We start from the raw sequence: 72,089 nt of genomic DNA on the forward strand, positions 1-72,089 counted from the left end.
AGGACCCTCCAGCATTCCGGGTTCAGTGAAGTGGATAAGTGGGTTCGAGGCATCTACATCCGCCTCCCCATTCCAGCTGCACTTGGAGAACTGTGGAGTTTCCAGCAAGAAGGCGGGCGCACACTATCCCCGGAGCCCAGCCTCTTTGGGACTCCTGCACCTCACCATCTGCGTGCAGAGGAAGGGCTGGGTGGATATGGGGTGCCTGCATCCGCCTCCCCATGTGTCTGGAGGACTGTGGATATCTCAGCAAGCAGGTGAGCATCGCAGGTTCCAGAGCCCCCTCAGCCTGCTGTAAGTGCTCAGTGCACTCTGCCCAAAGCTCAGACTGTTTGGGACCCTCCAGGCTTCTGCATGCAGGGAAGTGCATAAGTGGGTTTGAGGCATCTACATCATCCTCCCCATTATGGCTGCACTTGGAGAACTGTGGAGCTTCCAACAAGCAGGTGGGTGCACAGTGTCCCTGAAGCCCAGCTTATCTGGAACTACAAAGTTCTAAACAGGCAGAAGAGGGCCATTGGTTCTACAGGCCCAGTGGCTTGGGGTAACGGGGTGCCAGAGTCTCAGGACCTGGGAACATAGAAGGGGATTTCCAACAGACCCTGAGGAAGCTTTCAAATAACACTTGAAACACAGAAATATAGGAAAATGACAAAACAAAAGACCAAATTACAACCTCAAACCTCCAGCCCATCTCAAGAAAACCTAGGAGCAATGTATATAGAAGAAAATATATGCCATTCACCTCAGATATTGGACATAATAGCTACTGAAATTAACAAGCAATTCCAGGAAGCTTTAAAGGACTTCAAACTCGAAATAATCTCCCAGGTAAAAGAAGAAATGATAAAAGAAACGAAAGAGATTCTGAATATATCTAAAGAAAACACAGTTAAAAATTGGAGGAACTAAACAAAAAGATAGAATCCCTAGATGAGCAATATAAGAAACAAACAGAATACATAATGTAGATGCACAGAGATATACAAGAAATAAAAAACTCCACTGAAAGTTGTAAAAACCGCCTCAATGAAAGTGAAGATAGAATTTCAGACCTTGAAGACAGGATTGCAGCTAGTGAACAGGATAGGAAAGATCTTTTAAAAATAACAAGGAATCAGGAAACAACAATTCAACAACTGCAAGACGATGCAAAGAAAAATAACATAAGATTGATAGGGATTAATGAAAAAGAAAGAGACAACATAAAGGATGTCAAGAGGATATTTAGAGAAGTAATAGCTGAAAATTTCCCAAGCATGAGATCAGACACTGATATCAGGATCAGTGAAGCATATAGAACTCCAAATAGTCATAACCAAAGTAAAACTACACCCAGACATATAATAATCACCATCCCAGAAATCCAAACAAGAATAGATTATTAAAAGTTGTCAGAGAGAAAAAGACAGATCACTTATAAAGGAAAACCTATCAGAATCACAGCAGACTTGTCATCACAAACAATAAAGTCAAGAAGAGCATGGAGTGAAGTATTTCAGATCCTAAAGCAAAATGGTTTCCAACCTAGAATGATGTATCCTGCAAAACTATCATTCAAAATTGATGGTGAAATACTATACTTCCATGACAAAGAACAGCTGAAGAACTTCATGAACACCAAACCAACCCTGCAAAAAATATTGAAAGACAGTTTAGACACACAAAGGAAAAAACCACTAAACAAAGCAGATAATTAAACAGAACAGAAAGATAAAGATGCAACAGCAGAGAGATAACATGTCAACAATAAACCAGCATTTAACAGTAATAACCATTAATGTAAATGGTCTCAATGCACCAATCAAAAGAAACAGACTAGCAGAATGGATCAAGAAACAAAATCCAACCATATGCTGTTTACAGGAAACTCATCTAGCCCAGAAGGATACTCACAGACTGAAAGTCAAAGGATGGAAAACAATACTTCATGCACTGGGAATCCAAAAAAAGGCAGGAGTAGCCATTCTGTTTGCAGACAACGTGAACTTTAAACCAACAATGACCATAAAGGACAAAGAAGGTCTCTACATATTCGGTAGGGGAAAACTCCATGAGTAAGAGATAACTATCTTAAATATATATGCACCAATCTCCAGAGCACCCAGTTATATAAAACAACTATTAACAGAAATGAAAACTCAAATTATCAGTAACACAATCATAACAGGGGACCTTAATACTCCATTGACACCAAAGGACAGATTAACCAGAGAGAAAATGAGCAAAGAAATAACAGAACTGAATCACACCTGCAAACAAATGGATTTGATAGACATATACAGAATGTTCCATCCAACAACATCAGAATACACATTCTTCTCAGCAGTACATGGATCATTCTCTAAAATAGACCATATATTAGCTCACAGAACATATTTAAATAAATGCAAAAGAGTTGAAATCATCCCTTGCATGTTATTGGATCATAACGCTCTGAAATTAGAAATTAATGATAAAAGATACTGCAAAAATCCCACAAGCACATGGAAACTGAATAACACACTCTTGAGTAATCAGTGGGTCACAGATGAAATCAAAGAAGAAATTAAAAAATACCTACAAGAAAATGAAAATGCAGATACAACTTACTGGAATCTGTGGGATGCAATGAAAGCCATCCTCAGAGGAAAATTTATAGCACTGAGTTCCCACATCAGGAAAACAGAACGAATACAAATATATAACTTGATGCTACACCTCCAACTGCTAGAAAAAGAAGAGCAAGTCAAGCCCAAAGCCAAAAGAAGAGGGGAAATTATAAAAATCCCAGCAGAAATCAATGCAATAGAGACTAAGAAAACAATCCAAAGAATCAATGAATCAAAGAGTTGGTTCTTTGAAAGAATAAATAAAATCGATAAGCCCTAGCCAACCTTATTTAAAAAAGGGAAGAAAAAGCTCAAATTCATGCAATAAGAAATGAAAAAGGTGAAATCACTACAGACTCTACAGAAATACAGAAGATCATCAACACCTATTTCGAAAATCTCTACTCTCAAAGGTTTGAAAACACAGAAGAAATAGACAGATTCTTAGAAACATATGAAGTACCAAAGCTAGATCAAGAGGATGTAAAACTGTTGAATAACCCAATCTCTGTTAATGAAATTGAAAATGTAATTAAGTCCTTACCTACAAAGAAGAGCCCAGGCCCAGATGGATTCACTGCAGAATTCTACAAGAAATACAAAGAAGAGCTAATGCCAACACTCCTCAAACTATTCAATGAAATTGAAAGGGACACAATCCTTCCTAAGTCATTCCTGGAAGCAAATATTACTCTAGTACCAAAACCTGAGAAAGACCCAACTAAGAAAGAGAACTATAGTCCGATCTCCCTAATGCACACAGATGCAAAAATCCTCAATAAAATATTGGCAAATAGGATGCAGCAAATCATCAAGAAGATTATACACCATGACCAAGTGGGATTCATCCCAGGCATGCAAGCGTGGTTCAACATACGTAAATCAATAAATGTAATCTACCATATCAATAAAGTCAAAAGTAAGAATCACATTATCATTTCTATAGATGCAGAAAAAGCCTTTGTTATGGTCCAACATTCATTCATGATAAGAACTTTACAGAAAATTGGAATTGGTGGTCTTTACCTCAATATAATAAAGGCCATTTATGACAAACCAACAGCCAGCATCATACTAAATGGCCAAAAATTGAAAGCCTTTACATTAAAATCAGGCACAAGACAAGGATGTCCTTTATCACCTCTCCTATTTAATACAGTGCTCGCCAGAGCAATTAGGCAAGAGAGAGAAATAAAAGGTGTAAAGATAGGAAAAGAAGAATTTAAATTGTCATTGTTTGCAGATGACATGATACTCTACAAAGAAGATCCCCTAAACTCCATTGAAAGACTCTTAGATACAATAAATGAATTCAGTAATGTGGCTGGATACAAAATCAATACTCAGAAATCAATAGCATTCCTATACACGAACAACAAAATCACAGAGAGGGAAATAAGAGAAACCACACTCTTCACATTAGCAAGCAAAAAATGCAATATTTAGGAATTACTCTTATGAAAGAAGTGAAAGACCTATACAGGGAAAATTATAATACACTGAAAGAAGAAATTGAAGATGATCTCAGAAAATGGAAAGACATCCCTTGCTCATGGATAGGAAGAACAAACATTGTGAAAATGACCGTTCTCCTAAAACTGTTATACAGATTTAATTCAATCCGAATAAAATTACCATCAAAATACCTTATAGATCTAGAGAAATCACTCCTAAAATTCATCTGGAACCAGAGGAGACCTAGAATAGCAAAGGCAATTCTAAGCAGCAAAGGCAAGGCAGGAGGCATCACAATCCCTGACTTGAAGTTATACTACAAAGCAACAGTAGTAAAATCAACATGGTATTGGAATCAAAACAGAGCCGAAGATCAATGGAATAAATTAGAAGATACAACCACAACTACAAACACACTCAACTACCTTATCTTTGACAAAGGAGCCAAGTAGGTTCACTGGAAGAACGACAGTCTCTTTAATAAATGGTGCTGGAAAAACCGGCTCTCCATTTGCTGAAAACTAAAGCTAGACCTATGCCTATCACCATGTACTAAATTAAAATCTAAATGAGTCAAAGATCTGAATATTAAATCAGAAACACTAAATCTATTGGAAGACAAATTGGGTAGAAACCTTGAAGACATAGGAGTAGGTAGAGAATTCATGAACAGGACTCAAACCGCACAGGAAGTACTTCCCAGAATCAATAACTGGACCACTTCTTATTAAAAAGTTTCTGCATGTCAAAAGAAACCTCCAATTTTTTATCTGTGTTTTCTTTAGATATATTCAGAATCTCTTTAATTTCTTTTATCATTTCTTCTTTTATCTGGGAGATTATTTCGAGTTTGAATTTCTTTAAAGCTTCCTGGAGTTGCTTGCCAATTTCAGTAGCTATTGTGTCCGATATTTGAGGCGGGTGGCATATATTTTCTTCTATATACATTGCTCCTAGGGTTTCTTGAGATGGGCTGGAGGTGGTTTGACTATTGTCTCCTTTGGAAGTCCTGTAATGTTTACAATGCCTAAGTTTTATTGGTTTTGTTCTCTACTGTTTTGTCCAACTTTATAATATCTAATGAGATAGACAATTCTTTTTAAGGAAACAAGAGACATCATTGATAACCATTGTTGATAACCTTGTACTCTTTTTTACATCATGAGCAATGTCTATCCTTGGTTTTGACTGACAGCTTTGTTTTGCCATATTTGACTTTATTCTCTCCCCCACCAAAAAGTAATAAGAACTAAGGAGTAATAAAACCCAAAATGTGTAAATGTTGTTGTAAAAAAGAGAGGGGAAAAAAAAGAGCGCTAACGGATATAACAGCAAGTATGTTTAGGGGTGTTAAATAGATGACTATATTAATGTTTTTGGATCATTGAACACAGCTGTTTGCAGTCTCTCTGTTTGAATGTCCACTTCGTAATCTTTGATACTGTGATTTGAGAAACTATTTCTAAGATGATAATATGTGATCTATTAACAGGTGATTTCTTACTGTTTTTTTTTTGTAATTCTGTATTATGTGTACCCTTACACCACTTTGTTTTGCTTTGTGTTTTTCTCTTTTTCCTTTTAAATAAAATTAAAAAAAAAGAAATCTCCAGCATAGTGAAAAGAAAACCCACAAATTGGGAAAAGATCTTAGTGAACTCTCTCTCAGACAAGGGAATCTTGTCTAAAACATATAAAGAATTAAAAAAACTCAGGCCCCCAAAATTCAAAGATCCAATCCAAAAATGGGCATCTGAGATGAATACGCACTTCTCAAGTGAAGAAATCCAAATGGCAAATAAATACATGAAAAAATGTTCATCATCATTGGTCATTAAAGAAATGCAAATTAAAACCACACTGAGATACCATCTCATTCCTGAAAGAATGGCCAGGATCAAGAAAACCAACAACAACAAATGCTGGAGAGGCCATGGGGAAAAAGGAACTCTCCTACACTGTTGGTGGGAGTGTAGACTGGTAAACCCTTTGTGGAGCTCAGTCTGGAGATTTCTCAAAAAGCTGGGATTGGAAGTCCCATTTATTCCAGCTATTCCACTTTTAGGCATATTCCCAGAAGAACTGAAAGCATCATACCACAGTGATATATGTGCACCTATGTTTATAGCAGCACAATTTGTAATCGCCAGATCTTGGAAAGAACCCAAGTGTCCATCAACTGAGGAATGGATAAAAAAGTTGTGGTATTTCTATACAATGGAGTATTACTCAGCTATAAAGAAGGATCACATCGAGATATTTATCAATAAATGGGTACAGCTTGAGACCATACTCATAAGTGAAATAAATCAATCTTGCATTTGTGAATACCGAATAGTTCCCCTAATGTAAGCAATGATTCACATATATAAAAGTATGTGGTAATCATGATTCCCCATTATGAGGCCTTGAAGCCTTATAAAGTTTTCAGTTATTAGTTGGAAAGTATTTATTCTGGGCTTCTTGATATGGCAATATTTGAAGCTATTGTATATGAAATTATATTCAAAAGTTTCAAGGAAAAAGATAGACATCATGGTAACTACTATTAAGTTGGGTTATTTGCTGGTGAAGCACTGGGTTGCTGATACCAGTCATGCTTTAACCTGTACTGTTATGTTGTTATGTCCTCTTTTATCTCAATGTCTGCCTTATTCATTAAAAAATATTTAGTTATTTTTTATGGTTTTTTTTAATTAAGGGGAAAAATTAAAAAAATAGCAGGATATATTATAGTAACTTTTTTTGATTTCCTATTAATTTGTTTTGAAGTCCTCTAATACTGCCGCTATCTTATTTTGACTGATTAGACTCTGTTCCATTCTGTATGATAGTATCAAATTTGGGGGTATAGGCAACTACTTTGAAGGCAATAAGATTCTCTAAGATGCCCATTCTGGTTTGACTATTGTCTCCTTTGGAAGTCCTATAATGTTTACAATGCCTAACTTTTATTGGTCTTGTTCTCTACTGTTTTGTTCAACTTTATAATACCTAATGAGATAGACAATTCTTTTTAAGGAAACAAGAGACATTATGGTAACCATTGTTGATAACCTTGTACTCTGTTTTACATCATGTGCTATGTCTATCCTTGGTTTTGACTGACAGCTTTGTTTTGCCATATTTGACTTTATTCTCTTCCAAAAAAAGGTAATAAGAACTAAGGAGTAATAAAACCCCAAATGTGTAAATTTTGTTGTAAAAAAGAGAGGGAAAATGAGTGCTCTAAAGAATATAACTGCAAGTGTTTTTAGGGGTTTAAATAGCTGACCATATTAATGTTTTTGGCTGGATCATTGAACACAACTGTTGACAGTCTCTCTGTTTGAATGTTCACTTTGTATGCTTTGATACTGTGACTTGAGCAACTATCTCTAAGACGATAATATGTAGTGTATTAACTGGTGATTTCTTACTTTTTTTTTGTAGTTCTGTATTACCTGTACCCATACACCGTTTTGTTTTTTCTCTTTTTCCTTTTTAAAAAAAATTTTAAAAAACCAATTTTCTACATAGTTGACACTCCCTGTATCAAATCTGTTATGGAATTATTTTTTAGTTTATTTATTTTTATTTTTTTAGTACCAGGGATCAAATTCATGACCTTGTGCTTGCCAGGAAGTCACTTAAGCCACTGAGCTAAATCCCCAGCCCCAGAATTATTTTTTTAAAGAAATGAAAGACTTGAGAAGAATGAACATTCTTTATAGCCTAGAGATCTATTGGTGTTATGACTTATTTCACACCCAGAGGACCAAGTTGGAATAGGGAAGTTGTGTAAGGAGTGAAAATCTAGATTACCAAGCATTTGCTATGTGTGAGATGAACTGAGAAGCACTTCATCTCTCAAGGTGGACAGCCTTACCATTTTACTCAGGTTTCAGTCATTGCTCCTAGCAACAAAGTATGTGGATGGCTGATCCAGAAGTTAGGGCTATCATAAGTTGAAATATGAATGGAGGAAAAGAGAAGCCCAGGAAATTAAGATGGAGAGGGCTGGGTTGTGCTGGTGAAAATATGGCAGCCAGGGGCATGAGGAGTGGGGCTGGACTGGTGGTGAGTAGGGGCCAGCCCAAACTGATTTTCTGGGTAACATTCTTCTGGCATGTCAGGGAGGTTGCTTCATGTGACTGACACAGAAAAGAAAATTTCTCAAAAGAAGGATTTCTCTCTCTCCATTTTCTTAGGCAGAAAAGGCATTCATTAAAGCTCAAATAGCACTTAATGGATATGCAGTAGCACTTGTGCTGTACATAGTGCTTGTTACTAATTTGTGTTATCTTTGTTTCCCTTATTTCTCAACAGAACATAATTTTTCTGATTTCAAAACAGAAGCAATAATCATTCAAATGAAAATGTGACACTTTAACAATGTATATATGTGTACTGAACCATATTATCAGTTTTATGAGATTTTTTTCTTGAAATATCTTATCACAGTCTCTCCTTCCTGATCCACTCTGGCAGGATCGTATTCTATTGGGTCCTCTGATGTTCAGAATTTTTTTATGCTTCTTTCTCCAGTCTGAGACCAACAATGAGGTTCCTTTGGTTTTAGCTCTTTGTTAAATTCTTTGGTCATTCTGTCTCCTTTCTTCTCTATCCTTTCTCCACACATTGACACAAGCAATTTCTCTAACTTCTTTACTTTTTCAGACATTTGAAATTTATTGACACATATTGGGCATAAGATCAAAGTGAGAAAGATATGATCTTTGGCTTCAAGGAATTAAAAATAACACAATCATCTTATAACCTAGCTTTCCTACCCCTACTAGTTCCAATTTGAATTTTCCCTAGAAGAATTGACACGAGGTCAAATTAATTTCTTAGGCAATACAAATGACCAATAACTGTTTTTAGAACTCAAGAATTTATATTGAAACTCACACACAGTACACATTAGTTTAAATAGTGGATACCCATAAAAAGAGCTCAGTAACCTTGCTGACATCCTCATCATCATAAGCGAAGACCTAAATTTGTCTACCAAAATGGCATCATTTGAAGGTAGATATTTTGATTACAGATTCCTGGGCACTAGATTTGGGGTATTAAAGTGCCGGTACCATAGCTAGGAGAATCTGCTTAAGACAAAGATAAGAAGTATCCCGAATCAACGCCCACTTTTAACACTTCTAGCTGGTTTGGAACTTATTTTCTGATTTTCAAGGAGAGACGCACAACTAAAGTGTTGTAAGATTCATTTTGATCCACTGGATTGTGTGTCATGGTTCTCATATTCTCCAAAGGTGTAGCTGACCCTTTCTGTGATGAAGGAGAGAGATTCATGGACAATGATAAAGCATTTATCTCAGCAAAGAAGAAAGCATTTTCAGGCCAGTTTGTGTATACAGAGAAGCTACACTGCTATCATCTTTATGAAAAACTTCCATGGGAAAGGCTGGGAGAAAAAAATAACTCGTGGCGTAAGACATGTTTCAAAACAGATCATGTCTTTTGCCTTTGGAGTGAGAATGATTGAGAAAAAGACCAATCCTAAGACAAAAATGAGCACCTTAGAACTAGTAAATAAGTTTTTTCTTTGTTTTGTAAAGAGAGAAGACAGTTTTGGAGCAACATGTTCTTTAGAGAAGAGCATAGACACTATTGAGTGGACAAAGGAAAGAATGGGGAAGGAGATGGACAGGAGAAGAGAGAAGAACAGATTTTCAGGTGGGAGGTGTCTGGCTAGGACAAAATAGGATTTAAATATAGCAAGAAGGACAAGATTGAGTGGCAGAGAGTCTTGATAACTGTGTTTTAAAGTATGATGTAAAGACTATGTCACATAAGTAATAGAAATTCCCTTGAAAACTGTGAGAAAATCAAGAGAAAGCAAAATCAAGTTTCAAGGGTTCCAAGATAATGTAATTTATGTCCGCATGAATCAGTACCATGCCTCAAAACAAGCACATTAGATGCCTCTCCAGCTGTGTGCTCTTATATTGGCTTGTGTCAAAGGGAATCATTTGTGCTAAAGGATGCATGCGGTGTACCATCAGAGAAATACCATGTCCACTTGCTCACACATGGAACCTAAAAGCATTGATGTCACAGAAAGAGACAGCAGGAAGGAGTTTTCAGGTGCCAGGGACAGAGAGAAATGTAGATGAAAAAATTATTTTCAGTCAGACGGATGAATGCATTTAAATAATGTTGGGTGCGCTGATCACATTTAATAAAAATACATTTCATATATCAAAATAGATAAAGGAACCATTTTAACTTCTTTACAAAAAATTGCTAAATTGGTGAGGTAACAGAAAATGAGTTTTACTGACTCATTTCACAATGTATGCATAAATTAGAACAGCAATTTTCTCCCATAAATATACACAGTTATTACATATAAAGTTAAAAAGAAGGAAGAAGAGAGGGAATGGAATCATTTGACAGGAGATAAGCCTTCAAGACACTGGGTTTGGACCATGATCAAGGAGAATGTCATCAGTGACTCAGTGATACTGGACATATTTCATCTTACTCCATGAAAATGGAACCTCACCCCCACCATCTGTACCAGTAGGAAAAGAACATCTGCAGGCCCTCATGCCATCTAGAGCATGGATGATGTGAGAGGTCTTTCCCACATCTCCACCACTCCAGTGGACAGCACAGCTCTGGAGCTCCAGGTTCGCTTCCATGCAATTTTCCTGAGGATCCTGAAGTCTGGTATCATGAGGCAAAGTAGAACTTTACCCTGAGAATCGCACAGCTCTATTAACATTCCTCAAGAACTTTCTAAACTTTGTGTGCATTCCATGAGCCCTGGTAGGGATGGTAGTTCCAACAAGATTTGAAATCTGATCTCAGGGACCATATCAACGTAGGTCACATGAGAGCAGAGATAGCACTGAAAACAGTAATAATAAGTGAAGCAAATATACGTAATAGATATTTAGCATATACCATAATGTACCTTGATATATACTATACTTGTTATAAATTTGGTTAGTACCTGCCATGTAGAAGAAAACACAGAGAAATATGAAACAGGAAAGTTGAATCTGATGCATATGTACTTAATATTCTGCACATATGTGGACTGGCTATGTTATTCTGTAGTACTTTACATGGAATAAGGAAAGAATGAGAAATAAAAGGTGGAGAATACATGTCTCTCAGCTTCTTGAAGGAAAATGAAGTTGTTTCATTAAACATATATTTTAAAAAGTCATGCAAAAGAGAAGAATATTGTACTAAACAATTAGAAATATGTAGCCTACATTAAGGGCTCTTCTTATACATTTCAGTAATATCTTTTTGTCTATTGCTGTCAAAGCCAATTTAATGCCCTTATATGAAAAGCTGAAGATGAAGGAGAAATAGGCAAGCGCAACTATTATATAAATGATATATTTCTTCAGCTTTAAAAATTAATTTTATTTAAAGAGAAAAAAAAACCAAAACAGAAAAAGCGTATAAGTAATACAGAATTTCAAAAAAATAAACAGAAAGAAATCACTAGTTAATAGATTACGTATTGTCATCTTAGAAAGAGTTGTTCAAGTTACACAATTAAAGCATAGAAAGTGGGCATTCAAACAGTGAGACTGCAAACAGTTCTGTTCAATGATCCAAAAAAAATTAGTAATATGGTTATCTATCTTATACACTTAAAGATACATGCAGTTATATCTTTTAGAGCACTTTCTTTTCATCTCTTTTTTACAATACAATTACACATTTTGGGTTTTATTACTCTCATAGTTCTTATTACTTTTTTTTGAAGAGAATATTGACAAAGAACCAGTACAATGAGTTGGTGAGTTTCTGCAGAAAATAGAACATCATTCTGAGCTTTTATACTCATACAAGAACACAAAATCTGGAGTTCATATATTAAGTTTTGTATGGGTTTCCTAGAGTTCTATCTCTTCATATGGTTGCGTCTCCAAACATTCTTTAATTGGTTCAGGAGAAGTTTCCTCCATGGAAATATTTGTTGATAGAAGTAACAAAGCCTGTAATATAAATCACAGCACTATAAGTGGCTTGCTCAAATAATTTTGAGGTTCCCTTTCCTGCCAAAGAAATATTGTTAACGCTAGAATTTACTCTGTCATCTTTCAGTTCAGTCTCAATTGTTGGACCACGTAGACATTCTTCATATCATGCCAGATCAAGTACATGCAGTCAGTGTCAGATGCTGATGGCTGTGCTGAGTCCTAGCATAGACTGATGTCACATGCAGATGACAGCGTCTGATGAGGTAGGTTACCACAGTGTCATGGAAAGCACAGAACTCCTCTTCATAACTAATTCCTAATGCTGATGACAACAGCATCTCCGAGTCACAGTCTATTGTAATAATGAATATCACACTGCAAGAGCCATGGTGGCCCATAATGGGAGGAATTTTCATGAACGTAAGGAAAGCTCTGGTCCTTCTTCCACAACTCAGTGTGATGTTGAGTTGACTAGGACAGGGGGCTAACCAGAACAACATAGAAGCTTGGACATCATATACCCAAGGCCACTGCTCTTCTCAAATCACACAGGAGATAGGGAGAAACAATTTGCAGCCCTGTACTACACTGGAGCAGACAGGATAAGAGACTCAAACATTAAAGTTTGAAGTTTATGAAGGAATTTGCTTTGTTCTCCAAAGTTTCACCAAAAGTAAATAGAATACTTCATTCATCAAAATTACACACGCATAGATAACATCTGGGAAACTTGCACTTGTAGGGCATTCATAATGCAAAAATCTATATTGAAACAATATGATTTAGTTCACCAGTGGTGACAGCATTTGGACTAATGCAATGTGATGTTCCCAGAAAACCATATAGAAGGCAAACAGACACAGAAAGATGCAAACAAGCCCCAGTAGTCTCCCTGTACTATTACTATCTCACTATTTGGCTGTGAACTTTGTCTGTCTCTGGAACTCTAGGTAGTGAACAGAATAAGCATTGTCAGAGTTTTTTAAACTCCTTTTTTTTGTTCTGGAATCTGTTATTGTTGGGTTCCCAAGGTCTCCTGCATTTAGAAGTGGAGTCTTGGTGGTGGTTGGATTATGGATGTGCTATATTCATCCTGGGTGAGTTCATAGTCGCATGTACTGCTAATTGACTGGCCAGATCAGAGGAGCTGGTTCCACGGCAGTGTACCTCTGGATGCTGTATCTATTGCTCTGGCTATTCTTTGCCTCTCTACCTCCTGGCTGGCTGGTTGGAGCAGCTTTCCTCTGCCAGGCTCTTGTACCATGCTATTTCTATCTTGCAGCCAGCTATCCAGGGACTGAACCATCCAAAATTATGATTCTAATAAACTGCTCCTCCTTTATGTTGCAAGAGTCAGGTATATTATCCTAGAAATAGAATAGCTGACCAACATAAACCCTTTATACTTGAGGATACCCTTGTCCAATTGTTCCCAAATTTCTTTTTTGATCTCTTTACTCATTCAATTTCCTACTTTCCTCTCTGTGCAAACTTCTTTCTGTGAAAAACAAACAAAAACAAAAACAGGAAAATCTACTGTAGGGCTCAGGGTGAGACCCGGGCAGGTTTGTACAACTAACAGAGAAGTTTCATCCATGGTCTTTATCCAGGAGCTGAGGGAAGGTTTCAATAACATGTTAATCAAGTAAAATCTGGCATCACTAGGTTTCTCTCCCTTGTGAAGTGTCCTGTTACCTAGACTCAGAGAGGATGTTCTGTGAGAGTGTAAGGAGAGATATCGAACCCAGTTCTTCAGCCATTGTTATAGGCAGAATTCTAAGATATGCATGACCCACACCCAGATCTAAAGGTATGATAGGTAAGAATCTGAGCAGTTAAATTTGAATATATCAAAAAAGACATATTCCGTCTCAATTATATTTAATCTTGTGAATCCATTATGATTACTGTTGTTATTATTTTTAATTTTAATATAGGTTTAGAGTAGATAATGTTTAAATTCTTTAGTGCATGTACAAAACACAAATGAATTCCTTTTTTCATCCCTTTGCATTCTCCTGTGTCTCTTAATTCCATTCCTATTTGAGAAATAATTCCCTACTTCCTAATACCTATCTTTTAGTTTTCTTGTTATACCAGGAAATATTAAAGTGTGTGTTTAATTTATTTCATTTACATTATGGTCCTAAAGTTTATCTATTTTGCTACAAATAAGTTAAGTTTATTGCTGTGATAGACAGTAATTATATATAAATATCTCACTTTCTTTATTATTTGTTGCTGATTGACATATAATCTGCTTTCAAGATTTAGCTCTTATGAGTTATGCTGTTATAAATCTGGGCATGCATGTAATTTAATATTTTTAACTCTTGCAGGAAGATGCCTGGAAAGGGAATTTATGGGTCAAATGGAATTTCTAATTTTAATTTTTGAGGAATCTCCATTCTGATTTCCATAGTGGTTGTCATAGACTTCCAAAAACAATGCAGAAGGGAGAGATCCTTTTACCCCACAGCTTCATCAGCAATTGTTATTATTTGATTTCTGCATGGTAGGCATTCTTTTAAGGGTAAGATGAAATCACAGTGTTGTTTTAAGTTTCATTTCTCTAATGGCAAATGATATTGCATATTTTTTCATATATTTATTGGCCACCTTTACTACTTCTGTGATATGTCTATTCATTTGACATGTTCAGTTTTTGATTTGGTCTTTTATTTTGATGGCCTAATTTTTTAAGTTCTTTATATATTTTAGGTATTAGTCTCTGTCTATGGAATAGATGGCAAATCTTTTACCCCATCCTGTTGGCTTTTCTACTCTGTTGGTTTTTTTCTTTTGCTTTTTGGAAGCTTTATGATATGTTGATTCCCCATACTGTTACCTGTTTCCTGTGCAACTAGAGTTCTGTTCAGAAAGTCCTTGCCTCCACCTATGACTACAAGAATTTTACCTATTTTGTTTTTTATTTTAAAGAGGATAAAACAGAATAAAACCAATCATAACAAACCAGTGTAGGAGATACAGGCCTAAAAACATTACAAAGTCAACAATAGTTACTATAATGCCTTTTGATGTCTTCAAAATAGCTGCAGATAACTTCAGACATAGTAAAAATCAAACAGAACAGAATAGAAACAATAAAAACAAGACAATGAATGCAATACAGGACTTCAAAATAAACCACTAGCAAATCCAAAATGGCTACCATAATATATCTTGCTATCTTTGAAACAGCTGCTATTTCCATCAGATTTGACATAATCAAACAAAACAAAAGAGAATAAAACCCACCCCAACAAAACAATGAAAGCAATATAGGACCTCAAAACAAGACCGGAGAGAATCAATAATGGCTGTAACACTCAGGAGGAGACCCCTAGATGCAACTCTGTGTACTATCCTCTGAGCCTATGATTTGACCACCGGCCCTAGACCTGCAATATTAGTGAAACACCAAAGCACCACAGGCATCCAATTGCATTTCACCTCCATAGCTATCATCACAGCCTGTGTTTCTCTGGATAAGCCAGTCTCTTATGGCCTGGGGATGCAATTCCACACCCCTGTGTGGGATAGTACTTTTTGTTTGCCAGCTCACAAACCAAAAGGGGCTGGGTCTGGCTGTTCCAGTGCAGTGGGGCTCCAAGCATGGCGCTGCTTCCCAGACTGGATTTACCTGCACTCTGTGCTTTGTTCTCTCTATCCCTGGTCTGTGAATGGCGCTGACTCATGGGGAGACGCTAGGGTCTGGCTGTCCCAATCTGGCCAAGAATTTTACCTATTTATCTACCAACCAGGTTAAGTGTTTCTGTTTTAACATTTAGTTATTGGATTCACTTCAATTTTAATTTAGTATGTAGTGAAAGATAGGGGTCTAGATCCAGTCTTCTGCATGTGGATAGCCAGTTTTTCCAACACCTTTTATTTAAGAAGCTGTGTTTTCTTCAGTGTAAGTTTTTGGCCTTTTCCTCAAACACAGTATCAAACACAGTATCATGGACTTTGAACTTTTGTTTCTTGAATTTTTCTAGGTAACATATTTGAATTTCATGCAAGAATTAAAAATATTTCAATCCTTTTAATAAATGAGTTCATAGGAACATCTGTGTTAGATGGGCTATTAGTAATAAAATCAGCATGAATTATAGAATCAAATACCAACCAAGTATTGATGAGACTTAAGCACCAATAATATACCATTCTTAACTGCAGAATGGAGATCTCTAGCTATACTACGAATATGAAGGCAAAACCAATATTGATGTACTGTGAACCCATAATAATTATCTACTAAATGGAACAACTTTGCTTCTACTTAAAATAAAACAGTACTCAATAGCAAAACTGTGAAGTTAACTAGATACTTAGATTCATAAAGATTTGTTTTAGTTACTTTTTTTCATTGTTGAGACAAAATACCTGACACCCAAAGTTAAAGGGTAAAAGGTTTATTCAGCTCAGTATTTGTAGAGGTTATAGTCCATAATCTCCTGGCTGCAAGCCAGGCCAGTATGTGGCCTTCATGGTGGCCAAAGACAGCAAAAGCAATGAAGAGCCTGAATAGCATCTTTCTGTCCTTTATATCTTATCCAGGCTGCTGGGATTATGGTGGTGCCCCATCAATCAGCAGATTGATTAATAATCATACACCATTAACCTCAGCATCATATACTCTAGATTTAGCCACCTCTGAAAAAGCCCCATGACCACATGAAGCTTTGGGGGGACATCTAGACACAAACCATAACAAAGCTTAATAGCCATACAGAAAGGTAAAGAGGGCTGGGTAACCAAAGCATGAAAAATAACCCCCAAATTTGAGAAATAAATAATGTCATATGAGTTGGAGAGAAAAGTGAGATAATGGCCCCTGTTGTAGAGTAAAAGTAAATTAATGGTGTTAGGGAACCACCACAGTAGAAAAATACAGAGACCAAAATATAGGAAATATAAGAAAGATAAGAAGAAAGGGAAAAAGATGAAAGGGGACAGGAAAAAATAAAAGAAACTAAGACTAAAAAAATAAAGAAGGGGAAAAACCTGCAGAACTCTTAAAAATTTGATGAAGATAGATAAAAATTTATTTAATTATTTACAAATTTATCTAATTATTTACAAATATAGAAATGAAAAAGAGATTGTGTCAAGGAAAAAAAATTCCTGTGTTTTTGGATGAGTAGTTTCTTTTCAAGATTTGCAGAATAGACAGATGATTTTCTCAACTACCTCTAGGGTCTATGATTTTCCAAGTGACCCTTCTGGTCCAGAGGCCTGTCTGTCCCTTCACCCCAGTCTATGGTTACTATCCAAGCCAAAGAATGCCCTTTCTCCCATTGGCAGATAAGAAATGTGATCAGCCCTCTCGTATCAGCTGGAAGCAGGTAGACTGTAGGCCAGGGGCTCAGGTGGGCTCTTGGGCCTTTTAGTATCAACAGTCAGGGGGCCTGGTTGCTGTATTCTCTCCGTAGGTATTGTCCTCGTCCAAGATTAGATTGAAATTCTCTCTACTGCTGCTCTCAATGCAGATGTACATTCTCATGAGTTCTATGTCTATAAGGGAATAGGTTCTGCTGTATGAGAGTGGAAGCAGAGCAGAAGGTTCAGAATGGGCCACAGCCCTCACCAAATCCATGAGCACAACTTAGTAAGACCCTGAGAAGGGAATCCAGTTAATGAGTGCTCAGACTTTTGATACATAGAACTGTGAGATAATAAACATGTCTTTTAGGTAATTCCTTATCGAGCAATACAAAACCTCCAGAGAATTCTTCAAGTGAATGTCAATACTTACCTCACTGGGGTCACAACAGGTTGTTTTGCATCCAGAGACAGAGAGACACATTGCAATGCAGAATTCCAGCACACTTACAATGAGTACCACACTTTCCATACCCTAAAAATATATATTCGTAGAAAAAGAGTATAATGAATAGAGATGACAGACTCCAACCTTTAACACTAATGACAGTGGTAAAACACTAAAAGTTTTGTCTGAGATTCTGGATTCTGGGTTCTGATAATAGCAAAAAGTATCAGCCAATTCTTGGCTTACTAAAAGTCCCTTATGTAGATATGAATTAGACTCCTAAATAAAAAATGCTTTATTTTTCAATTCCTTCTAATTTCTCAAAGTAGTTCATCAATGACAGGATGGAGATTTTTGTTTTTGCAAGAGCCAGTTCTCTCCAGATTCATTTCTGCTGTAGTATCCAATAAAAGGAGGAAGAACTCACCAGTACAGTGGGAAGGGTCGAGGAACAAATTTTGTCAAAGGTATATGTACATCTTTGGTGTTCAAATGACAAGAGAGTGAGAAAGTTTATAATGATGATGGTCCCCACTGCAGCCAGCACGCAGCTGGTGATGTTCAATCCTAGGCTGCTGTTGACCTAGAAAGCAATAGCAATCAGTTAAGCAATACAAAATATTTTCAGCTCCATCTCGATGCTCCTTCTCAACACATTCTACACTCTCCATCTGGTTTACTTCCATAGTCATTATAGCAGATTATACCTGTGCCTATAATGTCTGAAACAGTAGCCATTACTTCAACATCTCCTTCCTTCAATTAGTTTCAGTGCTAATTTTTCATCAAACCACAGGTAGGATCTTGTCTTTTCCCAAGCTACAATCTTCATATGAGTCCTGTGGGGATACAAGACAAACTCCAAATCTCCTAGCAGTGATTTCTCTGCCCTTTCCACTTGTGCCAGATAACCCTGTCTGTCTGTTTCCTAGCTTGTTTTCTTGAGATACCTGACCTCTAATAGTTTTCTAAATGTTGCTTATTTGTCATGGTTCAATGTCTTTTGCATATTTTAGCCTCTGATTTAACACTCTCTGCACATTTTTTCTAAAAGGATGGGGACACTTTGAACTGAAATTGCACTGACTACATTTACTTGGTTTTTGGTGAAGAAGATCCTGTGGAGGCAGGTCAAGAACAAATTTTTAAATGTTGTATTGATCATCCTTCAGAGTCTGATTTTATCTTTTGGACAGTGAAGACTATGGTCCTTAGGTAGGAAACATTGGTTGAGATCCAGTCAATGGTTTTTTTTAATTGCTTCTATGAAAAGGTTATGTTTTGAATTTTCTTTTTCTTATGTAACAATTTTATTATGACTCCCTTTAATTTCAAACTCAATATATTTTCTGCATGTGATTGAATTGAATACATCAATTCATTAACTGTACGGCCACATCAATGCTTGATACCAATGTTACCTCGAGCTGGGTCTCAAGTGTCAAGGTTTGTTTGAATGAACCTACTTAACATTTCCTCTCAGGAATTTTCTGTATCTTCATGAAGATTCCATCAGCAACTATTTGCTAAAATGCTCAGTCTTACATTAGTAATTCTTTTACCAGTCAGTTGTTTGATTACAGCTGCTGGGAGACACTTCCAACTAGACAAATTCACAATCTCTTGTAATTTTTAAAAAAGAAAGCCTAGTTTGCAGTATTTTCTCTGAATCTTGAAGCTGCCATTTTATTCTATTGATTTATCTTCTGTTCCATAGAGATTTTTAGGTTAACGTATCTCCAACCATTTTTTCATGTTTTTGGTACTTGTGCTTTTTAGGTCATACCCAAAATTTGGGGACATTACTACACAATCCTTGTAAACCCATTTTCAGGAGCTGTTTTTCTAATCTTTGACAGATTCTATGGTTTTAGATCATAATAACTCTGTATGGAAGCCAGATTCATAGCTATCATTATTGGATTTTTATATAAAGTAGAATCAACTAAGTATTTTCCTAAAATGAATTATCAATGGTTAATTGTGGCAGTTTTGAATACTTAAGTTAACTGACAAAGAAAAGCATCTTTATAATGGTGAGTTTCTTTTTCATTTGCCTAGTTTATTTTTCCATTTATTTTGCACATTTTCTGCATAGAAATTTTGAACTTCTTTTTTAAAATATGTACTTAATAGTAGTTACTTGGTTATCTTGTTATTATTAGATTTTATCATTAGAAATTACAGTTGTGTGTAGATAATTTTTGTATAGTGAACATACATGTAGAAAAGAGGTACAGTTCATTTTAAATTCTTATTTTGAAATGAGAAGGAACTGTTCAAAAGAAAAGAAAAACTGGAACAGGGGAAAGGAAAAAAGAAAGAAGGGAAAAGGAAAAATAAATAAGTAAATACATAAACAGTTAAGTTAGTTATAATACTATTTGCTTTTAGTTCATTGAAAAGAAAAATTTGTGCCTGTATTGTTTGAACCATTATTCATGCTTATATCTTGTAATGTGAGCAACTACTTTGAAGATAACAATATGCATCATGCTAACAATTGTTATTCTCCTATAATCTTTTTTTTGAATTTTGTACCATTGTTTTTATTGTTTCTTTTCTTTAAAATAAAAATAAAGAAATTCTCAGTGCTTCCCTCTAGATTCTTTTAGATGTCCTATGAACACATCAGGATAACCTGTAATCAACTGAAGTTTCATCTTTTGCTTCCCATTCCTCTCTTTTTTCTATTTCTTACATAATTGACCCGCTTTGATCTCTAGAACATTATCAATATAAATTTGATATCTAATGTATATATCTTATAAGAGGCCAATTTGCAAAATTCACGAGTTCATACAACTTAACAGCAAATATAAATAATTTAGGTTTTGGATAAGTAAAGTAACTGAGTAGTCATTTTTTAAAAGAATCTATTTAGATATGTTATGTGAAAATGTGGCTTATACAACTGGTCATGAATTAAATGAAAATCAAACCCATGATTTTATGTTACCTCTTACCTTTTGGAGTAGATAGTATAAAAAGGAAGCAAACACTTTGTAAATAGTGATGGTGAGGATGTAAAAAATATAAAGCCTTATACAGTGTTAGTGGGAATGGATGTGAAAAACTATGCTAGGTTATAAAAATTAAAAATAGATTGGTTACACAACCAGCAAATTCCTCCTCTGGGCATATACCCAAATCAAATTAAAACCTTGAGGGCTGTGGATTTAGGCTCAGTGGCATAAGCATCTGCCTGGCAAGTGTGAGGTCATGAATTTAATCTCTGGTACCAAAAAACAGCCACCCCCCCCCCACACACAGTACCTTGTGCGGATATCTGCACACCTACATTCACTGAAAAATTATACTAATTTCCAAGATAGGAGAAAAACTGTCACTTGATTGATGTAACATAACTTGATTGATGAAGCATCTGCATGTAGATATCTCCTGAAAGCACACTCTGTGTGTATACCTAGAGTGAAGTACTGGGATTAAAAATGAAGGCCATGTACAACCACATTGACAAACCTGGAGTTCATTATCAAAGTTAAACAAGACGAACCCAGATTGTTATAATCAGCTGGTTATGTTTGTTTATGTGTGTGTGTGTGTGCGTGTGTGTGTGTGCACATACTTTAAATATATACACTTTAAAATCTAAAAATAGTTTTTAAAAATAACACAGCATTAGCCAAGAAGTCCATTTATACCACAGAAGCGTACATGTGGGGTCATCCAGTCTCTCTAGGCAGAAAAAAACGAAAATGAGTAAGAGTGAGGAAATACTACTCACCAGACGTTTCGTAGTGCTAGTGCCTGCTGCTATTGACAAAGTGCCTGAAATAATAAACTAGGAATAAGAGAGAAAATATGTGTAAGCTTCAAACAAATACAACCATAAGTAAAACTGACTCATACATGAGACAAGTATGTAAAACAAATGAATTATCTTAGAAGAATCAAATTTGCAAATAGTGGTTCCTTCTCACAGCAGGAATAGAAGAATTCAACTAGATGAATTTCTGAGGGAATTTATGAAGCTTTTCAAAAATGACCTAATTATAATGGTATCAAAACTGTGAGCATTGACAGGTAAATGAAATTCCAGATACACACTAATGTTGTATAGTAGGAAAATTAGTATGATATTACAAATGAAAAAGAAACTGAAAACTAATCATTTGAAATGTCTTTTATGTGTTCTAAATGAAATAATGGCAAACAAGAATTTTAAGTTCCTTATTAGATGATCACTAGAATGCACTAACATATTTGATTTCATTAATTAGGCAATTATTTTTTATTTAGAAACAACTTAGATTGACTTTGTGCCTTAAATTATTCAACTTTTGAATTTCTTTTTGGGTTTTGCTTCCAAGTTTGCTTTTAGAAATCTCAAAAAATATTCATAATAAAATGGAAGTTGATAGATTTGATAATAGTTTGGTAAACCTCAACACATTTCTAGTGTCAGGACAGAAATAATTCATGTAAACCCACAATTCTAGCCAAAGGAATTGCACAATCCCTTTATTAATAAAACATCTGTTCCAAAAGCATGCAAAGTAGAATTTCAACAAATAAATTCATGCAGAGATACTTTTGTGAGATTACATTAATTAATATATAGTTGTACTAAAGAAGCCTAAAATAAGAGAAGTTTGTAATTGTTTGTATATTGCTACTCCTATATTATAAAGTAGAGAAAAGAGGTACTTTACAGGTGAGGTTGAAAGTAAAACTAAAAGAACAGAGAAGGTAGCACTAGTGAGAGGTCCAGCTCAGCAGCAGAGTGCCTGCCTGACAAGCTCAGAGTCCTGAGTTTGGTTCCTGGTATGGAAAAAAAAGAAGCAAAAGCAAACAGGAAAAACAGCCCCATGTTTAAGAAGGGACTCTTCTACTTGGACACAGGTGATACCTCAGTTGACAGACAGATCTTACATCCTCTTTACCCACATACATTGGCTTGAATTGCATGAACTGGTGGCCAAAGCAGGCTTGGAGAGGAAATGAAGCAGGAATCAGATAACTAGAGTCATTAGATGAATGGGGCTTTTGAATTATGTTGATGTCTTGTGAGCTCTGGTTTCATTCCCAGATTGTAGTGTGATCATGGGGAAGTTATTTAATCTAAGTTCCTTTTCCTTTATCCATAAAAGGAAGATAATGATGAATCCTTCTTCAGAGTTTCTGGTGGTGGTTTGAAATGGAATAGCATGTATGAAACACAGTAGGTTGTCCAGATCATAGTAGGGGCCTATTAGTAGTATTTGATAGTTAAAGTGTGCATGACATCCCAGAAGTAGGCCAATGTTCATCATCTTGCAGTATGCTCTTCCTCTCAGATAGGAGGAGACACGAACTCCTTCTGCCCGCTATCTAGCCTTGCTATCTCAAGTCCGTCTTTATAGATAAATGGAAGCTCTACAACACTTGCATAGTTTCACAAATTTCAACGTAAACCCAGTTCATACATTTTACTTTTCTTTCATTAGGACGTAAAGCACGATTCTTGAGACTTACATTCCCAAATTTTAGGAAAAATTTCTTGTTGTAAGGATTTTTAAAGTTGTTTTTCAAATTCTGGTTTTAATTTAATTTTAATTATAGCTATTATTAAACTTGGGAAATAACATTTACCTGGTAGCTATTCCATCTTTTAAGGAAACTATTTGCTAAGATTTGGTATGATGGGTCATATGTTATAAATGGCCCACGTATCAGCCAAGTCTCCCCCACTTTGTTTTTAATAAAAGGCCTCATCGTTCAATTTCTCATGATATTTTAAGATGTGACTGCTTCCAAGCCACAGAGGTGGATCTTGTTTATTTCAAATCAATATTAGAAATACAGGACAGAGTCAAGGCAAGTTTCCAAATCTCAGGATGAGCAGAGACATTACCTCCAGGTATCTGAGAAGGTACTGTACTTACCGCCACGGACCCCCAGAGCCAGTAGAGCATGTTAAACAAAATGGGGTTTTGGAGAATAGGTATTAAGAAACAGAATACTAGTCCAAAGCTGAAGTTTATTAAGCCAATCACAATCTGCACAACCTAGAAATGATAGAAAAGTAAATGGTGATTATCTACCATAGAATGATGTTCAGGCAGCCTTTTTTCCTAGCATCTTTTGATTGGGGCAGATGACCTTCCCAATATTTTCTTATCACTCTTCACAAAAAGAACTGCGTACCTACTAACTTATGGAAAACATTGTCTGATAATTAGTCATCAACTTTGTTGTTTCATGGTGAAAAAGAGTTTGCAGAAACCTGCCCTCAAAATGTTGTTTCTCTCTTTTGCCACATGTTCAGAGATGAGAGACCAAAGACTTAGGAAGCAGGTATTCAAGCAGGGGAGAAAAACCTGATAAAAAGTCATGCAGGGGAAGGAAAATTAGAGGATATACTCTTCTTGGACCTGGAGCTCATGAACATGACTGTTTGTACAGAGGTACAAAAGGAGGGGAATTAGGGAAAAATGATCTTAGAGCAATAAAAAGGACTCTAAGAAATAATATGAAACCAACTTATAAGGTTTTCTGAGACACTGTAAAAGCCATGCTTGGAGGAGTGTGTGTAGCATGGAGTGCACATATTAGAGAAAAGGAAAAATTTAAAGTTGGTCACCTATGCTTCCATGTCAGGATACTACACAGAGAATAGCAAGCTGAATTCAAAGTAATCAAAGAAAAATAAAAGTTAGATCAGAATTCAATGAAGTAAATACAGGGAGTTGTATACAAAATCAGTAATATCAAAAGCTATCCTTTTAAAGATAAATCAAACCAATAAACTTCCAGCCAGGAAAACTAAGAAAAATAGAGGACACAAAGTGCTGATATCAGAAATGAAAGGAAGGATCATCACAAATACTAAGTGAAAAAAGGAGTGTTATGAATAACTCCACGGGCAAAAACTTGATAATAGGTAAAAATAAAAGGTGTGTTCTTGAATACAGAAATGTCAAAAGTCAAAAAAGGTACAAATTTGCATGGTTCCTGTGTAATTCTAGGTGTATGATTTTTTGGAAAATGCAGACTTTGGGGACAGTTAAAGAATAATAGTTTCTAGGGCTTAGGGTAAGGAAAGGATGAATAGGTAGACTACAGAGGCCTTTAGACAGTGGGACTACTTGTATAATACTTCAGTGGTGAATACAAGCTGGGGATTGAACTCAGGGCCTTATATAAGCTACATGAGTATTTTCCCACTGAATTACACCTGCAGCTCTAGCGGGATATTCCAGTCACGATAGTGTGTCAGTGTAGGTTCATCAGTTGTAACAGATAAAGTATGGTGGGGAGGAAGGTGAATATTGGGAAACATGTACATGTGGAAGTTATCTCCTCCTCAATTTTGGTGTGAATTTAAAACTGCTCTAAGAAAAGTATTTTAAAAATCTGAGCAAAGTATAGTGGTGCAAACCTGGAATCTCAGAACTATGGGAGGTGAGGCAAGATGACTGCAAGTTCAAGCCAAGACTTAGCAACTTAGAGATTTAGTGAGAGCATATGTCAAAAAAATGACAGAGAGCTGGGAATTTAGTTCAGTGTAAAGGTCCTGGGTTCCATTGACAGTAAGAAAAAAATCTATATTGCTTTATTATAATATTAACACTAATATGTTAACATGTAACATATTTCATTACTATGCAAAGTATATTGACCATATCTTAGAATACAGTAGTGGGAAACAAAGGATTGCAAGTATCTACACTGACATCTTTCTCCCACTGGTTTGAATTTGGAGACAGATACTCAGTGTCTTTTCAGTTTCCCTAATATGTCATCGTTTAAACTTTCCATTTCCTTTAAGCATATCTACATGAGATTCCAAGAGGAAGTGCTTGGAGTATAATTTTTTTTTATTCCTTGAGAAGCAAGCTAAGCAAAGGCACCAGAGAAATCCAGGTATAACATGGTTCTGGGCCAAAGGCGCAGCTGGGGTCCCTAGCCAGGGCACATGGACCATTTTCTGCTGTTGTTCTTCCATAACCAGGGTGACTCAAACCTGGAACCACTGTATGTTAACTATGGTTAAACAAGAGGCATGATGTGGTATTATAGTGATAATAAACCATTTTCCAGATGATGGGTCTCAATAATCAAGCACCGATCACTGTAGCATGGGTTGATATGCTAGTGGCAAGTGTTTGGCATGAGATGGGTCAGGTGTGAGCTCCCTACCCCTTTGTACTTTCCCCTGATCCACAGCTGACTCACCCCCAAGGCTTCTGGTTTCCCCCTCAAGAATGTCTTCCTCCTTCTTTCCCACAGATGTAAGGCCAGAGCCTCAGGCTTCCCCCGCCACACCAAAGGTGGCTCGGCCACAGGTGCGATTGGCTCCACATCTTGCAGGGTCTTCATGGCAGCAAAACAGTGCTAGAATAAGAAGTGCAATTAAGGATGGTTTCAGGAAATGGTAAGAGAGAAGCTTGACACTTTGTGGCAGGTTAGCGCATAAGGAGAAACTCTATCTACCTTCCCATTCCATGTTATAATAGCTGTTTGATTCCAGGAAGTAAAAGAGACAAGATGTTAGAGAGAGAAGGAGAGAGGGATAAAGAGAGACAGAAGGGGAGTGAGAGGGAGGTAGAGGGAGGTATAGAGAGAGAGACAGACAGAAAGAGACAGAGACAGAGACAGAGAGACAGAGGGAGAGAGAGAATTCAAATGCTTCATGGTCTATTTCCATAGATGTTGGAGTGAGTGAAATTTACTAAGATTTTCAACCTGCAATTGAGTCTGATACCATTTATGCCTCACTGAGACTCTGCAGAAATCCTACATTTGGAGGCATCTGCCCTCTTATTACAGCACAACACAGATAATTTGTAGTGTCAAAATTTTTGGTATGCAGGGAGTATTGTCAACCTATATTTTGCAATGATAGATAAAAAGAAGTGCGTTATTAGTACATCCACTAGAAATTTGACATAAATGAGAAGAGAGGTCTACTTTAGAGAAATATGAAAAAATAAAGTAAAATATTAATCACTTAAAACATTATTTTTGGTAGCACATATATGGAAAGTTCTAGAGAAGAGTAAAAATATAGCTGGGCATTGTGTTGAATCTCTGTAAGCTTGGAAGGCTGAGGCAGGAGGATTGCCAGGAGTTTGAGGCCAGCCTGAGGAGCTACATAGTGAGTCCAAGGCCAGCCTGAACTACATAGAAACACCCTGTTTAAAAATCAAACAAACAAACAAGCAAATAAAAAGTAAAAATACAAAATGGCAGTTCATAAATAAGTAAAAATTGTAAAATTTAAGGTGAATATAACGATTTATTAGGAACATGTAATGTGAATGAGTTTGAAATAAATAAGTACAAATTGCAAACAGAAAACTCATGCTTCTTATTTATAAATTTTGAAAAGCAACTTAGAGAGACAGAATTAGAATCCCACCTTTAAAAAATTGAGAGTCAACTACAGTCAATATGAATCATGAAAAATTATTGCTTAAAATGAATATCACATCAGGATGAATTTGTGGAGAATTATAGTGTCAGGGAAGAGGGACACTGTGGTCACAGATTTCCGAGTGTGTTTTTCAAACATAAGAGACTTCCTGAAGTAAATAACATAAATTACTGTCTATAAATGTCAGATTGAATGCACCGGTGAATAGCTGTTATTTCCTAGATCATTATGAGAGCCAGAGAGAACAGTAAAAAAGGAGAAATCCCATAAGAAGCCAAATTTATTAAAGGAAATCAGTTTTGTGATACACTAGAGTTCGGAAAGAAAGAAACAGATTTCTCTAATATAAATGTCCAAGCAGTACCACAGGCTATGATTACATCATCATAAGCAAAGGCCAACATTCTGGGTAAGCTGTTGCCTCTACTCTGGTGGTCTTGCATCTCATCTGGGAAAAGAATGGATTGGTATGATTTTCTCCACTCTTCTTTCTGATTGCCACAGTGCTATGAATCCTCTCCGTGATTTCCACTAGTAGATTCCCTTATGAAAAGCTTCTGTTCATGGCTGGGTGGCTAAAGAAATCAAGCCAAGTAATGCTGGAGAACTAAGTCTGACCGCGGTCTACCCCAGGATGAGTACATCCCTGTACAACCTTTACCAAATGTTGCGATGACAGATCTTAACTTTTGAAGTACAAAGAAATAACAATTCAGAGACTGGGAGGAAGAACCCCAGAAAGGGGCATTCAGAGTGCATGAAACAATCAGTCAACTGTTTAAAACATTTACTGTAAAGTTTTGATAGTCCAGAGTTCTGGAGAACAATTTTATGCTAGCACCCAGATTTAACCCCTAGGAGATCTTTGGCCTTTCCTTCCCACTCTCTTCTGCTGAAGGCTGTGCCTCACATGCACCAACCACACATGCTAAGGTGTTTTCAACCCTCCTTTCTTTAGAGCAACAGGCGATGCCATGGGAATGGGCCTCATGTTTCCCTGTTTTACTTCCAGGAGTCCTTGGACCGGTAAAGAAGACCCTCAGCTCACCAGCTTAGGAAGGCGAGTACCCAGACACACTTACCTTCCTCCAAGCCACAGGTCACGTTCTCTGTCCACCAGGGCCAGGATGTGTGCGATCACAGTCTCCTCCCACACTGCACACCTCAGTCAGATGAATTCTGTGCTCTTCTAGCAGCTCTCCTAAATCCTAAATGCTCTGCTGAGAATTTCTGAAAACATAACTAGCTAGTTCCTTTTCAGTGTGGTAAGTGTGGTATGGTTTTCATGTCCCTCTGATGCATGTGTAAAATTTATTGTAAATGGTGACTGCTACTTACAATCTTGCCCGTGAAAATGATATTTTTTATTACCATGAGTATCATCGTGAAGATTTACTACATACCAGACTCTGCGCAAAAGTTTTCATGACATTTAGAAGTTAAATGAAAAGCCTATTTTCATAGTTTCACAGGTACCCATTGAAACGTAAATGAGACTGTAACCCACGCAAGGATGATAAAGACATATGAAGAAGAAGCTTATTTGGGGCAGGGGAGATGTCATCTGGTGGGCAGAGAGCAACCCAGAGGGGATGAAGTCATGGCCTGAAAACCACAGTAGGGGGAATGGGCATGTGGACTAGAACAGCTACTCATGATGGCATCAGGGTATATTTAGAGGTGAAGTTGTGCATCACAGGAACAATGTTGGTCTCCGTGGTCGCTGTAGTTCTTGGAAAGCATGTGAGTGTCTTTGTGGTCCATACTGTCCTAATAAAAATCTGCAATGGTGGTTGGGCTGCATTCTGTAACGCCCTCCTCCCTGTGCCCTGGAGCTCACTATTCCTTCATCCATGTTGTGCTTTTTTTCCCTTGAAGCTTATCTACTCATATTTAAGAACATTATCTGCATGAAATTCCACATCGGACATGCATCATAAATGGGCACAAAGGGCAACAAGTTGCTTGCACAGCAGTAGTGCAGCACCTTTCAAAGTCTAAGAAGAATCTGCTATCGGAGAAAGAGAATCATCTTTTACTAAGACAAACTGACTCACCATCACCTCTTTTCACGTTCTTCTTATTCCCTTGGATTTAAGAGTCCTCATTTGTAAAGTGAAAGCAGTACTCAATTTGCATGGATGCGTGGCTTACTGTATCAGTGCACTTTAGATTGCTGTAACACAGTGCTACTTGTGGGAAATTTGTAAATAAAAGAGGTTTATGTAGCTCATAGGTTTAGAAGTCTAAGAGTCTGACCCAGCATCTGCTAGATCAAGCCAAGGTCTTCTGGATCCATCACAACATGGTAGATTGCGTAGTGATGTTGAAGGAAAATCAACATCAAACTGAATGGAAAACTCTTTGGACTGAGAAATTGAGAAGGCAGGGTTTATTGATGCTATCATGTGAGGGACTATAACCGAGTTCAAACCACCAGCCATGAGTCAGTTTAGAGTTTGGCTGAAATATAGTTTGCAGGAAGGAAGTAAAAGGCTGATGGTAAATTATTAATGATTGGTGACAAGAACTAAGCCATACGTTGTCAGGCAAGCTAATTATAAATAGATTTACTTAAAAGAAGTCGTTTAACATAATATAGAAACATCCTGGGGACAAGGAGGGAGGTTCAAGTGGAGCAAGTAAAGTTAAGGGTGTCTTTGACCGGGCCACTTTGTCCTAAATAAAGTCTTTGACAAAGGTGGAAACTACACATACTCTTGAACTAGAGAAAACACAAGCTGGACATAGCCAATTTGACTCAGTGCAGTATCAGAAGGAAAACAGCTGAATTCAGAGGTTAAAGCTGACTGAAGTTAGTAGGGTCATTACATGATAAGCAGCAGAAGCATAGGCAGAGGTCACTATTTGATTTTTAACTTGCTATCATGTCTCTATAAGATTGCTATTCTCTTGCATGTCTGTAAGTTTGCTGTCCTATAACTGTGCCTTTACTATTTTTAGGACTGTGCCCTTACAGAGGTACATGTGAGAGTTTGAGATTCCACAGCAAGACAGTGTACAAGGAGGCGACCAGGCAGGCTTTCTCTATTGATATCAACTCATTCTCTAAAAGTATAAAGTGTAGGTGATGGAACCGACTATAAGACACAGAAATGCAGAACTTCTGCCTTCTGATTCTTGACGAAGTGATCAAAACAAATGCTGAAGAAAGAAACAGCCTCTGTGCCCAGTGAACCCCACTTTGCTTTCCTGTTTGCCAGGACTGGATGTGCTGTGTCTCCCAGGGTCTCTGTGCAGGAGGTGTGGTGCTCTGTGTGGAAGTGCTGAGGAGGTAGAGAGTCTAAAAAGTGGATAGAGTCTAACAAGTGATAGCAGATGACTAAGTCATGGGGCACTGCCTGCAGATGTCCACAAGGTTTAATGTGTCCTCTGTCTTTTAGTCTCTGTGCTCATCCTGTGTGTTGTTTTCAGTAGCAACTAGGAGTTAGGCTGGATTGAAGTTTGACCATGGAATGAAGAGGAAACAAGGGATGGTAGGTGAAGTTCAGGAATGACAACCGTGTCAGCATTAGAATAGAGAGTAGGAAGAGTCCTTTGATTCGTTACTCCACACAACAGAGCAGCAGACTGGTGGGTTAAACAACGGACAGTACTTTCCACCATTCTGGAGTTGGGATATTCAACACCAAGGTTTCAGAGTGGCTATAATTGTGAGAGCTGTCTTCCTGGCTTACATGGTAGAGGCAGGGGCAATCGAGGTATGCATCTATTTTTAGGGCACCATTCTCATACTTTACTTACTTTCTGATCATCCAGATCTAGATATCATTATGTGGGAGGTTAGAATTCTATTTTAGTTAATTTTCTCTCTCTTATTGCTGAGATAAAATATCTGACACCCAAAATTAAGGAAAGAAAGATTTATTTAGGTCACAGTTAGTTTGAAGTTTCAGTCCATAATCAGCTGGCTCTAAGGCAGGGTGGTACAGCACTCGAACAACACTTCAATGCAGAAGAAGACAGAAGAGGGGAAAGCAAGCCTCTTTTCTGCCTTTATATTGTAAGCAGGTTTCTACCCCTCCCAGGGCAGGTGAAACACTCACACATCTCCAGGTCCTTTTCTTGCACAGGATGAGGATCTTTACAAGGTAAGGATCCTGGCCCCTTGCTGAGTCATTTAGTTACATTTCTAATCTTCTCAAGTTGGCAAAATGAATGGTCCATTACAACATCCTGGAGCTTAAACAGTCATTCCAAAGAATATCCTCTACACTGCAGGATGCAGAATTGGTGTATTAATTAAGCTTCTAAACCTCTCAAATTGACACAATGTATCAATAAGTACAGACTTCAATCCATAATGAACAACTTTGAATTTAATCTAAGAGAAATATGAATTTATAAAAAACCTTCAAGCTAATGGGTGTGTGCATGTATGTGACATTGATTAATATGTTTCTGGTCCCAGGATTCATTTTTAGATGTCTACTTTAGTGTTTACAACTAGGCTGTGAGACAGATGATGTTATTAAACCAATTTTCCAGAAGATAGAACTGAAACTCACAGATGTTCATATGACAGGTTCACATGAGATTGCAATCCAGTTTTGTCTAAATCCAAACACTGTATCACATTGGGAAATAGCTTAGGGGCAGAGTACTTGTCTAGTGAGCATGAGGTCTGAGCCTGATGCTGAGCATCATAAAAAAATGAACAGCAAAATCAGAAAATGAAACTGGAACAAAACACAGACCATTTGGTGTGGAATCTTCAGCAATGAGAATCCTGAAAAATATTTGTCTGGATACCATGGAAAGAATAACAATTGTTATTACTGAAATCAGGATTTAGGCTAATAGGAAATTCAGTTCTCCAGGGAAGGGATGATGCTATCTAAATAACTCATGATTCTAAGGAAGTTAGAGAGAAGTGAATGTATTTGATGAAGCAATGAATATGTAGGGTGAAGAGAAAAATAAACTTTCACATTTTGATTCTGGTGTAGGGAACTGGATGAGTTTAGCGCCATTCACTAGTAGACATGGATGAGAACATTCATCCAAGGAAAGCATTGTGATTTTCGAATTGCGTTGAGTATTTCCAATGAGGTTGATGGTGAAGAGTTGGGTAACTGGCAGGAGCAAGAGAGTAAGATGATTAAAAAGGAAACCCAGGACATCATCTTGCACAAAAGTGTAAGGTCACCCAAGGGTCTGTCTGGAGGCAGAGAAGTCCACAATCTTTAAAAGAAGGCAAAAACCATTATTAATAGACAGGATTTCTCAAAAGATTATTAAAGATAGAGTCAAAAAAGTAAGAAAGTAGAGTCTAGGAAACAAGGGTGCAGTTTCATGATTTTGCAAGCTGATTGAGATGCAGGCTCAGGACAATTTTCTGTCTCCTCTCCCATTCCATTTGGCATGAAATGAGAGAAAGATTTGTGAGGTCATTAGCACTAGCATACATGAGGTTGGAAAATGATGAGAATGTTGAAAACAGGAGCATTGAAATTTGACAGGGAAGCATAATCCCAGGTAAGCAAGATGGGCAAGTTATTTTATATGAATTCGGAAAAACAATGATGAACCATTCCAAGATGCTCATAGCACATTCAGTGATTCAGATGAATACTCTCCTCCAGCAACTCTTTGGTGTGATTTGCTTTAATAAATATGTAGATGAACTCCAAGTTTCCATAGACATTTGATAGACCAGTGTCCTTTGATTCAATAAGATTCTAATGTTTATTACTCTTTCTAGGACAGATTGAGAGCTAAGACAGAGCCCAGAAAGAAAAGGCAGGGAGGAAGAGTCAGGACAAAAAAGGGTCCGTGAGTTCTCCTCATCTTTTGAAAAAATCTATACTGTTAAGACTGTCTAGTGTGGAGGGAGGCTGATGGATGAGAAGGGATACTAATGGGCATAAAATGATTAGTTTCATTCTCAAAACTCATAAAACTCAATATGACATAGCAGTTTTCCTATCTTCTGAGAGATGAGTTGAAATAAGTATTTTCTGTTGACCATCTGGGCTGGCCTTGAGGGATTTCACATGTGACTGACAAATAAGGACACTTGGGTTGATTATATACCTTGACTGCTGGAAATAATATAATAATGAGCATGGGGGGTGCACATTGCTTTTTTGATGTACTAGTTCATTTCTTTTGGATACACATGAAATTTTGCTAGACTATAAAAGTAGTTCTATCTTTAATTATTTCAAGTTTTTCCATGCGGTTAGCTTATTATTAAAGTCTACTTTTTCATTTATTTTTATTTTCTATTAGTGAGTGTCTTTTTATGGATCATTCTTACATTTGAAATACCATTCCTTTTATTTATTTCAAGAAGTGTATCTCTGGCACGTATTTCTTCCTGAAAATATAAACAAATGGAAAGGAATGACTGTGAGTTATTAACTGAATTGAGGACAATGTTGTTTACTATAAAGTGTTGTTATTAATTTGTGACTCTAATACATTTGATTTCTGTTGAATATCTTGCTGCTTATGATCAAAATCTTTATCATTCTCATAGTGCCTTTTTACAAATAGGCTAAGCCTTCTGTACTGTGGCAATTCCTCATTTTCTTATCCACATTAGTTAGCTAGTAGGGTTAAAATAAAAAACCTAATAATTCAATATCTTAATGTAATTAAAATTGTGCTCATTCTTGCCTATATTTCTTGATGTTTGATAAAGGCTTCCTCCAAAGTATAATTTCATGCATTCAATAAAATTAATAGCATATATTATTAAAGTATGATTTTTGAAATTTGGTTTGCCAAAACAGACTTATTGTTTCTTAGGATTGTTCAGAAGTTGGATGGTGCAGAATTTTAATCCTCAAAGATTCTTCATACCGGTTTTGCTTTGTTACATAATAACATTAAATTAAACTGGCAAAGTTTAGTGTGTTGGTTGTTTTCATGCAACCAACTCATTCAGGGTATGAGATCATCCGGTCCTGATTAAAGTATATTTAAGATATGACATATTGTCTAAGAATGTAGCTCAGTGAATTAGTGTGAGACCATATCATCTGAACTTTACTTTTTCTAAGACTAATGTTTCTTAGTGTTTTCTTCCAAACTCTGGGTTCCTAAGTAACATATGAAAATAATGCTTAAGGATTATTTTCCTATTTATTGTATAGAGAACTCAATATAATTGGATTTACTTACAGTGATTGGTATGAAAATGTAGAAATAGGGCCACTTAGGTTGAACTTGTACTACAGAAAGATCAGAATGAGACATGCTAAAAAATTACTATCTATAGCATAATCAATATCACATCAGATATTATTTGGAGCTTCTGGAGAAGGAGAAAGTACTTTTGAGGAAGGAAGAATAAGTGTTATTCCTAGAAAAAGTTACCAATTTAGGAGTTCTAAATAAGTCAGGACTTCCTTCATAAGTGTAATTCTGCTAAGAACAATGTTTAATTCATCTTCAGTTTTGCCCAAAATATAACATTGGGAATTTTCAGAAATTATAAACATGAGCCAATAGTCTCTGCTTAATATAGATGTTTCCATGGGTACACAGAATTTTGAAGTGACCCAGTAAATGACTAACAGCAAATTTAGCAAATGGGGAGGCACATCAAACACCTAGCGGAAGGCTGCAGCTTTAAAATGCTGACCACTAAAAAAACATTGTACTATAGTTATGTAATTCAGCACAGGGTATTCTGGGGGCCAGGCATCAGCCCAAGGAGCTCTGATCAATACCTGGGTTTCCACCTCAAATGTTAGTGGTTAGGTGGCTGGTAGTATTGTTTTACACAACCAGTGCTGCCTCTATGACTGAAGATTTCATTCTGGAAAATCAGATCAATGAAGGGGTCTCATTGCATAGAAAGCTGTCATGCTTGCAAATATAAAAAAATTAAATATTATGACCAGTTCTAGAGGCTATGCTGCATATTTGTTTGAGTCAATGAGGGGGAAATTCTGACATTTAATACATAATTAGTACTATTTCATGACCACTTAGGAATAGAAAATCCTCTATTTTAGTAGGCATCAGAAAAGTTATGTAAGTAATTTATCTCCACTCTAAGGAAAATCTAAAGGCTCTTGCCTGAATTGAAGTGTCTTACGTATACATTGTCTTGAAATGATGATCAATAGTTCCTGAATGAAGCTGAAAATCAACAAACACCAACAACTAATCTTAGTTCATCAGCCCCAGAGAGAGATGAACTGAGATATTTTATTAGTCTTGCTGCATTAGAACTCCTTCACTAATCAGCAGGTATAAGTGATATCTGATATTATTGTTTTGTCTCTGACTTAAATGTCTGTGAAGTTTAAGAAACAATACCATTGTCTTCATCAACTGCTGTAGTAATTTATATGCTCTTACCCTCTGGCTTCGCTTGGTAACTCTGCCTACCCATACCAGATATTGCACTGAGTCACACAGATTTCTAAAACGTCACATGTCCATTATCCTGGTACCACAATCATCTGAACCCAGAGACCTACTCTGCTATTCTTGCGATCCTCTTATAGAACATAAAAATGCAAGACCCATCTTAGGAATGATTTAAGTATCCCTCAGCAATGATTTTTCCCTGCTTGTTTAAAACATGGACTAGCCTATCCCAAGCTTATATGTGGGCTAACACAACCTTTTTTTGCTTCAGCATGATTCAGATCCTACCTTATATTTGCTTCTGTTTGACAAGAAACTAGTGCTATGGTATGTGTCTAGATGTACCCCCAAAGCCGCATGCAGTCATAGAGCTGGGTTCTTCAGAGACAGGTGAATCTAGAGTTTGTGATTGGCTCATTGTTTAGTGCTGGGATTGTGGGTGTGAATGCTACACCTCTCCTAGGGGTGTAGTCTGCCTACAATATAAGATATGGAAGGGGCTCTCTCTCCTTTTTCCTTTTAGTTTTGCTATCCTCTTCTGCCATGAACTGTGCCTCTCTACCATGTGCCTCTTTGCTTGGAACCAGCGGATATAAACTCAAACCTTTACAAACTGAGCTAACTAAACCTTTACCCCTTTAACTTTTGAGTGTCAGGTAGTTGTCTTAGTGATGAGAGAAATGTAACTGAGACAATCTAGGTAGTGTTACCTTTACTTTTATATTATTTTATTTAAGGTGTGCATATAGCCATTCTCAACTGGTGTAATCTAATTTAGTAGAATAATATATTAATACAGAATTAGAAATATAAACATTTTAACACTGTATGAAGTACCAAACAGTAAGTACTTTTAAAAGAAAAACTAATGCCTTTCATTCTTAGGGATGTTAAGAGGACAAAATATTTTCTTAATGATAAGTTCAGAAAAAGTCATAAGCATGTGATCTGGTTTTTAGATCATGAAATTACATATGGACCCAAAGGAATGGAGGCATTCCTGGTTAACTCAGGCTATTTCCTCAGATTGAATTCCTCCCTTGTTATTCTGACTTTCCTCATACTTTTGTCCTTAAAAGTTCCCAGACCAGCCCCCCACACCTACAAAAGCTCACACACACTAAACTATCTCTAAAGATGTGCTTTTCTGTGATGCATCTTATCATAACGAAACTAGCTTAAAGTATTTGCAGTTGCCATTTCCTTCCCTTGACAGCTATGAATCACTGTCACAGAGAATAATACAGATAGTTTATGGTTGCCTTCTATTTCCAGTTTCTCATCTTTACTTCATATTCAAAGCAAAATATTGCTCCTCTCTAAACTGTGGTTTATTTATACAAGCAAAATTCTATATATCAAAGCTATGTTTCATTGATTTTTGTTTCAAAATCAGTTTAGTCTTCATAGCAATACAATTAATAATCCCTAAGTCTTGGAAACGGCCTAAATGATGAATGATAAAAAATGTGGTATTTATAAAAAATGGAGTTCTACTTTGCCATAAAGAATGATAAACTTGAGTCATTTGTAGGATAAATGATGCACCTTGATACCACGATGTTAAGTGAAGTAAGTCGTACATACCACTTAAATATCCTGTTTTCTCTTACATGTGAAATACAAATTATAAATAAAGACCAAAATAGAGAACAGGAAGGAGCTTTCGAGGAACTGCTGCAAACAGCTCAGGATCTGTGGCTCTTCTGGGTGCCACACAAAGCCTGGGGACTGGGTTTTCCTTGTTCTTCCATTTTCCTGTATTAGAAAGGGTCTCTGCCTTCCCAGGAGATTAAAAACGTGTCACCTAATATTTACGGACCTGGCTAGAGTTTCTTGCAGATGGGTTTCTGTGATGTGCAAAGGTACCTGATTTGGACAGAAATATCACCCTATCTCACTGCACAGACAGACAGCGTTTCCACTGCCAAACCCTCACACATCGTACTCTGTAGAGAAAACACTAATTTCTCTGTTCACATTGCCTGGGTCACTGCTAACACAGTGGATTGAATTATTCTTATAGATAGGAAAATATATATGTATTGTTCCTTATTTAATTTGTACAATTTCCTCATACTGTACAATATGAAATTTGTAAAATATGAAATACTGTACAACATGAAATTTGAACAACTTCCTCATACTCTTTAATGCTTTCTCCCTTGCCTGTTTCTCCAACTTGAAAAATAACTATAAAGTAATACAGTGCACGCTATTTCTGGATGCTATAAAGGAATGCCAAGCATAAAAGTTGCTTGACATTTACCTTTATCTGTGAAATTATATCTTCCAAAATGATAAAGAAAAGTAATAGATTTATAGCTATATTTGAATTAAACTTTAAATTGAAAAAAAGAGAAACAGAAAGGCATAGTCCTTTCCACAGAGAGCCCTTTTGTAATACTGACTCTTGTTCACCACGGTAAAATTGAGAAGATTAAGCTTTTAATTTGCGTTTTTCAAATCATGATAAATTTATGATGAGCTTTTTCACAGGGGCAAATGATATTCCTTTTTACTCCCAGTTTGTGCCCACACCTATACCAATGAGCAGGGATCTGTTCTGTGCTCATCCATTTTAAAGCTATCAAAGTAAGCAATCTTCCTTTATCAAGTTGTAGAAATTTCAACGTCTTATTTAATTGTGTAGATTTTATAGGAAAGAACTTTGAGTGTTGTCCATTGGTACTTTGCACATATTGTTATGAACAAAGAATTTCTCTTCTTTTTTGTTATTGTCATATAGCATAGGATGTAATGACATACAGCATAGGTAAATGTTCAAATGTGAAACAATATTGTGTATCTAATAAGGTTTATAATAAAATCATACTGAAATTAAATGAAAATTCCAAGTATTTGCTATTGAGAATGAAAAAATAAATAAGAGAAAGGAAAAAGAATCATGAAAAGAGAAAAATACTGACATTTGTTAGAAAGCAAATATAAGCAAGATTAGGGATGATGTATCATAAGCTTCTCAGAAAAGAGACAGCTCGATTCCAGAAGGAGTGAATGTTAATAATTGCCTGGTAGTTATTTTGCTGACTGAAAGTACAGTGTATGCCAGTGCACCAGGTGCAGATATGATGATAAAAAGACTCTTGCAAATGTGTGATAGAAAACAAGCATGGATATTGAAAAACTCAGGAGAAAAACATAAATGGGAGAAAACTATGTAATATTGGAGGTTTTAAGTTAAAATTCCCCAAAAGAAATACAACTGGAAGTGAACAAGCATGCTAAAAGACACTAAAATTTAAAGAACTGTCCCACACAAATTTTGTTACTCTGTCTTTTCCTGTGTTGAGTTTCAGTAGATTTTCCAATCTTGACAGGTTGCTTGAAGTGACAGCATTGAGAAATGTACGCAGTGCTTGTTGATCTTGAAATTTCACTTCATAGGGAAATTTTTCTCTATGAGTAGAGATTTGTATGGTCTGAGAAAAGATGAAACAAAATTTGGAGCAGAAAGCAATGTAGTAGGGGCTTGTTGTAGATTTTATACTTTAATCCAACATAGATGAACATTTAATACTTTCAAAAAGTTTCCAGACATCAAAAACCAATGACCTTGTATTAAATAGAATCTCTTCCTACTGTGGAACAATTTGTACATCAAAAATGGAAGAAAGAAAAATATTAAATACGTGGAAATTGTAAAGAAACAGCTTGTAAGGAAACTGTTCTACAAGGTGTGATCCCTGGAGAATTACAAAATATCTTCAGCAAATGAATATAAAAACAGGATATACTACCAGTGCTGAGATGCTGGTTAACACTATCAGCTTATAGATATTAATATGTTTGAAGCAAATAAGAAATTACTAATATCAGTGATCTCTTCACATATGTAAAAAGAAAATAACAGTGCTAATACATATTAAAGTTATCTATCTATCTACTGTCTTTCTACTTTCTTTATATAGATATGGTTCAATTATTAGAGACCAAAGTGTTTAAGCATAATACTGAGAGAAAAATATTGACATAAAATATAATCTAATACTGCACTGAGTGTTTTAACAGGGCCTAGTTGATAAATGAAGTTAGAAATTATTTGATGTTTTCTTTTAAAACTTTTCTACAATACACATACTTAATTACATATAATGTATAATATGATATATTTTTCAAATATCTGTATTTTAACCTATTTTTTTCTTAAAATTTATTATTACAACCATATACTGTTAAATTTATTATTATATTATATTTGTTAGATGGTTATTATATATTATTTATTATATTATTATTAAATTTATTATTATAATTCAATATTTGTTTTTACTTTTGCAAAATTGTTAATGGTTTCCTTTTCTAAATTTCTATGAATACTTAGAAATTATTTTTAGTTGTCCTTAGAAGGTGCTATTTCCATATTAGTTTTCTCCAGTTTATCATTAGGTGGAAAAGAGTTGTAAACATTCTATGTCTGTGGAAAATTTATTACTTTGCTATCTATTGAAGTCTTATATCTAAATATTACCTCCATACAAGCCTCATGTGCTAATAAGAGGAGATTTTTGGAGTTGGCTGAGCTAGGGTGGATGAATGTGGATTGAGGTTGTGATACTTGGCTGAATGGTTAGTTTTCTAATTGGTTTCATATAGCTCTTGGTTGGATTAATGGAAGCCCCACCCTGGCTGTGAATGGCAGCAGTCAATAGATTACAGTCTTCATGGAATATAAAGGGACAGAGGAAGTCTAGCTGCTGCTGCTGCTGTGGCTTGGTGTCTCCTGCCTGCCCTGACATAGACTGCTTCTCCTCTGCTATTCCCCTCTTACATGGCTCCCTGCCTGGAAATCAGGTAAGTATGGACTGAAACCTCTACAAATTGTGAACTAAATAAACCTCCCTTCTTTTCACTTGTGGTTTTTACATACTTTGTCCCAACAATAAGAAAAATAGCCAAGATGCATATTTATGTTGTTCCCAAATTATAGAATGTATATATTTTTGTCAGATGCTTTACTTTAGAAATTAAGAAAGTCTTAGAGACACTACAACACCATGTTCTTATTGGGAAAACCTTCTAAATTCTGAGTCATTAATATTATATAATGCATAACTGCAAAATTCATCCTGGAATAATCATAGTAAAATTCTAAAACATGAATGGACTAATTAAACAAATTATTGTTTTCTGTCTTTGCTCAGCTTGATTCCCTCTGCGTGGAGAGAACTACCTACATTATATTGGGGAAACTATTATTTTTCCCTTTACATCAATAGCACATTTATTGTCCTTGAACCGTGACCACACTACAGGCTCATTCTGAGTTTCAAGAATTGTATGGAACCGAATTTTCTATTCTGTTTAAACTGAATCTTCTTAGTACTTATCATTCTCAAACTCAGTGGTAGTCAGTGAATCTCTGTGGTACAAATCTTGAATCTTAGATCTCTATTGTAGTGGAGTTTCTTTTCTTCTGGAAAGAGCCACTTACTTCTGAGGTCACCTAAAGAATTTTTAAAATTACTTTTGTTGTTGTTCTGACAGATCTTCACTTGTGATCTAATATTTATACTTACATGGAATCTGTTATTGGTAATGAGAATGGTACAAATTCATGGCAAATATTAACTTTGATGTACACACGTTCCTAGGAGCTGATGCTACTCCAGATGGTGCAAGGCAGGCTGGCACTGACCTGCTTGTGAGAGGCTTCCGAGGGAGTGGAATATTTACTAAGAAAGGCAATGTGTGTCCTAAACAGGGACTGCCTTCTTAGAGTGTTTTGAGAGAGAAGAAATGTGATGGTAGCAATTTCTGCATTACACCGTGTGCGATGTGGCTGTTTCAGCTTGTTGAGGTTCACGGAGGGAAAGAGGGGAAGACCACTTAGGGCAGTCATATCTGCAAAAGCAGAGCTTGTGTTCAAAAAACATTGCACTTTCTTATTTAAAAAGCTGCTACACTGTGCTTATTGGGTCATTCCTAAAAGATTCTGACAATGCAAGCCACCCTTCATGATCATAGATTGAAATCTAAAGAAAAATTGACATACTCCAAGGACAGATAAAAACTCCAGGCATTTAAAATCCTGTTCCAGTCTCCCTCATTCTTTAAGCACACCCTGGGTTTCACTTTTCTTTCCCATTGTATAAAATTTAAACCCAGTCCTTTAGCTGCTCACCCAGTGTCCAAGCTAAGTTCGTATGTGTGACTCCCAAGCAATAGGAATTTCTCATACAGATTAATAACAAGAAAAAGCAGTTTAAAGGTGGGTTTTCCATCTTTTCAATAAACTAAAAGGTAACTGTGAAGTGGCAGAGATAATTCCTTACCCTCTTGGTAAGAAACAGGGCAAGATCCATATCTATGTGCAGTCACTGAAAACAACAGCACAGCAGAAGGGAGATGAGCTCAAACATCGTGAGGATGAACTTCAGGAGCACAGGAAACGCCATTGTGAGTCATGAGGGAGAGAAAAATTAGAGATCTGTGAAGAGATGCTTTCAGCCATTGGCACACTGTTAGACATGCTTTACTCGTGGACCAACACTGTGGTGGCAAATATCCCACTCTTTCCCATACACCTCACCTCTCTATGACTGTACTCTGCAGTGTGCAGTTCCACCCTCTTAAAATATCAGACCAGCGCAATGACCTCTTGTTATCCAGCTTGTTTTTTTATGAACAAGATCACAAATGGATGCTTAGTTCCAAAACCATTTTTACTGAGATTTCTGAATCTGAGACTATGTTCGAATCCATCTATGTCCCATAGTGATATGAATCCTCATCACAGGGCATGAGTTAAAACTTCCTGACAGGGAAAGGCAGTTGGATTTTTCAAATCATTAGTCTGAATGGAAGAGAAACTTTTTACTTTATGGTTTATTAGAGTAAAAATTATTAAATGTATTCCTGAGTGCCATGTGTTCTACCCCCAACTAAAAGTTTTATTTAGTCTCATAAGATGTGCTCAAAAAGTAAAACCTCTTTGAATTAATAAATTTATTCACTTAGAATCAAGTTTTTGGCCATTTTTATGTGCAAGACATAAAGTCACTTTGTATATGAATAAAGGCCAAGAAATTGCATACCTGGAAATCTGGAAATACTTACTGATATGATATCTGCAGGGAATATACCAATCTCCATGGCACCTTCAAATAAATTTATGCCATGAATTATTGTGAATACCAGTGCAGCCAGAAAGCTCACAAACTTTACTAATACAAAGGCCACAGTCTGGAAGTGGAAAAGAAAACCAAATGTTTATTCATGCATTCTGGTGAATGTTACATTGATGCACAAACATGGATGCACACACAACCTTTTAAAATAAGAAAATTGAAATTTGTTAAAATGCAAAAGTTTTTATACCATGAGTGCATATTTTCAGTTGTGGCTAGAAATAGATAAAGGACTATGGGTGCTGAAAAGAAATCATTTTGGGATCTCAAAACAGAGTGAAATCTGAGAAGTGTTGTGTTGTTCATTTAAGGTGTCAATGGTGGTGCAAATCTTAGCTGTTTTAGGTTTTTAAACTACAGGGAAACTCACCATGTAGTAATTCACTATGATTTCAGTCACCACGGTCAGAATTCCTGATGTGATATACTGTAGAAAATAAAGGTTAATTAGTTTGCCTGGAAATACATTCTTTGTACTCACTTTTTCTAAAACCAAGTGTTTCCCAATGTTCCTCCCCACACTCTGTGCTCTTAACATTCCTTAGGATTACATTCATGTTTACAGTAGTAGAGGAATGAATATTATTTGTATTTACTTACAATGAGTGGTACCAAAAGATATACATAGGGCAACACATTGTGGAATTGTATTATGGAAAGGTCAGAATGAAACAAATCAGAAATCACTATTGCCCACAGGACAGTCAGCCCCATGCCACACATCATTTGGAGCACCTGGAGAAGGAGAAAGTGTCTCTTAGGTAAGAGGAGTAAGTGTAAATCTTAGATAAAAGTACTTCCCTACATGGTGATTTTGAGAGTCCTTATAAGGGAAATTGTCTTCAGATTAATGCCTAAATTAATCTCCTGCATTTCTAAAATGGCATTGGCAATTTTCATAAATCATATATGTGTTCTTTATACTTAAAGAGTTGGTAGAGCATCATGGTTGTGTTTCCACAACCATGCCAAACTCTTAGGTCATCTAGAAACCTGATCTAGAAAAAATTTAGGGGAATACAAATCTATTTCATAATAATCATTCTTAAAAATGCTCACCCCTACAACACACTGTGGTGTATTCATAGTATTCTGCACACGACGTAGTTCAGATGAATGATGGGTCTGCCTCTTGAATGTCCACAGTGATGTCACTGATAGTATTGCTTTGCACAGCCTGTGATGTTTTGATGACTACAGATGGGTTATCCTGGAAAATCAGATCAAAGGATGAATCTCTGATTCCATACAATATTTCCACGAATGTCAATATCAAAGTAGATGTAGGTAGTGTGGCAACTTCTAGAAATTAGGCTTCATATTGATTTCAATAATGACTGAGGAAATTCCAAGATTTAGTATTTATCATTTTTTCTTGCCCATTTTCAACAGCATGCCCTCTATTATAGTGTCACAAAGACTATGCAAGAAATATTTTCTTACCCCAATACAAATCCAGTGATTCTAGTGTGAATTCAAGAGTCCCGTATACACAGAGTCCAAAATGTTGATAGTATTAGCAGGATGGAGCCTGAAAATAAAAGAACAGCAGCCACTAATCCTAGTATTCATGTTCCAGAGAGATACAAGGTGAAAAAATTCATTAGTTTTGAGACATTAGAACTGTTTGATTCATCCTCATATTTAATTAAGCTCTCTTATTGTTATTTCTATTTTGTTCTGGGGCTCAGGTGTCTTGGGAAGTTGAAGATACGATGATGTCACTCTTAGTCAGCCACCCTGTGACCTCAGGCTCCCACATTCTGGTTTCTCCTGCTCACTCTGACTCCACAGCACATGGACTGTGAACAGCCACATAAACTCCTGAGCAGCCATCTGTGCATGGGTGGGTGCCCTTCTTACCTGAGCCCACACCCTCCTCTTCCACCATCCTGATTCCAGAGCAGGAATGCAATGCACAATGTTCATGGGCTGGAGATGGTTTCAGTCTGCATTGGTAATGAGTCTTCTACATTTAGAGACATAGACCTCCATGGAATTAGAATATTTTTTGTTTGTGTTTGGTACTGGGGATCAAATGCATGACCTCACACTTTCCAGGTAGGTGCTTGTGCCGCTGAGCTAAATCCCCAGCCCACCTCCATGGAATTAATTGTGTGCTAGTGTAACCTAATATAACCTCATCGTGATGGAGACAGTTTCCATGTTACAGTCATTAATTTTTTGTACCTATATTTCAGGAAACTAGACATTTTCCTCATACTGCATTTGTGTTTCCATTCAAAGTACATTATACTGATTTTCCAGAAGTTTTCCACATGGTTATAATGCAATTTGGAAGGAAAAATATATTGACATAGAATTTCCATACAATTTTACATTGCTAACATTGCTATATATTTTAGAGAAATTCATATTTCTTATTTTGAGCTAAATGATCATAATAGAATATATTTTCATTTTTGTCAATCAGAATACTAAGTCGAGGAAGGAGAGTCACAAAGACACAGAATTTAAATTATGGGATTAATTTCATTTTCTTTGAATGGCTACTTCACATAGAATCACCTTCGTTGTTCTTCTCCCCTGTTGTCATCACTGACAGTCACCCCCTCCGTCCTCCCATTCCCTAATTTTCTATTTTTCTCCGCTGAAGAGCATAGGTGCTATTAGTTTTTAAATTGTAGTTTGGTTGTACATATTTCTATAACATTATAATTACCTTAAAACAAATATTTATACTCACAGTTCCCTTCCTTTTGACAGTTAATATTTTAAAAGAACATAAACTACAATTTTCTATGTTTTCACCTCATGTTTCCCAATTTCTCATCTTTAATTCCTAGCCAAAGCAAAAATATCACCATATTTCAGACTAACTGTGACTCGTTCTTTATGAAGATAAAATTCCATATTTCAAATTTTGTTTAATTGATTTTTGATTTCAAAGCACCCTTATCCTAACCTCTAATCTCACTGCCTAGAACTTCCTGTTAAGTGTACTAAAATTGGGAGTATTATCATTCCAGAGCATAGCTATTATCATCCTTGATCAAAATTCCTGAAGTGAGAGAAAAATAGAAAGCAAACAGGGGTATAGAGGAGCAAGGCTGCTTGGTAATAGAGCTTAGGATCACTGCAAAGATACTCTGAGCTTCTATACATTCAGGACAGAATATGACAGTGAGGCAGAACTTTTATAAAATAACTTTTAGGCATGCTGATGTCATCCAACTAGGAGAGTTTTTGTTACATTATATAGTATATATAATAAAAATAACATTAATACCTGGTAATTATGTTCAGTGTAGAGTGTCAGTACATATACATATCATATTTTAACCATGTTTATTTCTCTCTCCCTTCCTTCTCTCCAATTTCCAGATCAACTTTTGGTTCCAGCAAAGTTTACCTCCTAGTTTCCTACCACCTAAATTTTATGAAGTGCATTTTATATAGCTTTGTCAGTTTGAATTGTTGTAAAATTGTATCTGAAAGTCAAAATCAGTTAAATTAAAAATAAAGCAATAACCAGAGACAATGATGGTCTTCTCAAATACTAATTCCTAATTTTATTACAACACTAATCTCCTCACAGGATTTCCTACCATGAACAACTCCAGAAAATGAATAAGCCTAAAAGTCTGTCATGAAAGACCATGGACTCTTGTAGTATAAAAAGTGTCATGGACATAAACAATAGGAGAGATACTTACCTCTGTCACCATGTGTCACTCTGACTTAACAAAGGAGGCCAGGGAACTTCACTGCACTCGCATACGCTTAAGATTCTGTCTGAAGGAGCTACCAAAAGACAGCATCTTACCTAGTCCTCATCCAGACCCCAAATAAACTATGAGTAGTGGATCTTCAGTGCAATTTAATTTTACTTTGTGAGAAGAGTCTCCAGCTGTTTAAGGAGATAAGAACACTCTACCTAAGATGGCAACTTCTTGGCCCGGATTTCTCGCACATGTGTTCCTGTGATAGGGTAACTTCCATCCCCTGTCAGAGCACTTTTTATCTCTACTTCTCAGACAGCCACATCTTTTAAAATTGCCACTTACATATCTGTTGTTTTCTTTAAGGAGAAATTTTATTTCTTGTTTTCATAGTGCCATAGACCAGTCTAGAAGGCAGTGCCTCACATTTGTAAAGTTATTTTTTAATGTTAAATTCTAATCTCATTTAGAAAATTTATATTGCATTATTCTGATAAATAGAAAGGATGTCTGTATTCTTCCTTCTTTCAATCTAATTGTACATTTTTTTTCACTATCATAATTAGTCTTCAACGCTTTTCTCCTCTCTCTTGCCAATTTCTAACACTTGAAAAATAATTACATAGAAAAGTACACAGTATTTCTAATTCATCCAGGAAATATTTCACCCAGGAAGTGATCTGCTATTTGCTCTTTCAACTAAAAGTCAAACACCTAAAATCATAAATGAGACTTGGGGCTCTTCAGTTGTTAAATTTTAGCTTGGAAAGAAATAGAAACACAGAATATTTACCACTCTGAAGTTTTCTATAGTACTTACTCAGGTTTGGCATGGATGTCACGGATTTCGATTATCACTGTATGAATCATAATTTTATATAGAGCTTTTCATAGAGGAAAATATAGTATCCTTCACTCAAGGTTTCTCTCTGTATCAGTGCTCCAATGACTGACATTTTCTATCTATTTCTTGTCTATTTCAAATCTACCAAAGGGGATAACTTGCCTTTGTCAATTGGATACTTTGTACTGCCTTACTATTCAACATATAGGTTTCCAGTGAAAGGATCTGGGATTTTGTCAGTTAGTTTTTTTTTTAATGTAACATCATAAAGGTAATATTTTTCTTATTTCTTGCATCCATGCACAGCCTAGGTTGATTTTCAAAGAGCATATCCCCCAATAACAATTTACAAGATATGCATATTTATTGTAATGCTCTGTGTATCCTGAGGGAAATTTATTGCTTCAAGTTGACTCAGGTAAATGATTTTCCTTTATGACGGTCCATCTTTCTGGTTGGCATATGTTGCTCATGAGGTATGTAACTCCTTATAATCCTACTCATAAAGTCACAGTTTTGAGTGCCAAAGTCTTGTGAACTTTTCTCATTTTTAGGAGAAACCAAAGTCCTTTTTTCCTCTGCTCCTGTAAAACTTGCTAATCAACTTTTCATTCATGGAAATTTTGAAATTAATGAATGCTACATTAGCTTCAAGTAAACCATGATTTAGGGAGAATAACTTGGATTATTCTTGTAAATATTGGTTTATATTCTCTGCTTCTGATGAAGTCAGGCTGAGATGATAGCAACTGAAGTAAAGAAATAACTTAAGGCTTGTACTGTTTAATTGATCTTGCAGGTCCAAACTTAGTAGTCTGAACATCTATTTGGAAGATAACAATATGCATTTTAGCACCTTTGGGGGATTTCCTTCTGTCTTGTTTTTGAAATCCAATGTTTGGATGGGTTCTACTATTTTGATTTATTCCTATGTCTTTTAAACTAAGCTACTGTTTTGAAAATAACAACCCGCAGTATAACAACCATTGTGAAATTGCTATCATCTCATTTTGAAAAATCTATATAACTACTGCTGTTCTTTGTTGTTGTTGTTATTGTTTTGATTTGTTTGCTTCTTGCTTTTTTATTACTTGTTTTTTTTTCCTTTAAAAAGATCCCAAAAGTCTCATATGTTTAGAAGGTGACTGGGTCTGGAGTGCTGTGCTCATCAGTGGACTCATCTGTGCATGGGTTCATAATTGAATGTGGTATTAGTAGTTGTGTCCTGATTGGAGATGGGTCTCTGGGATGCGAGCCAATGAGGTGTCCCTCTGTTCATGCTCCTGCTGTCTTTGCATCTGTCTGCCCTGAGTTGAGCCACGCTATTCCACTGAACCTTTTGTACCATGCTGTTTCTGCCTTGGACTCAGCAGGTCCATGGTAGAGAACCATGAGCCAAAAGAAACTTCTCCTTTAAGTCATATCTGTCATGTATTTTGTCCCAGCAGTGAGAAAGTAGATTATACATATGTCTATTAGAAATGTATCAAAACAAATAATCTGCCACTGACCAAGTTGTAGAATTTTCAGAATATTCGTAATCTGCTGATAGATATATACTACAAAAAATTTCAATATTTCAGTTGTTTCTCCACATTCCCTCTCATAACCACATTGTATTTCCTCTTTATTGTATTGACACAATGTACACTTGGGTTTTCACGGAGTAAAATAATTTTATTGTATTTGGCAAGAATATCTTTGTTTAATGAAATAAAACCATACTCAATTTAAATAAATTTATAATATAAATCATTAGAGAATTTTTCAGGACAACAAATGGCCATGAACATTTAGGACCATAGACACTAAAAATTGAAAAGCTGACTCACAAACAGTCTTATATTGCTTTTCTTTTTAAATTTTATTTAAAGAAAGCAAGAAGAGAAAAAATGAAAAAAAAGAATACAGATTAAAAAAATTAACATCATAACATTGCTAGTTGATACATTACATATTGTCATCTTAAAAATGTTGTTAAAGTTTTAAAATCAAAGCATAAAATATGGCTAGACACTCAAACATTGACAGTGTAGTCTCTTCTGTTCAGTGATCTCATAGAAGTTTAGTAATATGGTCATCTATCTTACACACTATACATATAGTTATATCCTTTAGAGTACTTTCCTTTCCTTTCACTTTTACATAATCTATTATTATATTTGGATCACATTCTTCTGTCAGTTTTTTTTACACTAGAGAGACAATTTGATATTTACTAATGTTAGTCTTGTTTATTTCACTAATGAGGATATTCTCAAGTTGTTTCCATTCTATGTTGCTTTTCTTAAACATGCTCTATGTTAATTTGTTACTCTTGTCCTATTAAATAAAGGCAGTATTGGTTATCATAACTTACCCATTCTACGTAGAATCCCATTTTAGAGTAGATATTTTCATGAATAATGCAATATGTGAGAAAATTCATCAAATTAGTGAGTGAGTAACTGGAATGTGAGGAATCATTGCAGATTTGAGAATTGTGGAGAAGCTGTCTATAAATTAAAAATGAATAGATGCACATAGCATCTATTGTACTCCTAAGTAATAATTTACAAACTATGGGGAAAAGAAAATCATGAAGTATGTGGAAATCAATGAGAAATTGTGGAAGAAAAGATATGAAAAATAGTAAGGTTCATAAGGAAATTAAGAAACACCTAGATAAAATAAAAAAGGAAAGCAGCATAAATAACATTTTGTGAATGTGCTATCAATTTATATCTACCAGTGCTTGCCTCTAAAACAAGAAATTACTGAAAACAATTGCCTTCAATTCTAAGGATCTAGAAAAAATAATGAATAAAGCCAATGTAATTTAAAAAGCCGATGATGGTACAGACATAAATAAATAAAACACTAAGTTAACAGAGAGATCTGACTATGTAAATGTAAGATTAGAAAAATAACCATGAAAGGTTCATAACAGAGGCTACCTCACAAAATAAGTTTTACCTATTTTGTGACCATTTTTCTAGGTTCATTTGAGGACTACTCTAATTTTCTGGCAATACACATATATAATTCTTTGCACCACATTACATTTGTGTTATAATGTATTATTTTAAATAAATAACACTTGTTGTTTTTCACTTATTTGAATTTTATCTATATTTAGAAATTTTTATTTTTCCTTCTTAGACTATGCTCTTTCCATGGAAATTTTCACCAGTGGATCAAAATTCTTTCACACCAAATTGAATGTATCTGGGATAATTTCACTATGGTACTACCTGTATACATTGATCCCTAGAACAGTATATATACATATCTGGGTATTATATCTCCCTAAATTAAGAAAGTTGTTGATGTGTCATATGACTACTATTTTTGTAGGAGAATACCATATAACTGTAGCTAAATGACATAGTTATCCACATTGGTAAAATATTGATCAGTGTTATGATAAGAAAATCTAGAACTTCAGTGCTTTAACATAATAAAAATTTAGCCTTGCATTTTATTATTCATGTTCACATGGATGTTGTTATCTGAGCGTGATTTTAGTACAAATTTTTATTTTATAAAATTTTATTGTTATTTGGCTAAATCAACAGCATATTTCTTCCCTTGAATCTCAGTCTTATTCTAGACTGATTCTAATCATCAAAGCCTACATTGCCTACACAAATAACTTTTTAAATGTTTTTAGTGAAAAATAACAAAAATGGTGCTACAGAACTTTCAAAACAAAGTAGGAGATTAATAATGGTAAATGTATAGCATATTATTATCTTCAAAATAGTTGTTCAAATTATAAGACATAGACATAAAAGAATGATCAAACAATGGAAGTAACATCCATTGCTAATGAAAAACTAGCAGAGATTTATAGCTTAATTGTCTCCATATATATGGAGACAATATATATTATATTAATATATAATTAATAACTATATATGTAATATGGCATATGCACTCTGAAACTTCTGTGTCACTTCCAACAGGACAATGCCAGCATTTAAAGAAACAAAGTGACAGACCCAAAACAGTCCACTCTGAATCCTCCTCACACCTATATTAACTCTTGTCCCCTAGGCATTAACTACAGGACACATAATCTTGTGTACCAAAAAGCACACAGTTCCAGAGTCAGAAGACTTCTTACTAGTTATGTAAATGTTATTTTCTCCTCTGTAAGGTAGGCATGTGAACTCTTGTCCTGACTTCTTCACAAGACCAACAGGGAGAAATAACCTGGTTTTCAAATGAAAACATCACTCAAAGGAATCATCATTAATTTCACCTTGACATCTACAGCTGACAGTTGTTCTTTCCTTTTGAGAAATTTCTTCTCCTTCAATTGATCAATATATGTTGTATTTTTGGGATCTTATCTACTCTTTTAGGTTTTCACACTAGGTAGACGATAGGATCTTAATATATGAAAGTCTGATTGATTTCATTTATGAGTATGGTCTCATTTGAAACCATTCATCTATAAAAGCCTTGAGTGTACTCTTCTTTATAGCTGAGGAGTACTCCACTGCATAAAAATTCATAACTTTATCCATTACATGGTTGATGAGCATTTGTTTTCTTTCCAATATTTAGCTATTACAAATTGTGCTGCTATAAACATGGGTGAGAATGGATATTGCTGTCGTATGCTGTTTTCAATTTTTCTGGGAAAATACTCAAAAGGGGGATAGCTAGATCAAATGAAATCTTCAATTGTTTTTTGAAGAATCTCCACATTGATTTCCACAGTGGTTGTACCTGTCTGCACAACCACCAACAGTGGAGAAGGCTTCCTTTTCCACACAGTCCCTCCAGCATTTGTGACTGGTTGTTTTCTTGATGTTAGCCATTCTTTATGGAGTGAAGTAGAATCTCAGTGTGGTTTTAATATGCATTTCTCAAATGATCAGTGGTGCTGAACATTTTTTCATATATTTATTTTCTATTTGTACTTATTTATATGAGAAGTGCTCATTAATCTCAAATACTCATTTTTGGACTGGATATTTGAACTTTCAGGACCTGATTCTATTCAGTTCTGTATATGTTCTACATAGAAATCCTTTGTCTGAGGGACAGCTGGCTATAAGTTTTTCCTTTCTGTTGGTTGTCTTTTCACTCTGTTGGTGATTTCTTTTGTTGTGTACAAACTTTTTAATAAGATGAGATCCCAGTTATTGATTCTTTAAAGTACTTTATGTGCAGTTTGGATTTTTTTCATGAACTCTCTGCCTACCACTATGTCAAGATTTCTACTTGCTTGTCTTCCAGTAGATTTAGTGTTTCTGTTTTAATATTTAGAGGTCTGATACATTTTAACCTTAGTTTAGTGCAGGGTGACAGACATGGGTCTAGTTTTAGTCTTCAGAACATGGAAAGACAAATTTTCCAGCAATACTCATTAAAGAGGCTGTCTTCATCCAATGAATATATTTGGTCTCTTTATTAAACATAAGTTGACTCAGTGTCTTTGTAGTTGTATCTGTATCTTTTAATAAATCCTACCAATATTCAGGTCTGTTTTTTTGTTCAATACCATAGAGAAAATTTCATCAATGGGTCATTATTATTTCCTTTTTATTTTTGTACTGGGGGTTGAACTGAAGACCTAGCACTTGTCAAGGCAGGTGCTTATGCTGCTGAGCTAAATCCCAAGTTTTTTATTTTTTTCTAGATTTTTTAAAATTTTAAAGATAGTTAAAATAGAACAACACAAGCCAGAACAACTTCAATCAATACAATGCAGTGAAATTGGTACAGTATTTCATAGCATTATACTGGGATAACAGTAATAGCTACCATAGTATATCTTATTATCTTCACAATAGTTGTCCATTCAATCAGGTACAGAAAAATCAAACAAAAAACAGAACACTATAAAACCAATCAAAAAAGAATATTGAATAGAGCAAAGCAATCAGAACAAAACAAAATAGTGAAAACAATATTGGCCTTCCAAGACAAGACAGAAGAAAACCCCCCATGTTTGCTATATTGCATACTGTCATCCTCCCAAGAGATGCTCAGACCTCTGGTCACAGGTCAGAATAATCAACCAAACAATACAAGCATTTAGCTGCTTTCCATACCTTAGTTTTTATCAACTCTGGCTGACCTCGAAACCATCCAGTTCCTAATGGGGGGAGGGAGAAGACGTTTGATTCTCAGCCCGTGTGTACTGGTAGGTTGATGGGAGACACTGACTTATTCTCTCCATGGCATGCTCACAGATTGTGCAGCTTACCAGGAAGGCTGACTCGCTGCTTTCCTGAAGGATTCTCTAGGTTCCAGCATGGTTGATCATCATTCTTTTATGCCAAAGGAATAATTGTTAAAATTGAAAGTGGTCTCTTCATTACGTATATTGGTCCCCAAGAATAATATTTATACATATTTCTAGGGTTTTTTTTTACCTCTTGAGTTAAAAAGTTTTTGATGTCTCTTGCAACCATGGTTTACTAGGATAATATACAACTGTAGCTAAATAATATAATTATCTACATTAGCAAAATATCAATCATTGTTATGGTATGAAAACTATACAACTTCAGTACTTTAACATAATTCACATTTGGCTTTACGCTTTCTTACCCATGTTCATGTGGACATCATTGCCTGAGAATGACTTTACTACAAAGTCTTGTTTTAAAAAATTTTACTCTCTGGCTAAATCAACAGCATAGTTACTCTCCTTGGCTTTCAGCCACATGCCAGGCTGATTATGAACACTAAAGCCTATGCTGCCTACACCAAGATCTGTGAGCATTAAAGCCTACACTGCTTACACCCATATCTTTATGTGTGTTTTATTTATCTTCCTGGTATTAGCACTTAGAATTATTTCCAAAACTGAGCAGTGGTTAGTAAATCTTTGTGGTGTAACACTTGGACTTAGAACCTCCTGAGTAGTAGTAGTAGACTCTCAGTCTAGGAAAAGAACATGGATATAAACTTTTGTTTCTTAGGCTACTTGTCCAATTTTATACATACATGAAATGAGGACTATTATAATTTTATTATAATAATTATAATAGTATACATACTTTCATTGTCATCATTTTCATGGATCATAACATAATATCTAAGACATATGCTTGCACTGAATTTGTTGTTATTTCCTAAAATTGGCATAGGAGTATTAGTTAATTCAGGCTCCTGCTCTAGGCTACTGCAGAAGGTTCTAGGCAGGGTTAAATTGATCTGCCTTTTCAAAGCCTCCTGAAATTTTGGAATGGCATTTTCTAAGGCAATGACTGCATGCTTTGATAGTAAGTCGTCAGTGTTTTGAAGAAGTTAAAACACCCAGGAAACTATTCACGTGTCTCATACTCTTTTCTAATTAAGCTTATGTTGGGGTCCATGAGAGAAGACAGGATAAGGGCTAACTCAAGGAGAAATCAGTGAAAAAGGAGAACTTGATGAAAGTGTTTTATTATGTGGAAACAAATATAAAACCTTACACCTTGAGTCATTTTTATAAAATTCTGATATTAAAAGTTAAAGATTAGTTGGGCATTATAGTCCAGGGGCAGGAGTTTCAAACCCTAGCCTGGCGATTTATCTTCTTGATTAGACCATGCCTCAAAATGAAAAGTAAAAATAGGCGAAGGATGTAGCTCAATATCAAAGCCTTGTATTCCATACTAAAATGAAGCAAAATGAAAAAATAAAAATCATTATGCCAACTCTAAGGAAAGATACTTAATTTTTATTTAATCACATTTTTACTTGTCAAAATGATGATTTAACATTAAAGTGGAAATGTATTTTAATACAAGCATGCAATGTATAATGTACGTGTTATGGAAATTAATACTGAATGGTGAAAGCATTGGAAAAATTCACCCTGTTATAACTAGTTTGTACAAAAACCAATTATGGTATTCAATATATCATTCTACAGTATCATTCATTCACATGAGTGGTGGCTAAATACTGTTTTCTTCTGTTGTATCTTCTTGGTGCCTTGTTGAATATTAATGGACTTAATTTGGACTTATTTCTGAGTTTTCTATCTGTTTCTTTGGTGTGTGTGTCTGATTTTATGCAAGTACCACACCAGTTTTATTATTATATGTTAGAAATATATTTGAAATTTGGAAGTGTGACACCACAGCTTTAATTTTCTATTTCAAGACTGATTTCACAAAGTGGAGTGTTTAGTTGCTCTACCCAAATTCTAGAACTGTTCTTTTTTCTATTTCACTGAAAAAATTTATTGAAATGTTGCTGGGGATTGCATTTAATTTGTATGTCATGATCATTAGAATGAACATTTTAATATTAATAATTAAAATGCAAGCAAATGAGGCTTCTTCTCATGTATTTCTTAATAAATTTCTTCCAGGAATGTTTCAGTTTTGAGTGTAAAAGTCTTTTGCCTCCATTGTGAATTTTTTCCTCAAGAGACTGTTTTCTCTTATTTCCTTTTAATTTTTACAATTTTCCCTAATCATAGTCTTCAATGCTTTCCTCCTTGCCTATTTACCCTACTTGAAAAATAATTATCTAGGAAGACAGTACATAATAATTTTTTGTGCCATATATGAAATGCCAAGAATAAAATTTGTTTGCTCTTTTCCCATATTTCTGAAATTATATCCTGAAAAAATTTAAGGAAAATTAATGAGACATACCTATATTTGAATTAAACTTTAAATTGAAAAGAAAAGCAGAAAGCCTAACCCTCTCCATACAGAGCCCTTTCATAATACTGACCCAGGTCACCAAGGTAAGATTGAGAAGTTAAAGCTTTTAATTTACATTTTTCAGAACATGGTAAACTTCTGATGAGCATTCTCACAGGGAAAAATGATATTCTTCTTTACTCTGGGTTTATGCCTGCATCTCTGCCATTGAGGAGTGATCTGTTTATCCTCATTCTATTTTAAATATACAAAAGGAAATAGTCTTCCCTTATGAAGTTGTGGAAGTTTCAGCCTTATTTTTTGTACAGATTTTATAGGACAGAACTTTGAGTATTGAATATTTTGATCCTGTATCTTTTCACATGTTCAGTTTCAGTTGATTTTCTATTCTTGACAGACTGCCTGACAAATGTAACTCAGTGCTCATTCCTCTTGATGTTACATTCCATGAGGAGCTTTTTATCTGTGAGTAGAGATTAATATGATATGAGAAGAAATACCACAAAATTTTGATCAGAACACAGTGTTGTAAGGGCTTGTTGTAGATTTTATACTTTAATTCAACATTCATGAACAATTAATACTTTCAAGAAGTTTCCAGACATCAAAAATGAATGAGCTCGTATTGAATAGGATCTCTTCCTACTATAAAGCAATTTCTATATCAAAAGCAAAAGAAAGAAAATTATAAAATGTATGGAAAGTGTGAAGAAACATCTTGTATGGAAATTATTTCAGAAAGACATGATCCCAGGACAAGTACAACATTCATTTGTATTCAACATTTATATTCAACAAATTAATATAAAACAGAATTTATTACAAATCCTGAAGTACTGGTTAACGTTATCACTTTATAACTATTAATACTTTGGAAGCTATGAAGAAATTACTAAAGTCAATGATCTATTCTTCCTACAGAAGCATCTGGAGAAAAGAGAGCTATGCCAATAAATGTAACAAGAAAACAACAGTGCTAACATACATTAAAGATCATTTCTCTATATGTCTATCTACCTATATGTTAGGCATCTATTTTCATCTTTCTATTATCTATCTACTTGTACATAGATACAGTTCAATTGTTAGAGATCACATCGATTATGCATTATACTGAGAGAAAAACACTGACATAACAACAGGGCTGAATTCATAATTAAAGTCACATATTATTTGATATTTTCTATTAAATCTTTTCTGCAATCCATATACTTAATTACACGCAATCTATAATATGACACACTTTTCAAATACTCATCTTCATTTTAATATATTGCCAATATTATTTATTTAGCATTTATTTCCACTGATATTACAATTTAACATTTGCTTTTATTTTTGTTAAATAGTAAATGGCTTCCTTTTCTAAGTTTCCATGAATACTTAGAAATTTTTACCTGTTCTCAGAAGGTACTGTTTCCATGTTAGGTTTCCCCAGTTTGTCAATAAGTAGAAAAATTTCTTGTGAACATTCAACACGAGTGTGGCAACTTCATTATTTTATTACCAATTGTTAAGGCTTTTATTTAGATCTGTCCAAACCTCATGTACTCATAGTTGGAGCCATCTGGAGGTGGATTAATCATGTGATAATTGAATGAAGGGTGTGTGGATTAGTTCCCTAACTGGTCCAGTATAGTTCATGGGATAGATAAGGGAAGCCCCACCCTGGGTATGGGTGGCATTAATCAATAGACCTACAGTATACATGGAATGTAAAGGGAGAGAGGGAGTCTAGCTGCTGCTGCTGTAGCATGGTGTCTCCTGCCTGACCTGCCATAGACTGTTTCTCCTCTGCAATTCCCCCCTGCCATGGTACCTCGCCTTGGAGTGAGCTAAGTATGGACTAAAACCTCTACACACTGTGAGCTAAATAAACCTTTCTTCTTAACTTGTGATTGTTGAAAATTTTGTCCCAGTAATGAGAAAAGTAGCTAAAACATAGACAAGTGTAATATTCCCAAATTATAGAGTATATACATTTTTGCTAGCTGTTTTACTACCTGAAATTAAGAAAGTCACAGAGAGAACACATCATCATTTTCTTAGTGACAAAGCCTTCTAAATTCTAGGTCATTAATATTATTATCCATAATTATAAAATTAGTAGAGTACTATTATTAGATAAATTATAATTATCAATGCCCTAATATAATAAATTTTTTCTCTTTGTCTTGGCTCAGCTTGATCGTCTCCATCTCAGGAGTATTTCCTAGAGCAGTATACTGGTGAAAATAATATTTTTGCTCATTAGATCTATAGTACATTTATTCTCCTTGAGCCATAAGCTCATTCTAAATTTCAAGAGGCATATTGCATAGATTTTCCTATTTTATGTTTTTTGAAAACCTAATTCCCTTAGCAATGATTTTTTTTGAATCTCAGTGGTGGTCAGTAAATCTTGTGGAACAATACTTGAGTAGTAGACCTCCTTTCTAGTAGAGGTGACTTTCTTGGAAAAGAGCCACTTACTTCTGAGGCTACATGTGGAATTAAAAAAAAACTTTGCTGTATTGACAGATTTTAACTCAGGAACTAAAATTTATAACTGTACTGAATATGCCATTGTTAACAAAAATGGTACAGAATCATGGCAATAATGAACTCAGGAATACACACATTTCTAAGTGCTGATTGTACTGCAGAGGGTGCAAGTCGAACTTGCACTGACCTAGCTGTGAGAGGCTCCTGAAGTGTTGGAACATTTACTAAGAAAGGCAATGTGTGTCCTGATTAAGGAGTGCCTGCTTAGAGTTTTTAAGAGTGAGGAAATGTGATGGCAGCAATTTCAGTGTGCCATCTGGCTGTTTCAGGCTATGTCAGGGTCACAGAGGGAAGGAGAGGAAGACCAGGTAGAGCAGTCATCTCTGCAAAGCAAAACTGGTGTTCAGAAAAATCCTTAATTCCCAATTTACCAGGAAAAAAAACCCAAAAAGCAAAAAAGTTCTACACTGTATTTGTTGGGTCGTTTCTAAAAGATTCTAACAATGCTTACTATCATTCATGATTGTATAAGAATAAAAACTAAATAAAACTCAGTATACCCCAAGGACAGGTATAAAGTCCAGGTGTTTAACATATATTTCAATTAATTTTACCTCATCCATCAAAATGAAGGCTTTATATATTGATGATTGAACATAGTACACATTTTTTTCTGGGCTTCTTATTTTGTCCCTGTGGTGTGAATGTGTGTTTCTACAGACATCCTATGCTATTGTATTTAATACTACCCTGTCACATATTTGAAATTACAGGTGTAACACTTCCAGCCTTAATAGTTTATTTAATGATTGCTTTAACTGTTTGGAGTATTTTGCGATTTGGTACAAATTTTGGAGATCTGTTTTTATTTGTTGGAAGTGGCCATTGAGATTGAGATTTGATGGCTTAGAAGATACTTTTTACTTGTGAATCAGAATGAGTAGTAGAGAAATTCAACTATCAATAATTTAGACCCATGAATATGAGATTCTTTTCTATTTTTTGTGCTGTATAATTTTTCAGCAGTATTTGAGTCTCTAATATAAAGATATTTCATTATGTTTTGAAATATTTTCTTATCAATATTATTTATTTGGTGCTATTATACAGGGGTTGTTTTCTTGATTTCCTTCACACATAGGTCATTACTGAAATGCAGTAATGAGAGCAGGTTTTCTTATAATTTTCTGCCTGAAATGTTACCAAATTCATCTATTAGTTCGAAAGTATTTTACAGATTTTGTGAGGATTCCACATTTAGGATAATGAGATGAGCAATACTAGTGCTTCCTTTCTAGTTTGGAGGCATTTTAAAAATTTGTTTCTTTTAACTCTAATTGAGCCCTATGATACATCTAGATTTTGGTGAAAAGAGTAGTGAGATCAGGGCTGACTTGTATCAGATTATTAAGAATATTCTGTGGTTTGTCCCACTGATGATGTTAACTGGACATTTTACAGTTTTTATATCTCCTATGAAGCTGCCAAAATATTCTTTTGTGCCCAAGTTGTTTTCAATTCTTGTCATGAAAACATATGGAGTCTTGCTGAATGCTCTTCCTGCATCTACTGAGGTGAGATTGTGTTAGTTTTTTGTCTCATAATGTGGGTATGCTGTGTCTCATCAACTGTTGTCCCACATAAAGAAAACCCTGATTCACATGGATAAACCCACATAATATGTTAAAATCAGAATTTAGTATCTCCGGCTTCAAAGTGAACAGAAAATAGATTAATAAGCCACAGATAACACTTAAAAATATAAAAATCTCCAAAGTAGATATTGTATGAAATTATCTTGATGTTGACTGTTTTTGCTGAGTTTTTAGTTTTCAAAGCTAAAGCTCATGCAATAAACTCCTAGTAATATAATGCGATTTCATCATACTACCAAGTTCTGCACAGAAAAGGTCATTTTCTAGAAAAGTGGAATAAAAATTTTTGAAGTTATTTTGAGGAAATGTATCTGACACAATCTTAGTGAAAAACCTATCCAGATATCTCACACAACTAAATGAGAGAAAGATTCACTTTAAAAGTATCAAACTATAACAAAAAATTTGTAGCAGTTAAATACTACTACCAGCAGAATTAAAAAGGGTTTCAAGAAAACTAATCATTAGTAAAATGAAAATTGAAAGCACTAGTAATCATGGGCTGATTACTAGGATATTGTATTTTTCTTATTGGAAATCAGGAAGGGAAAAGCCCTGAGATGGCTGAAAACCAAAAGGAATATGTGTGTTACATAGAGAGACTGTAACCTTGTGCAACCATCATGAAACGCAGGATGAAAACTGTAAAAGGAAATTTAAAATAAATCTTACATTGCTAAGCTGTTACTTTTCTAGCTATATTGAAAGAAATGAAATCAGTATCTAATGTAGAAACTATTATTCCACAATCCAATGCAGTATTGCAAACTATTTAACACATAGAAAGAATATAAACATCCATCATAGAAAGACTAATAAAATATTTTCACAATGGAACATTATTCAACAGCGAAAAAGAAGGAAAGTCACTATTTGTGATGGCTTGTGTGAAACGTAAACATTTTGGTAAATGATATATTGCAGACTCAGAAAATTACTACATGAACCCATGTACATGTGGATCCTAAATAAATAAAAAACATAGAGATGGAGAGCAAAAAATTGGTTTCCTAACATGTGCAGGTCCAAAGTGGGTGAAGTGTGAAATTTTGTAGGATAAATAGTCTATAAACCTGATGCAAGCATGGGAATTAGAGTTAGGAATACAATATTCCACAATGAAAATTTCCCAGAAGAAGTGACTTCAGGTGTTCTTATGCAAAGAAAATATTATGTGGGGTGCTAGTTTGCTTAACACTAGTAATAACTTCACAACACACATGCACATAATTGCTCTATCATTAATCATACCTTTTTTGGCATAGGATATTGAAGCTGGGACCTCCACACTGAATTACATCTGTAGTTCTTTTTTTAAATTTTTTAAAAAAATTTTATTTTAAAGGAAAAAGAGAAAAACACAAAACAAAACAAAGCAGTGTAAGGGTACAAGTAATACAGAACTACAAAAAAAACAGTAAGAAATCACCAGTTAATAGATTACATATTATCATCTTAGAAATAGTTGCTCAAATCACAGTATCAAAGAATACAAAGTGGACATTCAAACAGAGAGACTGCAAACAGTTGTGTTCAATGATCCAACCAAAAACATTAATATGGTCAGCTATTTAACACCCCTAAACACTCTTGCTGTTGTATCCTTTAGAGCTCTTTTTTTCCCTCTCTTTTTTACAACAAAATTTACACATTTTGGGTTTTATTACTCCTTAGTTCTTATTACTTTTTTGGGGGGGGGAGAGAATAAGGTCAAATATGGCAAAACAAAGCTGTCAGTCAAAACCAAGGATAGACATAGCACATGATGTAAAACAGAGTACAAGGTTATCAACAATGGTTATCAACGATGTCTCTTGTGTACTTCTTTTTAAATTCCTTTAAATTTTGAGGCAGGTTCTTCCTGAATTATTACATTGTATAGGCTCTGCTCAAAGTCAAGATCCTCTTGCATTGGCCTCCCAGAGATATGGGATGGCAGAAATATGACATCTTGGTTAACACATCATGTAGTACACCTTCATAATTACAGTAAAATCATTGAAAGGTTTTTTCCCAAGAATTTTTATGAGTCTTAGTCCTGAAATATATTCTTCAGGGACAGATCAGAGTCCTGAAATACTGACAAACTTATTTTATGTTTCTAATCTATGTAAGAAGGACATGTAAACACACCAGTTTCTGTATCCATCCTCAAAGATATTCATATTGGAAGCAGAGTACAAACCACAGGAAAGTCAATGAACAAATTGATGACAACTATTTTCCTAAGAAGTCTTAAGCTCCTCTTTATTACATAGACATAGATATCCTCGACGATGCAGTGGCAAAACAGACTGATAAAAGCACCTGTAGACAGTCTCTCAAACAACTTAGTGGGGTACAATAGACCCCCCCATAACAGTCTTGGTCTTATGCAGATATGCAGAGTTCAGCATCATTTCATCAGCTGGATATCTGTCGTGGAGAACTGAGACAAACAGCAGATCAGTGCATGGTATTTCAAATGCCCAGGGGCTGGGGATTTAGCTCAGTGGCAAAGGTGGATGCATTTGCAAGCATGTGGTTGTTAGTTTGATCCCTGGTACTGATTAAAAAAAATGCCAAGGCTTCTGTGTTTCCTTACACTTTAAGATCTCCCTAGGTCTCACGTTTTTTCCTCCCTGATACAAAATTTAATCACAGTCCTTGAGCTGCTCATCTAGTATCCAATCTGAACTCACATGTGTGAATCTCAAGCAATAGAGATTCCTCACACAGACTAATGACATTAAATAGCAGTTTAAAGGCATGTTACCCATCTCTTAAATAAACACAAAAAGTATCTGTGAAGTGGCAGAGATCATTCCTTTCCCTCTAGATAACACTTACTCAGGGCAAGTTTCCTACCTCTATGAAGTTAATTAAAAGCACATCAAATCACAGGGAAGACAAGCTCAAACATCGTGAGGACGAACTTCAGGAGCACGGGAAATGCCATTGTGAGTCATGAGGGAGAGAAAGAATAGAGAGCTGTGAAGAGATGCTTTCAGCCACCGGCACACTGTTAGACATGCTTTACTTATGGGGAAACACTGTGGTGGTGAATATTCCACTCTGTCCCATAACATCTCCTCTCCTATGACTGTACTGCGCACTATGCAGTCCCACCTTCTTAAAATATCAGACTAGTGAAATGACCTCTCAATACCCAGATTGTTTCCTGTTACAACCAAGATCACAGAAGGCAGTTCAGTTCCAAAGCCAGGTTTTGGGAGAACTCTGAATTTCAGACTATTTCAGAATCCATTTGTGTCTCCTAGTAATGAATCCTAATCATGGATAGAGCTTCTGCCTGAATTAGGGTAAAATATCCTGACTCTGAAAGGCAGCTGGACTCTCCAAATCTCTATTTTGAATGGAACAGAATCCTTGAATTGTCTTTTTACTTTAAGTGCAAGTGGAATAAAAATTATTAAACATATTCCTTAGTCTCATTTGTTTTATCCCAACTAAAAGTTTTATTTAGCTTCATGTGATGTTATTAAAAATTAAAACCCTTTTGCATAAATATATTTGCTCATTTAGGCTCAAATCTTTGGACATTTTTATATGCAAGCCTTAAGGTTACTTTGTATATGGATAAATGTCCAGAAACTACATACCTGTATCTGGAAGTACTTACAGATATGATATCTACAGGGAATACACCAATCGTGCTGGCATCATTGAATAGATATATGTAATGGAGTACTGTTAATACCAGTGCAGCCAGAAAGCTCACAGATTTTAGTAATTTAGAGGCTACAGTCTGAAAGTGGAAAAGAAAATGGAGTCTTTATTCTTGCACTCTGATGACTGTTACATTGCTGTGCAAACGTGGATGTGCAAACTGCCGTTTGAAATACAAAGTTGAAATTGGCAAAAACAATGCAAATACTTCTATATACTGAGTTCAAATATGAATTTGTGATCCAGAAATAGACAAATGACCTGAGTGTGCTTGAAAGTAATCATTTTGGTATCTGAACACAGAGTGATACCTGAGAAGTGATGTGTTGTTCATTCATGGTCGCCCGGGTGATATATGTCTTATCTGATTTAGTTTTTTAAACTACAAAGAAACTTACCACTTCTTTATTCAATTTCTTTGCAGCCAAAATGAACAGAATTCCTGATGTGACATACTGAAAAAAAATAAAGGTCAATTAGTTTTCCTGGAAATACATTATCCGTACTCACTTTTACTAAGACCAGGTGTTTCCCAATATTCTTCTCCAAACTCTGTGCTCATAAACAATGTATGAAAACATTCCTTAGCAATAAATTCATGTTTCAAGTAGTAGAGGAATAAGTATTGTCTGTATTTACTTACAATGAGTGGTATGAAAACGTACACAAAGGGCTATGCAGGATGAAACTGAATTATAGAAAGGTTGTAATGAGATGAATTGTAAATAACTATTGCCCACAGGATGGTTAGCATCACACCACACATCATTTGGAGCATCTGGAGTAGAGGAAATCATCTGTCAGGTAACAGGGATAAGTGTGAATCCTGGATGAAAATACTTCACCAAATGAGGAGTTTTTGGTAATTTTGAGCTATCTTATGAGGGAACTCTTCTTAAGATTAATGCCGAAATTAATCTTCTATATTTTCAAAATGCCAACATTGATTTTATTATTAAATCACACACACACACACACACACACACACACACACACACACACACATACACACACACACACACACACACACACACACACACACATATATATATATATATATATATATATATATATATTATATTTAAAGATTCAGTAGAGTATCACAGATGTGTTTCCCTGACCACGTCAAACTATTGGGTAATCCACTAATCTGATCCAGAAGAAATTTATGGGAATAGAAAGTCACCTCATAAAAGGGTCTTCAAAATGCTTACCCCTACAACACACTTCATAGTGTTCTGTACATGACACAGTTTAAGATGGAAGACTGATATCTAGGTCTCACGTGTCTATAGTGATGTTGCTGAAAATATTGCTTTGCTCAAACTGTAATCCTTTTGAAGACTGTAGTTGTGTTGTGCTGGAAAATCAGATCAAAGGATGAGGCTCTGATTGCATACAATATTTCCATGCAAGACAATATCAAAGTAAATGTAGATACTGGGGCAAGTGCTAGAAATTAGGCTGTATACTTATTTCAGTAAGGGCTGGGGAAATTCTGATCTTTAATAAGTATCTAGCATTGTCTCCTGCACATTCAACAGTAGTAAGCTCTTTGGTATTCTGTCATAAAGTCTATGCAAGAAATTTCTTACCCAAATACAATCAAATGTTTCTACTCTGAACGCAATAACCCTGTGCACACCTTGTCTTGAAAAAATGATGATTATTAGCTGGACAGAGCTGAAAATGAAAAATTCCAGTCACTCATCCTATAATTCATGCACCACAGAGATATAAGGTGAAATAACTCAACAGTTTTGAGATATTAGGACTCTTTGATTCAGTCCTTTTACTGTTATTTGTGTTTTGTTCCAGGGCTCACATGTCTTGGGAAGTTGAAAAATGATAATGTCAGGAGAGACTAAAAAATGGCGGTTAGATAAGCTGCAGAATACAGAGCTTCCCTGAGACAGACAACTCAGATGCCAGAATAAAACATTGTGGGGAGTCCCAGACAGAAAGAGATGGATCCTCTTGACCCAGGAAAAAAACTAAAGGGCAAAGAACCAATCAAACATGCACCCTGGGGCTACCATTGGAACAGCTAAAATTAGTGCCATGGTGCTCTCATCAGAGTGCCCGCACTCACATGGCTGCAATTCCCCAGCCGCCTGAATTTCCACCCCTGCAACGGAAGTCCCCAAACTCCCGCCACTTCCACAGAGCTGCCTTAACTCATACTGCTGCGACTCACTGGAACTGTGGTCATGCTGAAGTCAGAGGTCAGCGAACCCGAAAGAGAACAGAGATGGCAAGGGCACATGGCATTGACCCACAGTGAGTGCTGGGAATAAGACCCTCCCAAAGGAAAGGGAGGACCAACTGGATGACATGTTGGAATTGGGCAGAACTGGCAGGAACAGGAAAAGCAGTGACTGCAGTCAGTTGTTCCCTTCCCAGACCAGAGTGGTGGGATATGCTTGGCCTGGGTCACACCTCTCAGTAGGACTCAATAAGTCATCCCAAACCAATTCCGTAAGCACCGCACACACTAATGCAGTGACAGCCCCCACAGGGTGACTGATCCAGAGGGGAGGGGCCAGCATATGCCACACCTCTTTGCACCTCAGTGACCAACAGCAAACTGGCGAGGGCAAAAATCCCAAGCCAGCACGCTTCAGAAGAACCATGGCCAAAAAGGAAAGGGGCTGGGACCTCCTCTATACACCTGTATGGAAGAAACCAAAAACATGACAAGAGAAAGAAACAAGAAAAATTCCCCAGCCCCTAACCCTGAGACCATTGATCTAGGAGAGGTAAATACAAAAGTGACTGAGGGCAGCCAACATGCAATATCCGACACGACATCAGTGGATGTAAAGAGATATCTTTGGGACCTCATAAATGAGTTCAAAACGGAAATATTTAATCAAATATAGGAAGATATATGTAGATTAATAAAAGAAATGCTAAGCGTCTCTCAAAAAGACACAGATGGAAAAATGGAAGAACACAAAAAAAGGAGAGAAACATTCAGTGACTAGAAAGGAAACCTAGAATACATGAAGCAGGTTCAAGGAGATTATCAGCAAATTAAAAACTCCATTGAAATCTGGCAAAAATACTTGAAAGAAACTAAGAATAGATTATAAAAACTTGAAGACAGGTTTGTAATGCGGGATCATGAAAGGAGAGATTTCTTAAAAATAACAAGGAAACAGTAACAATACAAAGGCTAGAAGATGACAAGAGGATCTATAACTTACGAATAAAGAATGTGAATGAAGAAGCAGGCATAAAATAAAAGGAAATACAAAGGCTATTCACAGAAATAATTAAGGAAAACTTCCCAAGCACAGGAAAAGGAAATGATATTCAGATGTATGAGGCATACAGAACTTCAGGAAGCTACAACCAAAATAGATCTACACCTGGACATATAATAATCAAGATCCCAGAAACTCAATATAAGAATAGAATATTAAAAGCTATCAGAGAAAAGAAACAGATCACCTATAAAGTAAAACCCATAAAAATCATGGCAGCCTTCTCAATACAGACCATCAAATCAAGAAGAGCATGGGGTTAAATAATCCAAGCCTTGAAAGAATATAACCTCCAGCCCAGATTTATGTACCCTGAAAAACTGTCTCTAGAAATTAATGGAGAAACAAGATGCTTCCAAGACAAAGAAGAACTGGGGGAATTCGTGACCACCAATCCAACCCTACAGAGAATACTGAAGTACATTCTAGAGAGAGAGAAAAAGTACCAGGATTTTAGGAACAGTGGTAGAGAGGCCTCAATGAATGAAGCAGAAAGTGGAATGAAGGAGAAAAGCAAACTAGTGGCAGAAAAATAGCACAGCATAAATGAGGCAGAGAAGGTTGGCTATAATCTCTAACATAGATGTCCTTGATACACTAAAAAAAAGAAAGAAAGAAATACAGGCAGAGTAGATCAGAAGGTAGGTTCCACCCAGATGTTCTGTATAGGAAATGTAATTAACCTGATAAAGGGTTTATAGACCGAAAAATCAAATATGAGAAAACAATGTTCTATGTAACAGGGAACCAGAGAGTAATAGGGGCAACTCAATCAACATCTGCAGATAGGTTGGAAGGACAGGCTTTTGTAGGTAAAGGAATACAACTTCAGATCAAGTCTAGGAGTGAGAAGGTTTGGAACCACTTAGGTAAATAGCAGGTTGCCCTTCCCCAATCTAAAAACTGGGACCCAAAAATGTATAGAGCACCCTATGGGAGTGAAAGAAGAGAAATAGTCTAAAAAAGAAGGCAGAGGATGTTGTCAATAGGGTATCAGGATTTAAAAGCGACAGTGCTCACACCACTCTGTTTAGATAGATTATATTGTGTCCCAGTTTGTCTATGTGCCCTAGATCTGAGGGCACAGACAGCTATGCCCAAAATGGCAGGATATAGTAATATTGATTCATTTCCTATTAGCTTAATCTGAAGCCCTGTATAACTTATATTGTTTTACCATGACTTATCTTAGTTGAATCTGGTTTGTTATATTGCTGTTTGGTATTGACAGATTTTATTCAAATCTGGTATGGTTGATAGTATCAAGTCTGAGAGTATAGGCAACTACATTGAAGATGACAAGATTCACTAGGATACCCATTCTGGTTTGATTATTACCTGATTTTGAAGTTTTACACTATCTATAATGTTTTGTTTTTATTAATATTGTTATGTACTGACATATTCAATTATACTATGCCCGATGATATAGATAATTCTATGGAAATTAGCCAGAGACGAGGCAGTAACCACTGAAGAACACCTTGCAATATGACATTTTCCTTTCATGCTTTTATAGGAATATATTTTGTTTTGTTGCTCTCTTTAATATAGAAAGAATACATACACATATAGAGACTCATGCATGCATAGAATCTATAAACAGTTTATGAGAACTGATCATATAATGCATGATGAAATCAACAACTACTTTGAAGAAAAAGAGACACTACAGTACCCAGTGCTGATCCCGTAAAGTCAGGGTGTGAAATCCAGCAGTAGTATTATTCTCTGTTCAGAGTGATTTTAGCTTGTTTTGTTTTGTTTAATCTTAACATATATGAAGGTATGGGTAACTGCATACATGTTTAAGAGTATAGGGTTGATAACCGTATTACTAAGTTTTTGTTGGATAGCTAAAAAGAACCGTTTGCAGTCTCACCGTTTGAATGTCCACTTTGCATGCTTCACTTTTGTAACTTGAACAACTATTTGTAAGAGGACAATATGTAATTATCAACTACTGAGTTCTTACTGTTTATTTTTGAAATTATGTATCATTTCTATCCTTTTTCTGTTTGTTTTTTTTTCTTCCTTTAAATAAAAAAATTGAAAAACATCGGGCCCCTAAATTCAAAGACCCTCTCCAGCACTGGGCATCTGAGATGAGTACACACTTCTCAGATGAAGAGATACAGATGGCAAATAAATACATGGAGACATGTTCAACATCACTGGTAATTTGAGAAATGCAAACTTAATCAACACTGAGATTCCATCCCACTTCAGAAAGAATGGCTGTAATCAAGAAAGCAACCCATAACAAATGTTCCCCTTCTGAGTATCTTCCCAGAAGAATTGAAAACATCATGCCACAATGATGTATGTATACCCATGTGTATGGCAGCACAATTTTTAATAGCTGAATCTTGGAAACAACCCAAATGCATGTCAACCAAGGAAGGAATAAAAAGGATACTGTATTTTTGTACAATGGAGTATAACTCAGCTACAGAGAAGGATAAATTTGAGATTTTTATAGGTAAATTGAAGCAACTTGAGACTATACTCATAAAGGAAATAAATCAAACTTGCATGTGTAAATATCATATTGTCTCTCTAGTGTAAAAATACCTCCAAAACTGAAAGAATAATAAATCCAAAATGTGTAAAAGATATTTTGAGAATGAAAGGGAAAGAAAGTGCTCAAAAGGAAAGAACAACTGGGATAGGGAAAATGGAAAAAAAGAAGAGAAATTATTATATATATTGGGTCTATATATATATATATATATATATATATATATATATTGTGTGTGTGTGAATATATACAGACACACAAGATAGATAACTATACTACTAATCTCTGTTAGTTCATCAGAAAGAACAGTTTTTGTTTTCATTATTTGATTGATCATTTGTTTCATGCATAACTCTTGCAATCTGAACAAATATATATGTCCTGGAATTTAGATTATGAAATTAATTGCATGCAGACCCAAAACAACAAAAGTTTTGCTGTGAAAGACTCCTTACTATAGAGTCACCCCGGATGCTTTTCTCTCCCGTCTTCATCACTAGCTGTCATCCACTCTGTCCTCCAGTCCCTTAATTTCCAATTTTCCCCTCAAGAGCATACGTGCTATAATTTTTTAAAAAGGTATTTGGGGCGGGGCTGGGATTTAGCTCAGTGGCACAAGTGCTTTCCTGGCAAGCAGGAGGTCATTAGTTTGATATCTGGTACCCCCTTAAAATGTAGTTTGTTTGTACATATTTCTAAAACACTATACTAACTTTAAAATGAATGTTCTTACACACAATGCCCTTCCACTGGACAGTGAAGGCTACAAAAGTTCATAAATTGCACACAACTTTCTATGTCTTTATCTCATACTGCTCAGTTTAGTTCCTACTAAAACAAAAATATCATCACTTTTCAGGCTAATTGTGGCTCATTCTTTCAGAAAACACAATCCCATATTTCAAAATTTTGTTTCTTTAACTTCTCATTTAAAATCACTCTAACTCCTAATCTCACTGCCAAGAACTTCCTGTTAAGAATAACAAAGTTAGGAAAATTATAATTCCAGAGCATGGTCAGTATTTTCTTTGATCAAAATTTCTCTACTGAGAAAAATAGAAACCAAATCTATGATAAGACAGATATAGAAGACCTAGACCACTTGGCAAGAGACCTTGGAAGCACTGGGAAGGTATTTTGAGCTTTTGTGCATTCAGGAAAAATATGATATTTAAGCAGAGCTATTTTGTAATAATTTTTGGAGGTGCCTATGTGATGCAATTACTGTTTGTCACTTTATATAGTATATGTAATAAGGATAGCTTTTATACATGATAATTACATTCACTGTAGAGAGTTGGTACATACACATACAGTGTTTTAATCAAGTTTACTGTTTCCACCCCTCTTTGTCCTTCCTTTTTCCCTGATCTACAGATCCGTTTTCCATCTCTGCAGAGTTTACCTCCTAATTTCCCACCATCTATATTTTATACAATGCACTTTAAAACAGCTCTATCACTTTGAATTATTGTAAAATTGAGTCTGAAACTAGAAAGCCAGGTTAATTAAAAATAAATCAATAAACAGAGGCAGAGATGACTTCTCAAATAACAATTCCTAGGTTTTGTTATGACTCTAACCTACTCAGAGGATTTCCTACCATGAGCAACTTCAGAAGCTGTTGAAAAAACCTGAAGGTTTGGCATGGAAGACCATGGACTCTTGCAGTGCAACAAATCACCATGAACATAAACAACAGGAGAGATACATACCTCTGTTACCATGTGTCATTCAGTGTTAATTAAGCATCTTTCCAAGACCTAGAGCTTCACTGCACTGTTGTCCATTTAAGACCCTGTCTGAAGGAGCTACCAAAAGACAGCATCTCACCTGGACTTTATCCAGACCCCATATAAACTATGAGAAGTGGATCTTCAATGTGCATTAACTTTAATTTGTGAGAAGAGTTTCCAGCTGTTTAAGAAGATAAAGATGCTTTACTTAAAATGATAATTTTTTGGCCTGGGTTTCTTGCACATGGGTTTATATGATGGGGAAATGTCTGTCTTACTGGTAGAAACATTTTTTTTTAATCTCTAAATCTCAGACACATTTTTAAAAAATTTCATTAGGTATTCATTTAAGGAAAAATGTTATTCTTACTTTCTTACTGTCATAGAACAGTCTGAAAAGTGCACATCTTACCTTTATGGACTTATTTACAACGATAGACTCAAGCTTCAATAATTCATACAAAAGTCTCATTTAGACAGAGTAACTTGTATTGCTCCTGTAGATAGAAGGGGTAGCAGTACTCTTTCTTCTATCATTTGAATTTATATATTTTCCTCACAATCATAGTTAGGCTTCAGTGCTTTCCCTCTTGTCTTCTCAATTTCTCCTACTTTAAAACTAATTACATAAAAAGTGCATAAGTGCATAAATTCAAAAGTGCATTTCTGAAGTCACCCAGGAAATACCAAGCATAGAAATGATATGCTATTTTCTCTTCTATCTAAAATTCTGCCACCTAAAATCATAAACTAAATGTAGGGTCTCTTCGATTGTTGTTGAATTAAACTCCAGCATGAAAAGAAATAGAAAACAGAGTCCTCACCACTCTGATTTTTCTATAGTACTTCTCAGGGTTGATATAGTAAAGATGGGGACTGTCAATTCTTTTAATTAACACTGTAATAATAATTTTATATAGAACATTTTTGCAGGGGAAAATATAGTGTTTTTTCATTAAT

General features: G+C 35.5%; 1 protein-coding gene and 1 long non-coding RNA gene across 4 annotated transcripts; both read right to left on the bottom strand.

The window, feature by feature from the left end:
• Positions 1-11,409: 11,409 nt before the first annotated feature.
• Positions 11,410-28,364, bottom strand: LOC106026776 (membrane-spanning 4-domains subfamily A member 4A-like). The gene is made up of 7 exons (XM_013148308.3): positions 28,239-28,364; positions 25,956-26,114; positions 23,663-23,785; positions 21,523-21,579; positions 18,202-18,357; positions 17,760-17,861; positions 11,410-12,016 (listed from the first exon to the last, which is right to left on the bottom strand). The coding sequence occupies exons 2-7, from the start codon at positions 26,097-26,099 to the stop codon at positions 11,915-11,917; spliced, it is 684 nt and encodes a 227-aa protein (XP_013003762.1). The 5' UTR covers positions 26,100-26,114; positions 28,239-28,364; the 3' UTR covers positions 11,410-11,914.
• A 9,753-nt stretch (positions 28,365-38,117) lies between these two features.
• Positions 38,118-46,517, bottom strand: LOC134470982 (uncharacterized). Of its 3 annotated transcripts, none has more exons than XR_010040273.1 (8): positions 46,337-46,514; positions 44,103-44,190; positions 43,719-43,869; positions 43,260-43,394; positions 43,030-43,086; positions 42,589-42,714; positions 41,805-41,903; positions 38,118-38,951 (listed from the first exon to the last, which is right to left on the bottom strand). It is a non-coding gene; the product is annotated as an uncharacterized LOC134470982 (long non-coding RNA). The 3 variants fall into 3 exon arrangements; XR_010040275.1 differs by lacking the exon at positions 38,118-38,951 and adding an exon at positions 39,768-41,373 and having other exon boundaries at positions 46,337-46,517; XR_010040274.1 differs by lacking the exon at positions 42,589-42,714 and having other exon boundaries at positions 46,337-46,511.
• Between the last annotated feature and the right edge of the window lie 25,572 nt (positions 46,518-72,089).

Source organism: Cavia porcellus, unplaced genomic scaffold (assembly GCF_034190915.1).
Source record: "Cavia porcellus strain 051 isolate PalLab524CR breed Dunkin Hartley unplaced genomic scaffold, mCavPor4.1 scaffold_17, whole genome shotgun sequence".
Lineage (NCBI taxonomy): Eukaryota > Metazoa > Chordata > Mammalia > Rodentia > Caviidae > Cavia > Cavia porcellus.

Bases quoted from the DNA above. Each gene is read 5' to 3' on its own strand.
- LOC106026776 (XM_013148308.3), bottom strand. From the start codon at position 26,099: ATGAAGACCCTGCAAGATGTGGAGCCAATCGCACCTGTGGCCGAGCCA. The intron at 21,580-23,662 runs GTAAGTACAGTA...TCTTATTCCTAG, and splicing joins GGCTCTGGGGGTCCGTGGCG to TTTATTATTTCAGGCACTTT. The intron at 18,358-21,522 runs GTGAGTAGTATT...ATTGCTTTCTAG, and splicing joins CTAGCACTACGAAACGTCTG to GTCAACAGCAGCCTAGGATT.